This window comes from Eptatretus burgeri, chromosome 4 (genome assembly GCF_056783735.1).
Source record: "Eptatretus burgeri isolate ZD-2024b chromosome 4, Ebu_testis_v1, whole genome shotgun sequence".
NCBI classification, from domain to species: Eukaryota; Metazoa; Chordata; class Myxini; order Myxiniformes; family Myxinidae; genus Eptatretus; species Eptatretus burgeri.
In genome coordinates this window covers 83002855-83074943 of record NC_140964.1, presented here as the reverse complement: position 1 = coordinate 83074943, position 72089 = coordinate 83002855, and the positions used below count along the sequence as shown (strand labels likewise).

General features: G+C 43.7%; 2 protein-coding genes across 2 annotated transcripts; both read right to left on the bottom strand.

Annotated features, from left to right (window-relative positions):
- Nucleotides 1-756: 756 nt before the first annotated feature.
- On the bottom strand, nucleotides 757-13981 carry LOC147028545 (uncharacterized). Its single transcript, XM_085876557.1, has 5 exons — nucleotides 13855-13981; nucleotides 13183-13568; nucleotides 11969-12144; nucleotides 11002-11193; nucleotides 757-5187 (listed from the first exon to the last, which is right to left on the bottom strand). Exons 1-5 carry the CDS (start codon nucleotides 13979-13981, stop codon nucleotides 5106-5108), a joined length of 963 nt encoding a protein of 320 aa, XP_085732683.1. The 3' UTR covers nucleotides 757-5105.
- Nucleotides 13982-31057: 17076 nt separating this feature from the next.
- LOC147028544 (glutathione S-transferase theta-3-like) lies at nucleotides 31058-58402 on the bottom strand. Its single transcript, XM_085879057.1, has 5 exons — nucleotides 58195-58402; nucleotides 51845-51932; nucleotides 49189-49339; nucleotides 48398-48574; nucleotides 31058-32787 (listed from the first exon to the last, which is right to left on the bottom strand). The coding sequence occupies exons 1-5, from the start codon at nucleotides 58304-58306 to the stop codon at nucleotides 32578-32580; spliced, it is 738 nt and encodes a 245-aa protein (XP_085735183.1). The 5' UTR covers nucleotides 58307-58402; the 3' UTR covers nucleotides 31058-32577.
- Between the last annotated feature and the right edge of the window lie 13687 nt (nucleotides 58403-72089).

Here is a 72089-nt window from a genome sequence, read left to right as displayed (position 1 = left end):
CCACAAATTTGCATATATCGATCGTTCTGGAGGCGGGGCCAAATCGCCCCTCGCTCACCGATTGGACGGCAAAAAGTGGGCGTGTGTCGTTTTTGATCCGTTTTTGAAGCACAAAATCCGTGATTTTGTACACGCTGTTCGACGCGCGCTCTGCACGAATCCAACACCGGTACCCACAGCGGGGCAAGAACGGTGGCGATGCTACGGTTGCGAGGTGTGACGGGAAGGTCGTGGCGGTTGTGGTGAAGCGGCGTTGTGGTTGGTGGTTGATGTTGTGGTTGTGGTGGTAATCATGGCGGTTGGTCCAAAATAAAGATAGTAAAAGAAAAACGGCTATCCTGAAGAGTCGCAGCACGTATAAATGACATGTATTCCCACTAGACAACGGGTTTGGGCCTAACTACACATATACTTGCCGAGATACCTCACCTAAGGGACCTGAATGGTGGTTTGCGAATTTGGTAACCACAACAATATATATATATATATACATATATATATATATATATATATATATATATATATATATATATATATATATATATATATATATATACATATATATATATATATACATATATATATACATATATACATACATATATATATATATATATATATATATATATACACATATATACATATATACATATATACATATATATATATATATATATATGTATATATGTATATATGTATATATGTGTATATATATATATATATATATATATATATATACATATACATACACACCCCACACATATGCACACATATACATACAAACACACATCTATAAACACACAAACACATATATGATGTACTAGTAAGTACTTACAAAAGCTATTTTATTTGAAGTAATAACCTTAACTAATAAACAATTTCCTGATTTCCCAACTGCCGGGATCATCAGCTGGGGACCGTTTTTCATTGAGGTTTCAATCCTTTCAGCCCAGAACCTCTCCAAACGGCGGATCCACAACCCCGGTCACAGGTCCACATCAGTAGATTACTCAACCTCAATGGACCCACATCCTCAAAGTTGTGTCCAGTCAGTCAACACAGCAATGCAATATCCTCAAACAAACTTATTTAATTATTACTTTAATTTAAAGTTTTACTACATATGAATAATTTTAATCATACATCACTTTATATGATAATAAATTAAGTGATAAACACTTTACCTTGCAGACATGTCCATTACACAGCACCTCCATCTAACCATGGACTCAAACTGTCATTCAAATATTCAAACTGTCATAAACAACCGATATTAACATGTGGAACTGCGTGTCCCAGCAACCACCAAGAAATTATTTCAATGATTTAATTATTTATAATATATTTAATCAATTTTATTTATTTATTTTCTTTTTATCAAAATACCTCCATTATTTAATACCATCTACAAATATATATGTTTAATAAATATTAATTAAAGAATTTACCTCACTAAAATAATTAATTCATTATTATTATATTTAATGCAATGTAATAGGAACTTGTTAACACGAAAACCAACCAAACTCAAATAAAAGGTGATGATGGAGTCTAAAGATTCTCACAAGACCAGATCAAACAATCAACCAAATATCCTCTGTTTATCATGATGGAAATAAACCTCAGCACATTCCACAAAATCATCCTTAACTGAACAAATTCTTGCAAATCTAAGATGAGATGAAGACATTGTAACCCATTTTAATTGGTACATTGCTACCTGGAAAGGTGTACACGACTGCAGGGAAACTGAAATCATCGACTTTATGATATACACTTGTACTAAACGATTCTGTCCAACTCAAACCAACACATCCAGATAAGGAGCAACTGTACAATCATTACCACTCCTTTGCAGTCAGGCTATCTGGATAAATCTTGTGAAGCTGCCTATTAAAAAAAATTATAGTTAACCACACAAATATTATCGATATCACGACATGTATGAGATAATATTTTTTAGCTAACCTAATTTTTTTTCTCCTTCATCAGTTTCTGCATGAAATAAAATTCACAGAAAATAAAAAAATGTCTGCTAGTAGGGGGCTGCAATTCCCAGCCATGGGAATACCCTTAACCTGTTGAAACATTATCCCACAAAAAGCCACAAAAGTAATGAATTAAATAAAATTAACAGCATCCTGAAACTTCTGCTTATCAAAACAATGAAAACTTGAATACTTCTTTTTAGCAAAGAATGCTCTATCAAACCTGACACATAAAAACTTATTAAAAGAGTTAAAAACCTTGTCATTCACTTTGAAGAATGAATCCCTCACGAGAACTAGATCCAAATTTGTTTATAAAGTTGAAATATCAAAAACTTCAACTGACTTGATATTGAGGCATCTTATTCTATTCAAGAACTCTAAAGAAAAATTAATGCTCCAGAAAGTATTAATTCCAGAATTCTTAATTGCTCAACAATATTTGCTGAACTTTTCCCTAACAACTTGAAAGCCTGAGTTAAGTATAACCAATAACTGTTTGGTGAAACACTACCTGGCACCTGCTATAAACCTACTCTTGTACAGGGTCTTATGAAGCTGAGGGATTCAGAAAAGTTGAGGAATACAAAGATTTAACTCTTTACATTTAATACTGAAATTATTAACTAATACTTACTGATGCTCAGAGATAATATCTTGGAGTTACTTGTGACAAGGAGCATGTGTGCTATTTCCTATACTAGTGAAAGTAACCATATCAATGCCTAACTCTCTTAATAAAACCTCTACATCAAACTTTTTACAAACCACAACAAAATCATTAGCAGCCTTATCCACTGGAGCTATTATGTAGCTGTCATGGGGATCCTGAATGTCTTTACAAACACTCGGCTTGTTCAACACTGGTTTAGACTGACCCAGTGAAAGCAAGCCCCGACTACTAAAAAAACTTAATCCTAGAATCCAGGATTTCCACAACTCTGTTAAATCATGCATTGAAACTGTTTACAGATAACTTAAATTTGGCACATATTTTGTTAACAAAATTAGAGACAGAATCCACAATTGAAGACCTCATGGAGCTCCAAAGTTGAGTTCCTGGTTTCCTATATTTAGCTCCCATTTTCACCAGATCCCTAATTTCACTATTACTAATTATATTCAAATCCCCAGAAACTACATGTCCACAAGAACCATATAAAAAAGGGGAAGATGAACATGCACAGTCAGTTTCCAAAATTAGTCCAGTCAAATTAGGAAATAACCCATCACAAATTGCAATAGTAATGATTCCAACACTATTCAACTCAGAAATATGTCTGAAATAACATATCCAAAATGTAATTGAATTAACAGATGTGAACAGTGTCTAATTTGCATAAATTCAAAATGGTCGCCAGAAACCGGTTTAATCGAAGTTTCAGCCATTATTTAAGCTGTTATCGTGGTGATAACTGACTATTGTTGTTGGTGGTATCACAAATAGAAGGCCAGTGTATAGCTGGGGCACTGTATACATGGAATTTTGGAAATCTGCAAAAAAGTAATTAATTTTATCAATAAAAATGGCAAAATTACAAGTGAAAAGTTGTAAAATAGAATATGATTGATGAATAATGAAACATTCATTTGTCATTAAATTACACTGGTCATAACATGATGATGCATATCCCTACACAGGATATCTGTTACTCTATTCAGATAAATACATCATACAAAATCATAAATATAGGTAAATCACTTTTAAGCATGATATTGTTAATGGTGTACGTATAGAAATGGATATTGGGTTATGACGAATATGAAACTTTTATGCGACGATCCTATGCATGTGGCCCCGCATGTCAGTTGCTCCAGCAATGTTAACAGGGCTAACATGGCTAATGGATTTATATATGTATGTGATCCATCAGTGCTATGTACTAGATAAGGCACGTATTCATTGTATTATTGTGAACCCTCTCTATTTCCAGGGTGAGTCATGATGTATGAAGAGCTGAGTTGTGTTGTATGCCAGAAATCCATATCGTCAGACCAACCAAGCTCCCAACTCACTGCAAAGGGTTGTGATGGCATCAATAAATCAAGTACAGCCAGACACAGTAACATTAATGCTCTACCTGGACAACATGTCCACCAGAACTGTCGCCAAGTTTATACAAACCTTCATTACATAGAGCAATCCAACCTTAAGAGACTTGGTGATGTTCTTTCATCCAATGACAAACCATCTTTGCGATCATCGGTGGGTTTATTTGATTATGCCAGTCACTGCCTCTTTTGTGGCCAGGGTGATCCCCGAGAAGGCAGGAATCCCGATTTGAAACGCATACCCATCAGAACATTAGATTTCCAGGAGAGTGTTCTACAAGTATGTGACAAAAGAAATGATGAATGGGCGAAAACAGTCCAGGGGAGAATCAAAGCTGTCCATGATTTACTGTACATGCTGCGGATGCCGTATATCACAAGACGTGCAGCAATAATTTCAGAACCAACAAAGATATTCCTGTAAAATTTCAACAACATGATGATAATACATCTGTGAAACATATGAAACGGGGAAGACCTCATCATGTCATGCAAGCTGAAGCATTTAAAGATGTAATGCATAACTTTGAACACAATGATGATGAACAGATCACCATAAAAGATCTTATCGACAATATGGCAGAGTTCCTTTCAGACTCCAACGTTCCACCATATGGTCACACTTACATGAAAGACCAAATACAGAAGAAGTTCGGAGATAAAGTCATCATCACAGAGATTAATGGGAAACCAAACGTGGTCACAATGTGGAGCAATGCGACAAGTATTCTTCAGGATTTCCATTCTCAACCAAAGGCAGCAAACCCTCAACAAGAAAAGGACAACATAATTAAGACTGCTGCCAAACTCTTGAAGAATGACATAAAGATGATTCAACAACAGTCTGACATGTATCCCACATGCGCAGAAATGGATTCGGTAGAAATGGCTTGTACATTCTTACCAAAGTCCCTTCAATTATTTATTGGTGGCATATTCACTGGTGTTGACAGGGACAGGAAGATGGCCTCAATTGGAGAATCCATGGTGCAGGCCACTCGGCGCCGTGTCTTACTAGCTCCTCTGCAGCTTGGGCTTGGAGTTCAACTACATCACCACTTTGACTCAAAGTTCCTCATAGATACTCTTCACAAACATGGATTCACGTGCAGCTATAGTGAGGTCTCCAAATTTGAACGTAGTGCAGCTGTGAAGGAAGGCACAGGTATTCCTAACATATCACGTGACAACTTTATAGAATACATTGCAGATAACATTGATCATAACCTCCGCACCATCGATGGACATAATACTTTCCATTGGATGGGCATCATGGCTACTGTAACACCACTGCCGAGGCGTGTGTACAAATATGTCACAGATCGAAGATGATGATGTTGATGAATGAATGAGCAACATATAAGACTATTGATTCAAGTAGAACCATGTCTTTGCTGTATTATTGCAGTATTATATTATATAAGTTATATGTGACAAGAAGTCATATGCTTACGTTTACATCTAGCCGCATGTTTCATTTTCATGATTGATCTACTTTCTACTCATGAAGTGTTAATTTGTCTATCTAACTTCTATACACTGTACATGTATGCCACATAACGAAGTATATGTGATATAGATTCTCATTTTTACGATTATGTATTTGAACATTAGCTTCCTTATTCATATCTTAAGGCGCTGTCACACCTTGACGATTTAGCCAGCGTATGCCGACTTATAAAAGATTTGTCTAAAACGCTGGCACACGTCGAATACATTATGGTAAGTTTTGATAGCATTAAGAGCATGCTGAAAAACACTGCCATACGTCGTAGTACGCTGGCTTTCATCATTGTACTTTGCGGTTGTCCTCAAATTTTTTCATGCTTGAAATTTTTCGACGTATGCTTGCGTATGACTCACACGTTCCGCTACGCTGGCCATAAGTTGTAGGCACGTTATGCGATCGTTGACACACGTTACTTGTAAGTTACTAATAAGTCGAAACACGTCGAGGTAATGATTAGCATACCCGAAACTTATTTATAACCTATGAGTAACGTGTTGTAGGCACGTTACACGATCGTTGACACACGTCGAGGCACGTTATGCGATCGTTGACACACGTCGAGGCACGTTACTTGTAAGTTACTCGTAAGTCGAAACACGTTGAGGTAATGCTTTGCGTACCCAAAACTTATTTCTAACCGATGAGTAACGTGCTTTGAACCTATGTGTAACGTTCCTCCAACGCATATTGACGTATTTGATCGACGTCTTCCGGAGGACCACAGAACTTACTGAACGTGTTTCTAATTTACAGCTACAGTATAATGGTGTATTGGCAGCATCAAAAACAAAACAAAACAAAACAACAATAACCCGATATTTCGTCACGTGCCGTTACATCACGTCCGATTGCCTCTTCAGTTTGCTCATGTCTTATTCTTAGTTCCTCCTCTGTGAATATTTTCTGTTTGAGGATATTGTCACGTCAACGTCGAAACTTAAAAGCAAATGTCCGAATATATTTTAAAATTAGTGATAGACTAAAAAATAAATAAATAAATACAACAACAACAACAACAACAACAACAACAACTTCAGATATTTCGGCACGTGTCTTCACGGAGCAAAGGAGAAAAAAAGAAAATGTGCCTTGATGGAGAAAATAAGTTTCGGGTATGTTAAACATTACCTCGACATGTTTCGACTTATGAGTAACTTACAAGGAACTTGTGTCGACGTGTGTCAACGATCGCATATCGTGCCTACAACTTATTCCCAGCATAGCGGAACGTGTGAGCCATACGGCGAGTACGTCGTAAAATTTTCAGCATGCTTGAAATTTCACGACGTACTAGACGTACCACGAAATATGACAGCGTACTTCATCGTTTTTCAACATGCTCTTAACGTATACCAAACTTACCCATACCGTATTCGACGTGTGCCAGCGTTTTAGACACATTTCTCATAGGTCGGCATACGCTGGCTAAATCGTCAAGGTGTGACTGCGATGTTGACACTTCCAATTCTCAGGCGGTTATGATTTAAATCGGCGTGCGGCAGGTTTTTAACAGGCTACGCCATGAGTTCGTCGGCGATACGTGCAGCGCGCTATGCCTAAGTTAAACTATCGTTGGGCATACGTTGTGAACGCCGACAACAGGCTAAGCATTCATTGGTATAAGTTATCTATAAGACAACAAAACGTTCTGTGCCCGTTACTAATATGTTATGCATACAACCAACACGTTGTGAATACGACCAAAACAATAAAAAAACATCAAAATTTCAGCGTACGCCAACGTTTTACATACATTTTTATACGTTGCCATTGCTGGCTAAATCGTCAAGGTGTGACAGCGCCTTTAGGTCAGATGTGTGGATGAATCATTTAAATATATTCTATATATGATACAGGTATATTCCAAATTAAATTTTTGGCAATAATTCATTGTGAACCAAACAAATTATTAAATATGTCAAAGGTCAGTTATAATTTCAATATAAGGCGACAATGATTGAAATTGGTAGCTTATTCAAACTTTCGAGTTAATTCTGTGTCAAATGATTGAACTTACCTTGTTTGACATGCACATGCAAAATAGTGTTTCTCCATTAAACTTTATAATATGATGTCTTTTTTGTGTTTCTCATTCTCTCATAAAACTTCCATACACTCTCAATCTCAATCCATATGTAATGTCATCTCGAGCTGGACATCATGACCTATTGTCCCCATTATGACAAGTAATCTTTCCTAACAATAACAACACTGGATTTTATTAATGACCATTAAGTTGATTCTAAACGTTTCCTTGATTGTAAAACAAAATGTGACACCAAAATGAAGCTTCTACAACATTTGGTTGTTGATAAATGTATAGATATTTATATGTAGTTTCTCACTATTACTGATTACAGCATCTTCCCATGTCGCACGTTTTTGTGTTTCTGAATGGCCGTAAATCCCCCACAATATTCTATTTAACATAACATTACTGGTAAAAATAATCAGAGATATGGACTGGGGTGTTTTACCTTGTGAATGACTCCATAGAAATGTTCAGGACCTCATTTATGTCATATTTACATCAAAATAACTACAAAAAGCCCTTTTAATGGCGGCCATCTTGGATTTGTTTCATAGTTACAAATAAGTGAAATCCTTCAATATAGCGTGTATGGTGAAGCAAATGAGTACACTAATGTTAAAATATGCAATTTATGCTTTTTCAGTTGAAAAACAATTAAAAAGCGTACTTAGTATTTGAAATGTAAAAATCTTGTTATTATTGTGATAAGCACCTTTATATATAACAGAAGGAATGAAATCGTTCGATACAGCAGGGGACCGCAAAAGAATGATAGCATAAGAAGAACTTAGCTTTCAGCATTCGGCGATCGGCGCGAAATGCGATGGTGGGCGGAAGTGACATCTTTCGTTCGTTCGTACATGAGGGGGGAGCGTTTCTTCGTTTTTTTTTCCGGCAAGCAATAAATTAAATGGTTTTCACATATATAACACATTAGTTTCACAAATTTCCATTGAAATACTCGGGTATTTCCGTCAATTGTCGCCATTTCCGTCGAGGTTGCGCAGTGCATCTACCGGACGGCCGTCATTGGCTGTCTTGAGGCACGTGGGGGGGGGGGCGAATGGACACCGGACCCACCGGAGACGTGGTAGACGATGCTAGGGACATTTCAAACTCGGTGCAATTGTATACAGCGCACGCGCTGTATACAATATTTCAATTTGGATTCATATACAATACAAATGAATATTTAATTACCTCATATAACAGTCTTGTCATTATTGCAACACCTACAGACTGATGAGGAAACAATTGTATGAAGTTATATGGTTTCAAGATTTTTGTGGCGGCCATCTTGGATTTATGCAAATTTGACAGTCTTCCCATACTTTGATTCACCTAAACTTTTGATATGTTATTCAAGTCACTTTTGTGTGTCAAATAATATAGGACTCGTTACTATTGCAATTTGTGGTGGGTTAACGCCTTATTTGGCATAATTTGACTTGACTAAATGTCTTTTACTATATCTACACGAAGAGTTTTAAGAAATTTACCATAATTGAATAAGGATTGTCCTGTGGTCTTAGTGAAAGTGAAATAAACCTTCAATGAAGTTTTCTCCCTTACTTTATTTGGTAATAAACTCTCTACACAAGTATCCCTAAAAATAGAATGAAGCCGGAGCCTATCTACCTGCTTACAGGAAAATTCACAAACTAAAAGGCCCAGTCACACCTTGACGTTTGAGCCAGCTTATGCCCATTTTTGAAAAATTTGTCTAAAACGCTGGCGCACGTCCAATACGTTATGGGTAAGTTTTGGAAACATTGAGAGCATGCTGAAAAACACTGCCATACGTCGTAGTACACTGGCTTTCATCGTTGTACTTTGCGGTTGTCCTCAAATTTTAGCATGCTTGAAATTTTACGATTTATGCCAGCGTATGACTCACAAGTTCCGCTATGCTGGCCATAAGTTTTAGGTACGTTATGCGATCGTTGACACACGTTACTTGTAAGTTACTCATAAGTCGAAACACGTCGAGGTAATGATTAGCGCCAGTGTTCCAGACTCCCTGGTTTTTATTTTTATTTTTATTATTATTTTTTTCTTCGGTATACGGTGACGTTGACACTTCGATTTCTAGTGCGGTTATAATATAATATAACTAATAGGCTTCCGCTCAACGATTTAAATCATAACCGCACTAGAAATTGAAGTGTCAACATCACCGTCATGCTGAAGAAAAAAAAAAACCATGGAGCCTGGAACACTGACGGGTTCCTCCTGTGTGAACCCCATTTTTATATACCAATTCCCCTAAACGCTGCCAATACGCCATTATATGGTAGTTGTAAGTTAGAAACACGTTCATTTAGTTATTTGGTCGTCCTGAAGACGTCAATCAAATACGTCTACATACATCAATGTGCGTTGGAAATACGTAAGGAATTGGTTCAAACCACGTTATTCATAAGTTAGAAATAACTTTCGGGTACGCTAGACATTAGCTTGACGTCTTTCAACTTATGAGTAGCTTAGAAGTAACTTTTATGTACGTGTGCCAACGTTCGCATATCGTGCGTAAAACTTATTCCCATCGCATGCGGAACGTGTGAGGCATACGGCAAGTACGTCGTAAAATTTTTAACACGTTTAAAATTACAAGATGTACTCCACTTACTACGATGTATGATAGCGTACTTTAGCGTTCTATTCACGTATACCAAACTTACCCATACCGCATTCGATGTGCGCCAGCGTTTTAAAGGCATTTTTCAGAGGTCGGCAAACGCTGGCAAGATCGCCAAGGTGTGACTGCGATGTTGACACTTCCATTTCTCCGGCGGTTATGATTTGAATCGTTGTGCGGCAGCCTTTTAATAGGCTATGCCACGAGATCGTCGGCGATACATGCATCGCGCTATGCATAAGTTAGACTATCGTTGGGCATAGGTTGTGAACGCCGACAACAGGCTAAGCATTCGTTGGTATAAGTTATCTATAAGACAACGAAACGTTCTGTGTCTGTTACTAATATGTTATGCATACGACCAACTCGTTATGAATACGTCCGAATCTTTAAAAAAAAACATCAAAAGTTCAACGTAAGCCAGCGTTTTACATACATGTTGATACATTGCCATTGCTGGCTAAAACGTCAAGGTGTGACTGGGCCTTAAGAACTTGTGGATTCCATCAACATTGGGAGTAGACTTCTTCACCAGAAACCTGTTACAAAAGGCTTCCATCAAAAACAAAGACACGTCATATGAACCTGCTAAACTCTGGAGAATATTACCTTCGACTTGTTTGGAACATGACCTCATAAGAACATGAAAATCATGAAAAACCTTTGCTTCATTTAAAAAAAAAAACCTTTAAGTTTATCAATTATCTCTGAAATTTATCAGTGGTGCGCTTGTGATCTCAGGATCCTGAGTTCAAATCCCCCTCGGTTGTTGAATTAATACCAGGTGGGGTTGACTCTTCCTGTCATCCTTTCGAGGTCAGCAAAATGAGTGCCAGCTTGCTGGTATCCTGTGTCGGAGTGGTGACCCATCCAGGATTGTATCCAATAGCCCAGGAGACTACTTAGGCAGCACCAACGCTCTGCACAGAGTATAGTCCCAATGGATGGATGGATGGATGGATGGATCAGCAGTCTGAAATGGGACATGTTGGCCAACATGTGGATTTAAATGGATTATTGTTGGAATGTGACACGTGCCACTACAGGTGCACATGTTGAGGTGTACTGAAGAACACAAGATACTTTATGAATTCTGCGACAAAATGCAAACAAAAAACCGCATCATTGTATCTTTTCGTTTGGTTGTAATACAATTTTAAAACTGGAATAAGACTTTGCGGACACCGTGTACTTCGTTCCGAAGCCTAAAATTATCTTCATATAAATCCATGGTAAGTTCACCCAATCAAACTTTTTGAATAAATCCATAAGCTGTAAAAACTCATGTTGCTCTTCATTTCTTGAATTGCTGGATGTATACAACAACGCGAGACATTCCTTATTGAACCTCCCATTATTTAGCTCTTTCAAGCAGTTCAAGAATAAAAAGCTTCCTCTTTTTTTCTTTTCTTTTTTCTATTGTGGTATTTTTGCTAGGGGCTCCTGCCAGTTTTAATTGTAAAAAAAAGCTTTTCCCACCTTTTGCTTCCCACACTTTTTACCACCAGGTTCTGCTTTCCTGGGTGATCCTTATTGAATATTAATTGTAAAATTGAACGCAGTACTCTGAACACCATTTCAGTCCTTCGCGGGGTTTTTATACCCCCCCCCCCACAACGGCACAGACGGTCTGTGTTGACGGAACCGTCTGACGCAACAATATTGTGATAAATAAATAAATAAAGCATATGGGAATCGAACGTATTCTTTCCCACCCACTTGGCGTGAACTCTCCACAGTCTGCGTACCTGTCAGTGGGAACCCCCAGGTGCTCGCTGAGGAAGCCAGTGAGAAGAGTTATGTGCTCTCGATTCTGCTCAGCCGAACCGACCACGCCAACGGAAGCAATGGACAGGAGGATGCAGGGCGAGGACAAACCACCTTTGAGCATGTGTTGCCCACCTCTCACCAACACGTTCACACTCTGCCAAAACAAATGGCATGAATTTGATATGATGGTGATGCTCAAATTGGGCAAGTAATGATGTCATCAACCACCTGAGGTAGTTTTCCATACAATCATTTAAGGCTCATAGAGGAACTTGTACATATTGTGATGTACACGAAAAAGGGTACGGTCCCCCCGGTGGTGTATAAATGTAATAGAAATTGCTCCTGTTCACCCTCATTTTGTTGGCCCTGCCACGGTGGAGTGAAGCTTCTTCTTTAATGCAGGTTAGGCTGACTTTCAGCCAATTTTAAAGCTGTAAGACCATCCCCTGAGCCTCGGTCAACACTTGCCCCCCCTTGTTATGGTTATACCACTCCCCCTCCCACAAACCCCACTTCCCAACCCCGCCAAAGCATTTGGGCCTGGTTCACCCATCACACTGTCAGCGGGACTGTCCAACATAGATTCACACAGGGATATGTCATGACGGGCGAGGTTAAAGAGTCAACATATGAACCTCCCTCCCACCACCATCCATCCCTCCCTCCATCCTCTCTCTCTCTCTCTCTCTCTTTCTCTCTCTCTCTCTCTCTCTCTCTCTCTCTCTCTCTCTCTCTCTCTCTCTCTGCGATAAGTTCCCACAGGTGGTCATGCTGTGCTGTGCCGTTTGTGTTGTGTTGTGTTTTGAGCTCGTGTAACTGAGTTACATGTGGGCTTTCAACTGAAAGAGAACCACACAACGATGAATTACATTAACTGTGTTTATTACACTTACGGCTGCTTGTTCACCACACTCCGTGCTATTCTACTTAGTCACAATCCAATGCAACAGCTTAACCAGCACAACCTAGGGTATAACCAAAAGTGTAACTAGCCAATACAGTGTCAAAACAGCTTAATCATCTACAGAGGACAGTGGTATCACCCACATGACATGAAACCATCCTTAGCATGGAGGAATGATGGCTGTACCATGGCAATCAACATAACCGGAACAAACTGTTGCACATTGCACATCAGCAACATAACCTGGTGTGTACAGTTATCACCACTCATGATAGTGATCATCACCTGACACATAGAGCCTGGTGTTTCCTCAGTGGTTAGGGTGGTGGCTTGGGATCCTAGGGTCCTGAGTTCAAGCCCCGTCGGCCGCTGAATTAATACACCAAGGGGTTGACTCAGCCTGTCATCCTTCCGAGGTCGGCCAAATGAGTACCAGTTCCAGTGTGTGTACTGGTAGAGGGGCACTGCATCAGCGACACAGTCGTGCTTCAAGAAATGATAGCTTCCCCGGCAGCGAAGCTGCCATACGACCACCACCACCTGACACATCCCAACCAGCGTCTGGAGGTCGATGGTGTTACCAGGACCGGCAATCCCCTTAAAGTCAGAGAACAAAAAGCATTCACTACGAATGGTCTTACACCACAAGGAAACCTGAGAGAACTCTCCATCTGTGTGATCGCGTCAGCCAGCAGAGTCGATCCACCAGAGACCACACGTACATCCCTAACTCCATGCAAGTCATGACGAGCACTCGCACAAGATGGCTCCCTTCTCCAAAAATGTGCACCAGAAGTCCAGACACATGGTCAACCACGCTCTCTGTTCCATGAACAATTACAACACCCAGCCCAAGAGGAAAACAAGCCTTCCACACAACAACAACAACAACAACAACAACAACAACAACAACAACACGAGTCACGTGCCCCCAAAATGAACAGGACTATTCTTCACCTGGCCACACTGGGAGTGCCGGGCAGATGGGCTTCCCCTTGGTGGTCGGGGCTGCTGCCGGGTTCGACCATGCACCAGCAGCCCGAATACTGGGACTTCGCTCGGGCCAACAGGCTCGAAGGCTCATCGCACCTTGGCTGTAAAATGTGTGCCAAAACCAAACAAAGGCCCTCTTCCTGTCCCTCTTTCTTCCTGCCCATCCCCTCTTTCCTGGAGTTCCTCAGGGCAGTGTTCTGGGCCCTGTGCTTTTTCTGATTTTCATCAATGACCTCTCCGACTCTCCGGAAAATCCACTTCATCTCTTTGCTGATGACTCCACCCTTTGCCATACCACCTGTCGTAACTCAGATCGGCCAGCAGCCTCTTCACTCTCTGCAGATCTGGATAAAATCACAAACTGGTCCAATACTTGGAACATGTCAATTAACCCTGACAAATCTCACACTCTCACTATGTCTCTCTGAAAAGACCAAATGGCACCCCTCCCCACCCCCATCTAATCTACTTTCTCAACAATCCTCTTGATCAAATCCTTTCATTCAAGCTATTGAGCCTCATTTTCTCAAGATCTTTTCTGGGAAAGCCACATTTCCAAGCTGGCGTCCAAAGCCAGTCGCCGACTGGGAATCCTCCATCATGCAAAGTCCTTCCTTGGTACACCTGAGCTCCTGACCACGTACAAAGCTTTCATCCGCAGCCTGATTGAGTCTCCCCTTCGGGCTGTTGCTCCCGCTTCTCACCTTTCTCGGCTTCACACTTGTGAAACCAAGGCATTTAGGATCATTGGCATCTCCCGCGATGAAGCTGCATCTTTGGGCCTCTCACTCTCTCACCACAGGCAGGTCGGTGATCTTTCTGTCTTCTACCATCTCCTCTCTGGTCTCACCACCCCTGCTTACATGACAGTGACTTTCAGGAAGGAAAGCAGGGAATTTGAAGGAGGTGGCTTTGGAGTGGATTAACAGGGGTACAAAAGATCATGGTTTTGGATGGGGGAAGATACGAGGTGGTGGTGAACAACTGTTTTGAAGACCTAGAGGGAAGAGTGTGGGAGTTTGTTTCAAAGGCAGGAAAAAAGTGGAATGAAAGAGTGAAGGTGAGCAGTGATTCTTGATTTTGGTAGTTTTACCAGAAGGGGGTTGCTGGTGGACCTTAAGCACCCTGCAGAAATATGGGGGGGACATATCGCAGAGTAGGGATGGCGAGACCAGAGAGGAGATGGTAGAAGACAGAAAGACCACCAACCTGCCTTTGGTGAGAGGGAGTGAGAGACCCAAAGATGCAGCTTCATCGCGGGAGATGCCAATGATCCTAAATGCCTTGGTTTACACAGCGTGAAGCCGAGAAAGGTGAGAAGCGGGAGCACAAGCCCAGAGGGGAGAGCAGTACTCCACCAGGCTGCAGATAAAAGCTTTGTATGTGGTCACTGGTCAGGAGCTCAGGTGTGCCAAGGAAGGAATTTGCATGACTGAGGATGCCCAGTCAGTGACTGGCTTTGGAGGCGAGCTTGGAAATGTGGCTTTCCCAGAAAAGATCATGAGAAAATGAGGCTCAATAGCTTGAATGAAAGGACTTGATCAAGAGGATTGTTGAGAAAGTAGATGGGGAGTCGGAGGGGGAGGGGGTTCCAGATGGTCCTTTCAGAGAGACATAGTGAGAGTGTGAGATTTATCAGGATTGAAAGACATGTATCATGTGTTGAACCAGTTTGTGATTTTATCCAGATCTGCAGTGAGCGAAGAAGCTGCTGTTTGCCAGTCTGTGGGATGACAGATGGTACGGCAGAGGGTGGAGTCATCAGCAAAGAGATATAGAGGATTTTCCAGAGTCGGAGAGATCATTGATGAAAACCAGAAAAAGAACAGGGCTCAGAACAGTGCCTTGAGGAACTCCAGCCTGGACAGGAAGAGGAGATGAGAGAATTTCATAAAGGGCCAAATGTTGGCTGCAACAGGTGAGGATGTCTGCGAGCCATGAGTGGTTTTGGACTAAATTCAATGGGTGTTAATCACAAAAACAATGACAACATTGCAACAAAGCATATTGTCGTGTCCAGGGGGTTTGCCCCGACCTGGACGGATGGCCGAACAGTTCTCTTGGAGGCTTATAGCCCAGATTCTCGGAGATTATGGCGCGCGCGGGATGGAAAGGGCAGCAAAGGACAGAGGTGCACGGGTTGTACTCAAACCCACAACAGATACACGGACACTAGCAAATTGAATAAATAATGATTTAATAAACAGAAAATCAACAGTTATAATGGAAATAAATCAAGACGTGAGGTATCCTAAACCTAATTTTGAAGCACCTCCACACAGACTTAAGTAAAAACAAGGGGGCAGAATAAAACAAAGAAAAAAAAGATCCCTCCTTTATTTCGACACTTAGCTTCAGGTCCTGAAGTGAGTCTTGGTCTCTTGAAAGTCACCAAACCGCTTCGTCACTGCGCTGGAAAATGTGCCCAAAATGGCGTCAAGCCGCTCTTGTTGCAGGAAGCGTACGGGAGGTAATTTGTGCGAATGGTCCCTTCAGCAAGAGAGTCCACAGGCTGTGTGAAAGTTCCTCCTCACGATTGGGGCAGTCGACGCCACTCCTCTACAGAATGCCGGGCTCGCTCGCCCAGAATGGCACAACACGAGGCTTCGAGGCACATCTCACACTCTGCAGCCCAACAGTCAGGGACTAGCTTCTTGCCCCGTCATGCGGGCAAATTCACAACACGACACGAGAATTGTGTTGCTGTATTTCGTCGTGTCCAGACGTAGCCAGCCAGTGAGACCCCCTTAGTCGATCGCGTCCTCCAACCACTGTCCTCCTTGTTCTCCTCCAGAACACCGATCCTGTCTCAATCCTCCCGTCGTGTCCGCCGAACCTTCTGCCTCTTCTCTCCAGTCGTATTCCGACCACTGATTCTATCCCAAACTAGGTGCGATTGCCACAAAACAGCATGACCTTTTTTCTCTCCTCATGCAACGGGAGGCCTCTCTGTTCTCCTCCAGAGACGCGCTCTTTTTCCTCCAACTAAACGTCACAGTCATTAATCATCCACTCCAGAGGTGTGGTTCACCAGCCGTCGTCCCTGGAGGAGGGGCTTTCTGCCTTCTTGGTCATGCAGCTTGGCTGTTGTTTTCAGGACGTGAAATGCAAAAACAAAGGAAAAGCTCACAGGGGGCAATTGCACACTGGGAGAAATTATCCTAAATCCCTACCAAATTAACACAGCACCACCACCACCGACCCCGTGTGGTGACATGGAACACTTAAGCTCACAGTTTCCCCACTTAATTTATCCCGAGATGTCTCCTACATGTCCACAGACCAAGCAATCCTTACTTTCCTATGAATTCCTCCATCTTCCACACAAACTTAACAATATATAATATAATACTACAGTAATAATATTTGCAACAATAATAATAATAACTAGCCAGGAGGCGACGATGGTTCGCGGGCATGATTGAACAATGCCACGATAGGTACAATTGAGTTAGTGGAAGCTTGTGAGGAAGCCCTCCTGTAAAAACCTATCTCTTCCGTCAAAATTGACCAAATCAAATCGGATTTTTATCTTGCCAAAACGAAGTTTTTGCAAGACATGTTAGTCAGCTTGTATGTTTATTTTTATTTATTTTTTTGTTTAGTCTGTAACCACGTATAAAAAAATTCTGCAGAGCACAGTTATCATTGGAAATTTTTGTAACTTCGCATATCAGAGGCCTATAGAGGTCCCTTTCAGCACATAAAATTTTGAAGGTCAAGGTCAAAGGTCAAGGTCACTTTGTCGCAAATCAGGGGAGTCGACGAAACCCTTATTTTTTGAGTAATTTTGATCGGATAGTCTTCAAACTTCATGGGAATATAGTTCATGGTCTGGCGCTCAGCTGATTAATTTTTGGTGGCGATTGGCCTTGACCTTCATGGTTAGCGCCGAAGGTCAAACATATTTGACCCCAAGGTCAAATTTTCAAGTTTTAGTAACCATATCGTGTAGTACCTCAAATTGAACACCTCGATGAGTGCTTTCTAGATATGTCAAGCTTGAGACATTATGATGTCATTTGGTGACGTTATGAGGCAAAAGCATATTTTTCATGGTTACTCTGTAGAACGATTCTCATCGGAATCTCTCGTAGGCAGATATTCCTCAAGGAGTCGCTCCTGGTGGATAGCAGCTCTGTTCACCTCAGTGTGACCTTAAAGAAGTCACACGTGGTCACCTTTTGGCAAGATACGGGTCACCCTGCGGGTGACATAGGTTTATTTCATATGTTGTACTTATGGACATTACGCACAGCTTCTAGGAAATGAAATTGAGAAAAAAAACATAAAAATAAATAAAAAGTTCAAGTGGGCGTGGGACGCCCCTCATACAAAAAGACACAACTAAACCATGATATCTAGCTTGTGTCCAAGTTTCATCAATATCGCATCAAACGTCACGGAGCTATGCTCTGGAGAGAGAGAGAGTCACAAACAGACAGACAGACACACAGACACAACGAAAATAGTGGTCACTGCTGGCGCCCACGAACCAATAGTGATATCATATGGCAATAATAAAACGAGCATATAATCAATTCCCTCCACCTCCGCCCCTCCGCCCCAAGCACATCTGAACTTGGTGAAAGGTAGCCTCATGCTCAAGTAGTACGGCAGGAGCGGGTATGCCACAAGGCCGTGAAGACCAATGAAAATTTGGTCCAATGGACAAACAGGCCCACAAGTGTATCATCAACCTTTTCGTTGAATCAGCACCGAGGCATGATCACGCTCATGATGTGGGTCTCCCTCACATATTGTGGAAGAAAATTGTTTCGGGTACCCGCACAGAACGTCCTGTCATTTTCAAATTGCACGGTATTATTCGGGTATATTTAACGGCCACCAGCGCAAGCTAGCAGTTTGGACAGCCGGCTTCACGTCCCCTCTGAGCATAGCTGGCTCGGGATTCAAACACAGGCGAAAAAGCTGAGAGGCGAGCGTGCATACCACCAGGCCACCCTGCTAGCCTCCTCCCTGCCAGCCTTCTCCCTGCCAGCCTCCACCCTGCCAGCCTCCACCCTGCCAGCCTCCTCCCTGCCAGCCTCCACCCTGCCAGCCTCCACCCTGCCAGCCTCCACCCTGCCAGCCTCCTCCCTGCCAGCCTCCACCCTGCCAGCCTCCACCCTGCCAGCCTCCACCCTGCCAGCCTCCTCCCTGCCAGCCTCCTCCCTGCCAGCCTCCACCCTGCCAGCCTCCACCCTGCCAGCCTCCACCCTGCCAGCCTCCACCCTGCCAGCCTCCACCCTGCCAGCCTCCTCCCTGCCAGCCTCCTCCCTGCCAGCCTCCTCCCTGCCAGCCTCCTCCCTGCCAGCCTCCACCCTGCCAGCCTCCACCCTGCCAGCCTCCACCCTGCCATCCTCCTCCCTGCCAGCCTCCTCCCTGCTAGCCTCCACCCTGCCAGCCTCCTCCCTGCCAGCCTCCACCCTGCCAGCCTCCACCCTGCCAGCCTCCACCCTGCCAGCCTCCTCCCTGCCAGCCTCCACCCTGCCAGCCTCCACCCTGCCAGCCTCCACCCTGCCAGCCTCCTCCCTGCCAGCCTCCACCCTGGACACACTTTCACAGTTGCCAAGTGACCCACATTCTGTGGGTTTTGCAGAGTTTTGTTTCTGAAAACCCGTCGACCCGTCCTAGTTTAGTCAAAACCCGCGTTGAATGAATAACATGGTCAATTTTTAAAACTCATTTTCGCTTCCATTCCACACGCAAGGATTTCCACACAGAATGATCGATCCGTGATGACCTGCGGCTCATAAAACAATCGAGCCAATTGTCTGTGTGACGTCATGTGATTTCCTTCACCGAAGGCCACGTCATCGTCCTCCAGGACCGGGGTTCTGCCCGGTGTCATTTCACTTCCAATCACGTGGAATGAACAAATAAAATAAAAACCCGTTCTCCATTCTTACCAACAAGCCGGATTTCCTCACAGCTTTTTCTACTTTACTAAAACTAAAAAAGATACACCCTTTCGAACCGAGAACAACTGTGACAACCAGGTGCACATTGTGTGTCCTCACCCCGGGAGGTTTTCCCAGCGTCGAGGCAACCTCGCAGTGCAAGTTCATCGCTCAGGTCTTCGTCAGGGATGTTCGTGAAGAGCTCGACCAGGGGCATGTCCTCTCGAATTGGGTATCAAAGGTTCGAACAAACGGAACGGAGGTCAAGCTGGAGGAGTCCGTTTCAAACAATGACAAGAACTCAGCTCGATTAATCAATGTACCTTGTTGTGTAAACAAACATGTGATGCCAGGCAGCAGCATCACCACCCCCGAGGGATCTGCGCATGCGCGGCTGCTTCCAGCACGTTCCACGGCACCAACACCCCCGAGGGCTCTGCGCATGCGCGGCTGCTTCCAGCACGTTCCACGGCACCGTGTGGGGCTCATGGTCACTTCGAGGATCAGCTCAGAGTTTGGGAGGTCGGTGGTTCGAACCCCGGCAGAGTCCGACAAAACACTTAAAATGGTCCGTGTAAAATGGGTATACAAGAGTGGTGTTTGTTGATATACATCGGTATACAAGAGTGGTGTTTGTTGATATATATATATATATATATATATATATATATATATATATATATATATATATATATATATATATATATATATATATATATATATTGTTGTAGAATTCCCGTCCGTCGGCGTGCGAACAACCGTGTCTAACCAATAGCGGTCGCTTCACCCACCGAACGGACAATCCAGTCGTGACTTTCCGGATCAACGCCAGAAACCAGTCACGGGTGTGTTTTTAACCACACCACAACCTTGTCCACACTCTACCCGCGCTGCAGGGTCCGATCGCCAAATCTTCGATTTACCTAATTATTCGCGCAGGTTGGTTATCGAGAGATTATACCTCAACGGGACCGCTTGGAAACGAGCCGCTTAAGCAGCTCGCTTCCTTTTGGGATAACCGAGCGGGGTATTATCGCGCCATCCCGTTGGACCCGATCACTTTACCGGCTATTTAAAAACCCACTATATTCCGAGTGCAAGATGGGGCAGTTCGATGAGGGAATGGACGCAACGAACAGGTTTACATTCACAAAAGGACATTTATTATAATAAAGCAAGTATGCAATTAAACAAGGCAAAACAAGTATGCAATTATACAAGCAACAAAAGAACTACAACCGTCTACTTATTATGTACAGTCACTTGCACTTAACAGCAGTTCCTACTTATTATACGGGCCCACAGACACACGTACGCACACACACACCCAATAAATGGTGGCAGAGGCCTTTAATAACGAGCTCCAGCTCGGAGGACAGGTGAGCTGAAACCCAGAACCTATCTCGAACCTTTCCACCTCGTGTGGTCTTCAAGTTGTTCGGACCCGGGCTCCAGCGAGAGCGAGCTGGATCCAATCGCCGTGAGCTGCAATCCTTCCCGAGCTCCCGCGAATCCTCCCACACTTTTCAACACGTGCTGGTGAGACGAGGCGCCGATCCTTCCCGTCGATGCGTCGCTTCCCCGAGGAACCACCTCCAAGAAGAGGTCGATGAGTCGCACCAAGCCGGGAACCAAATTGGAGAACAAAGAGCTCCACGAACCAAGAAGAAGAAGCCACCACTCGTAGCTCGAGCCGAACGACCGGCTTAACTTCCCTCCAAACAGGGCAGCTTGAAGCAAAAAGCTCTCCCGAGCCAAGCAGAAGCAGAAGCCAAGGCTCATGGAACCGTCAAAGCAAAGAGCCTCCAAAAAGCCTCCTCCCGAGCCAGGCCTCAGCCGAAATGAGTGGTGTTTCTTGATATATATATATATATATATATATATATATATATATATATATATATATATATATATATATATATATATATATATATATATATACACACATACATACATATCGGTATACATGAGTGGTGTTTGTTGATATTGCTGCAGGCCGGGGTCGGTGGCCAGAATGACCACTAGGTGGGGAAAGCTTGCGTCGTCTCCCACCAAACTCCCCGGAATTGTCGAACATCGCTCCGATAATTCCGCGAGCCGGCGGGTCGTTTAACCGACCATGGAACTCCAATATCTCAACCGCGTGGCATCGGGTTATTTTGTCTAGATCCAATGCACCTAAGTAACCACGCGGTCTCGGCTACCGGGGATCCACGCCCTCGGAACGCCTGGCCAAACCGGATTCACTCTACCTGCAGTGGTAAAATTACACCTACCGACTACCACTCTGCCACCCACCTTTCCGGCTCGGATGCAGTCGCACGGGCCTGCCAAGGACGTCCCGGCTACAATTGTCCGATTACCGGGGATAAAACCCCTCCTAAACTCAGATCCGAACCATGTTCGACCAATTCAAGAAAGGACGGAAACGAACTGGGGACATTTCTACAATTGTTTATTTACAATAAAAAAGACACAGGGAAGACAACGCGGATATGCAAGTAATATTTACAATCATCAAAAACAAATACTTAAACAGTTTCTAGTTATAAGACGGGCCCACACACAGACACACACACAAATTAAAATAAACCCAGAGTTCTTTATTGGACCCTCGCAGCTGAGGAGAGAGACGAGCTGGGGGTCAGAGTCCAGCTGAGTACCTGACCGTCGGAGGAATGGGTGCTCCGTGGTGCAGCACCTGACAATGGTCGTTGGTTTGGTCCCCAGCTCGTGTGGTGAATAGCGGGGTCCACAGAGGGGGTCAGGGTCGCTCTTTCCTTTCCTTGTGGAGGGCCAGCAGGGACATGTTCGCCGTCTTCACGACCTTCTGCTCAACCCTCCGCTTCAAAAGAACCGCACACTCAACAACAACCCTCAGAGCCACATCCAAAACCCTGTCAGAAACCCGTGGAGAACTTCCTCCAAGACCCTTCTCCTCACTCGACTCTCAACCACCACAACCTTGTCAAAAACCTCAGAACAACCTTCGTAACAACCCCCTGCCTCAGAGAGTGCTCAGGAATTTATGGACCTCCATCAACGGGGCGGGGCTCGCTCGAACAGACGTCATTGGTTGGTAAATAAATGGCCATAACTTGGGAACCACTTGTCCGATTAATATCAAACCTTGAAAAGGCACATCCACAGGGCCCCAGCAATATACCTGGCAAGTTTCAATTAGATCGGACCAGTGGTTGTCGACAAACTGCGGTCACAGAGACACAGACACAGACACAGACACACACACACACAGCTGGGAATTATAGATAGATATGCCACAACAGTCTCTTGAAAGTTGGGGTTTGTTGTAACTGTTCACTTTCGCTGGGGTCAAGCTCGGCTGTCAGAAAGACTTCAATGCCAAGGCTACGGTGTAGAATATATTTGGGTCCATTATTGATTCATTATATTTCTGACTCTTGAGTGACTCGAGGGTTGGTGGTGGTCGTATGGCAGCTTAGCTGCCGGGGTAGCTATCATTTCTTGAAACGCGACTGTGTCGCTGATGCAGTGCCCCTCTACCAGTACACACACTGGAACTGGTACTCATTTCGCCGACCTCGGAAGGATGACAGGCTGAGTCAACCCCCTGGTGTATTAATTCAGCGGCGGACGGGGCTTGAACTCAGGACCCAAGGATCCCCAAGCCGCCACCCTAACCACTGAGCAAACACCAGGCTCCTAGAGGGTTAAAAACAAATTATTATATCAAGTCACAGGCGAATCAAACTTTACATTATTTTATGCATCGAACAAGAAAATGAAAATCTACAAACCAATCTGTCTGGTGGAGTCTGTCAGTGTGAACTGCCGGACAGTCAGTTCTGCCACTTGTACACAAAATAGGCCGTTTTCTGGCACTCACAAGTGGCTCAAATTTATATAATATGGCTCAGGGCCAGAAACTCCATAGTATAAATTCCCATCATCCTCCGACTCGTCCTCGGCAATATCGGAATGAAAACACTCAATTTCATCGCCGCTGAAATCGCTCTCTGATTCGCGTCTCGCCATTGTTCACACGCTGTTTCCGAATGTTCACGAAGTTTTCGGAGAACGTGACGTCATTGCATCTTCGGTAAATTCCGGTCTGTTTTTCGATCACCGACAAAAAATTTGACTCAAAAGTTAATTTTAGCATATTTTGAATTTCAAATGTAAGAAAATAATTGCCCAACGATTATTAATGTGATTACAACTTTCGAATCATGCGAAGTCATCAGCGACCCAAAACCTGCTCTTTAATGTAAAATGATATCTGGCATTATGTGATGTTGCACTCGATTTGAGGTTGCAATTTTGAGATAATTCATTGATATTTCCCCCTTTATTGAAGTCAGATTATATTGTTGGTTGAACTGTATTTCCATACCATTTTCATGTGTGCCTGCCTGTATTTATGGCATATATTGTATACGAGCAAATACCACTCATCATTTCGCTGACGGGAATACTAAGGTGGGGGAGAAAAAGAGGGTGAAAGAGAGGGGAGGGTGGGGGAGCGAGAAGGGAGGGAGAGTGAGGAGGGGTGGGGGAAGGGAAGACAGCGTGAGGAGAGAGGAAGAGAAGGCAGACGTGCGGTGGAGTGTTAAGATTCATACTGTCTCATCAAAATGATTCTGCATAGAACAAGTAAAAAGAAGTAAAATGTCGTAGCCCCTGTTGTTTTAGTAATTTTGCTGCATGGAATTAGGGTGCAGCCCATATTTTTGTACAACTAAAATGGCCGTATCTACCAATCGGCCATCTTTGATCAGATCACAACATAAAGTGAGGGTCACATGTATGCCATCATGTACTGTGCTTGTGCTAAGTTTGAACAAAATCAGACCATGCATGTCTGAGAAATGGTTGGGGACACATTCAAGTAACAAAATGGCCATGAGTCAGCCATCTTGGATCTGATCTGGAAGAAAAATGATGTGCTTATGTAAGCCATCATTCATTGTCTGAGTGCCAAGTTTGAACAACATCGGTAAATGCATGTCTGAGAAATGGTTGAGGACGTGTTCAACATCGGGGTTTTTTTACACTAAAATGGCTGCCAGTGTACCAGTTGGCCATCTTTGATCAGATCGCAAAATAAAGTGAGTTACAAGTGTATGCCATTGTGGACTGTGCTTTTGCCAAGATTGAACAAAATCTGACCATGCATGTCGGAGAAATGGTTGGGTCACGTTTAAGTAACAAAATGGCCACCAGTTGGCCATCTTGTATCTGATCTAGAAAACAAATGATGTGCATATGTAAGCGATCATTCATGATCTCTGTGCCAAGTTTGAACAAAATTAGTAAATGCATGTATGAGAAATGGTTGAGGACATGTTCAACATCGGATTGTTTATGTTTTACAACTACAATGGCCACCAGTCGGCCATCTTGGATCTGATGTCAAGAAAAAAATGACGAGTATATGTATTTCTCAAATTCGCTCACTTATGCTCACTCATATTTCTCCTTTTCAAACTGGAACACATTACTTCGTTAAACACCTCCCCTTTCGACACGACTCCCCTGTGGGGCTGGGGCTTCGTCTTCCTTTCATATCGTTACGGTTGTGGAAATTCACAGAACACCATTCAGGTTTCCCAGAGATCAGTTATGTCGATAAGTGTGTGTTCAGATTAGATTTCCCCACCAATGTCTAAAAGGGTATTATTCGTGTAACCGGGCTGTGATCTTTGAGGAAGTATTATTCTTTTGCTATCTTTATTTTGGACCAACAGCATCTCAACAACCACAACCACTACTTCAACAACCACAACCGCATCTCAACAACCACGCCATCCCCACCACAGCACCAACCACGATATCTCACCATCCCCTCAACAAAATCTCCACAAATGAACATCGCCTCACCTTCATCGCCATTGCGCCGCCATCTTTTCGCCAGCCATGGCGAATCCCAATGAGCGCACTTCCGCCAAACACGACGGCTGCGTCGTTGGGGCGACAGCCGGTGATTTCTGCCACGTCCGGTGATCTCTGCCACGTCCACTCTCTCCGCGTTTGGCGACGAGATCGAATCAAAACAACAAAAGGGGCGGAACCAGCGGGGGTGAGAGGTCGAAGGTGGCAGATCAAACTCACCTCCCCGGACCCCATAAAAAGGCGCGCTGGAACGCCGAGCGAGTCAGTTGATATTTTGCCAGCAGTCGGTCTGGAGTCGGGGTGGAGAGGGCCAAGGTTCGAGTCCAGTGGAGGGCAGTCGGGGTCATCGGAACACAGCCAAGCCTGCAGTACCATGCTGAATTGTGGGTCGGTGGTGACGGCCGGAGAGGGGTCACCAGCCAGCGAAACGCGGACGACGGAGCAAACGCTGAGGAACGGGCGGGCTCGTAAAAGAGCATCAACTCTTGAAAGAGCAAAGGCCCGTTCGTTCCTCTGAGGCCTCGTCGGATAGGCCCGATCGACCAGGCCACACGGCAAGGCCCGGACCAACCGAGTTGCCATTACACCAACCACCATGTTGATGGAACATCGAGGGTCGCTCAGCGAGTCACCACGAGGGTGGCAGGTAATCAGCCCGGCATCACAGAGCTCCTTCGGTCTCTAAAGCTCCGCGAACATTAAAGGCCTACGGGTCCTGTTCTGCCCTTTCCTTTCCTGGGGTTTTCTTTGTATGAAAGTTGTGGCGCCGTGTCCGCTAAGTAGAATTGTGGTTAAGTGATTGTGTACATAATAAATAGATACGGCTGTAGGTCTTTGTTTGCTCGTGTCTTGTCCCTACCCCCATTCATTGCATACGTGCTTGTATATCTGCATTGCTTCATTGACTGCATACGTGTGACAAATAAATGTCCTTGTTTGAATGTTCACCTGCTCGTTGCGTCCTCTTCCTCCATTGAGCTGCTGTAATTACGTACGGAATATTAGCTGGCTTTTAATAGCCGATAAGATAATCGGGTCCAACGGGGCCTCATGATAATACACCGCTTGGCAAATCGCAAACAGAACGAGCTGCTTAAGAACGGCTAATTTTCGTGCAGGCTCCGTTGAGGTGTAAATCCCCGGCATTTCTGTCTGCGCGCATACTTAGGTAAATCGACAATTCGGCGATCGGACCCTGTCGCGTGTGGACAGAAGAGTTGGCTGATTTACGGTGTGGTTAAAAACACACCCATAGCTGGATTTTGGCATTGATCCGAAAGCTGCGACTCGGATTGCCCATCCGGTGGGCGCGCGACCGCGATTAGCTAAAAGCGGTCGCTCGCACGCTGGAGTGGTGAGAATCCACAACAATATTCTCATTTGTTTAATCAAATTGAGTCGTCAAATAGAGATCCTATAAATATTTGTTTGTGTTTTTATTTTCAGGAATAACTTAATGTATTAATCAGTTTAAAAAAGGCGGCGGTAGCCCGTTAAAACCCCCAACCCCATTTTAATTAATACTTGTACTTTAAACCTATTAGGTAATGTATTTATTCCATCACTCATGATATATCCTTTGTCATCAAATGTTGTGAGAGCTTTCTTACAAACAGTCTCTGAGAATATTTCGTGTTTATAATTTCTAATAAGATTCATCTCTCTATAAACATCCTTTCTCTTCCATATACATTCAAGGTAATGTTGAAAGTTCATGGTCTCTTAATACACTCTTCTTTAGACCTTCAAGTTTCTTTTCACATTTGAATTCATTTAACCCTCTCGTTAAGTATTTATAAGCATATGCTTTTGATCCAACACCTACAAATTCACTTAGTATCTTCTCACCTAATTCATCTTTAAATTTACCAATAACCTCTTTATTCTTATTCGAAAAGAGTGGGTTATTAGGATCATAATTACTTCCATCATAAATATCTTCATCTTCTTTCATATCCTTATAAACATCATCTGTAGTTATCTCTAATATGAAGCTATTCATATCCATATATAGCAAAACAATATTCTCACCATATCTTTTCTTTAGATTATTATAAAAGTAATCATACATTAAATACTTTGAAAGATCTAAAACAGATGTTCCCACATAAATCGGTTTATCCATCTTTATACTCTCTTTATTCAAATGAACAGTACAAAAATTATCTGTAAATATTTCTACTCTTTTAAAGCTTGGTTTATTTATCAACTTCTCCACCTGCTCCCAAGTTGTAGCAAGTCTTACATTTTGTCTATTCCTTATATTTTCCATTGTTTTACCAAATACAGAATTATTCATCAACTTGTAAAAGTCCTTCTCAAAATCATTATTAGCCTTTGTTCTCATCCTCGTATTATAATCAATATATTTACCTAACCAATGACTTTGACTAAACTTTAGTGCCCCATGTACCTTTTTAAGTTGTGGTCCTGCTTCTATAAATTATTGGATACATTGCCAATGAAGCAAAGCATTTCATGCATTTGTCACGAATAGAGTTCAAAAGATACGGGATCACACATCCGGTGCAATGGAAATACGTACCAACCAATCTAAATCCTGCAAAGGGTCTACCCGCACAGACCTGCAAAAATCTTTTAAAATATTCTTTCTCTTGAACGGCTTCATCAATCGATGTGCAACTTCACAATTATGATCCAGTAGCAATGGAGAACGTATGTTTTAAATTTCAACCTGATTGGCAGCCAGAATATATGTACTGTATATATATATTTTTGATTTGGAGTTTTTTTTAAAGAATAAGACTTACTTGGCTGTACCTAGATGGGTTTGAGGGTAGAGGAGTCGCAGCTGAAATGTGAATCATATCCAGGTTCCTCCTGATGACTCAATCTTTGCTTTTTCGTGTTCCTTCTGATTACTTCAATGCAGGACTGCACCTATTTGGTCTTCCATTTGATTTCAATTTAATTAATTTTAATCTCATTCTAAATTCAATTGAATAATAATAAATGTCATGGGTCAAGGTCAGATGTCCGATGAAAGAGGGTTTGCAAAGTAGAACGTCTTGGTACCCATTCATCACTGCCAGCAGTTGTAAAGTGGCAGTTCTAGTTGTGTCTGTTATTAATTACGTAACGTACCATTTCACAAAACTACAGAAACATCACAAAACAAGTTCTGGCTGCACACCTCAAATGGTCGAAGCAAACATGGCTAAACTCTGTATGTGTTTCTAAATCTTGTTTGTTTGGGGTCTGCAATCTCTGCTCTTTTTCTTGTTATAGATTGCAGTGGTGTATTGGACCCAATTTTAATTTGTCTTCACACCCTTGTAACATACCTGCTTGAGCATTAGCTTGCCTTTCACCAAGCCCAGATGTGTTTGGGCCAGGTAGTGGGGATTGGGACAGATTATAGTTCGCCATTATTATTGCCAAATTATACTACTGTACTATTATTATTGTTGTTAATACAATTAGAATTCGTCGATTGTTTGGATTAAACAATGTTGATGTTAGTCAATCTACGACGACAGTTAACTTTCAAATTGTCAATGGTCATTGTTCAGTATTAAAATACGACTAACTCGTTATTGTTTGACGTCATGTACTCTGCTATACAACTCACTTATGAAAGGAAATTCCACTGTTTCTCCTCCTTCGGTTGGTACGTCTGTAGCAAGTGCAGCTTTCCGGAATCTTTCAACGACTTCAGATGCAATTTTTCCCGGAAAAATGATGGTGGACAAGCTTTCTAATCTGGCCATGATTTAATCTAACTATGCCCTCCAGTGGTTGAAATGTATCTCAATGCTTCACACCCTCTACCACCCCTCACCCTCTACCTCCCCCCTCTCCCCTATTCACGATCCTCTCCCCCTTCTCGTGAGTGGAGCATGGAGGGGCAGTCCAAATGTCATACATGTCTCTACCCGTGGGTTTCCCACTCATGTTTTCAGGTTGTCCATCTGTCCGTGCATCCGTGATAGGTTTTTGTTACCGTGATAACTGAAGAATGGCTGAACAGATCTAACCCGAACTAGGTACAAGTATGTAAAACGATGCAAAGATGAGCTGATTAGATTTTGGGGTCAAAGGGCAGACAGTCGGTCATGGTGGGTAAAATGATGTTACCGCACTAACTTGTGAACCATTGAGGGGATTTTGACCAAACTTGGTCGAAGTATACAGTATGATGCAATACTGCCACTCACACGTAGATTATGTGGTCAAGAGGTCAAGGGTCATGTCACGTAAAAATGTGATATTTCAGAACAGCTGAAGGGATTTAAATCAAACTTGATACAAATATGTATACAATGATGTAATAATGTGTGCGGAAGAATATCTGTTGTCATCGCAATGTCAAAGAGTGTGTTCTCGTTTGCTTTTGTTGGCGTGAACTGGTCTTGCAGGATGGCCGAGAACTAGAGGTATGCAAACTCACCTTTCAACTGTCTGTCCTAGGTTCGAATCCCGATCGAGCTATAAACTGTCATACCGGTGTTTCACGGGTTGGGTAATTCATCAATGTGTATGTCGTCCCTCGGATGGATGCTCAACTGGAGTCCCATGTGCTGGAATTAGTTGGCGAACGTTAAACATCCCACGGTGTCCTTTGCCAAGAGTAGGCGAGCTATCGCCGGCACGCTGAACAAATTCCCAGTTCTGTGTTGGAGTGGCGACCCATCCAGAATTATAACTCTTGCCAAGGAACTGCTCCTGGAGAACTGATGCTCTGTGTCGAGGATGTTCCATGAATCGTGAATCCAAGCCTGAAACATAACTGTTATTACACTGCAGGAAAGAGTTCCATTTTGTTTGACCCATCCTTGTTTGAGCACATGTAGTTAACCTCTATTTTAAGTTTCATTCAATAAGGCCATTACAGCCGGATTCTTGTGAAGCTGAACTATGTTATTAAACTTATTGCATCAGGACCATGGATTGCGAGTGGTTTCAGATGTACGAAACATTTTGCATCTTACCATTACACCGCTTATTCAGCAGTAATGACATCCATTTTTAAAGATGAGGATTACTACACAGTACATTGATAGTTATTGAATCCCTCACTTTACACCCTTTACACCCACATTGCAAATGCAATTTTCACAGTAATTTCGCAGGACGCCGTCTTGTCTTTACATTCTTTATTCAACATATTGAGGTTATCACATAGTTGAGTGAAAGAGGCAATCAGATAAATTATTGATTTCCTTTACCTCAAAGTATAGCTCCAAGAAGTGTTATTAAAATGAGGAATAACTTACAGGTTATAACGATACATTCACATTATTCCAAACATCTTATACATCTATCTCTGAAAACCTCCAGGTGATTTTGGTGGTTGTATAAACTCGATATTCTGTCTGATCAAATGAAATCCAGAGTTGTATGACCGGTATGTTTTACCTGTGAGTAGGACCTGTGATTAGCCTTGCCCCTTCCCAAAAGGACAAGAGAGGCCATTGTAATCGGTCTGTGTCAATGAGTATCTGATTTATTTATTCATATGCAGCCTGTGGTGACTTGGCTGCATCATTTTCTGTGGGTGCGGATGTCCCATTGCTGCAATGCCCCGTTACCAGTAAACTTGTACTCATTTTACAGACTGCAGAAGGATGGCAGGCTGAATCAACTCACCTGGTATTAATTCAACATCACAACAGCATCTTGAACTCAACACCCTAAGATCTTAAGCCAACACCAGGTCCACATAAAGTTTTACGTTAATATAGACCATTCATTCTCAAGCCTACTGTGATCTACAGCCTGGTCCAAAATGATGTGCAACTTTTCAAACAGCTGTCATAATTTACAAATGTGATCCTCTTCTTTCTTTTGAGGTTGCCTAACAAACATGGTTTCAAGTTGTTTTTTTTTCATAGAAGTTTCAACAATGTCGAACAATTTCTCGATGCCCCAGCGGAAGCTCATTTTAGATACGTTTTTGCATCAGTCATGTTGCTACACAAAGGCAGTTTCGGAGGGTCTATCCAAATGCAATAATTCCACAAAACAAAACCATCAAACTTATTGTTGAAAAGTTTAGAGACACTGGAAGTTTGAAAGGCTAAATTAAAGGAGACTTTGGTCAAAAACGTTCAGTGAGAACACCCAACAAGATAGAAGCTGTAAGAGAAGCTTTGCAGGCTTATCCAAAAACAGTTGATATGCCGAATTGCAGAGCTGGTGGGAACTTCTTGCACGACCATTGGCAGAATCATATAGGACAATCAGAAACTGTATCCATACAAGATACAGTTACTGCAGTATCTGACCAAAATCGAGACTAATAGATGTGTGTGTGTGTGTGTGTGTGTGTGTGTATGTGTGTGTGTGTGTGTGTGTGTGTGTGTGTGTGTGTGTGTGTGTGTGTGTGTGTGTGTGTGTGTGTGTGTGTGTGTGTGTGTATGTGTGTGTGTGTGTGTGTGTGTGTGTGTGTGTGTGTGTGTCCGCTGTTTCTCGACAACCACTGGTCCGATCTAATTGAAACTTGCCAGGTATATTGCTGGGCCCCTGAGGATGTGCCTTTTCAAGGTTTGATATTAATCGGACAAGTGCTTCCCAAGTTATGGCCATTTATTTACCAACCAATGACAAGACACATTGATGCGTAGGCGTGGCCAATGGGGAAGAGATTCTGAGCCGCGTTCCCCATTGCGGGTTACAACGTACAGACTTCCGGATAGTGACGACTTAGTGGAAACGAGATAGTGGAAACATTCCAATCACAAATCAATTTACCGCAATTTCACAATAAAATAGAGTCCCTAAGATTAATTACTTTGCTTTTGCTTTAATTCCACCACAAGATAAATGAAATGATACATATTTTAAATGTTTGCAAATAAATAGTTACGATATGAGGTTTTGTATGTACATTACTCGATCCAGGACATGAACTCCACTCCACCCACCATCCAAAAACCAATTCAGATCTTTACCCAGCCAGAAGACTCAGTTTGGCCTGAAGGCGGTTGGCCAGAGCCTTCTTCTCGGACTCTTCGAGCATTTGCAGAGCTTCTGTGCCTCGAAGAATCTTGCCATTGGCCTCCTGGACCACGCTGGCACCTAAAGCAGACTCGAGGCGGTCACGCCATGCCTGTAGTTCCTTGTGATTTCTCAGGATGTCACGACCTACTGTAAGAGGCTGGGAGTACATGGTCCGGAGAGTGTCAAGTGGGACACAAATAACGTTGTGCGGAGTGAGGTGAAGTGCATTGAAACATTCAGCCATTTTGTGTGTCCATATATATATATATATATATATATATATATATATATATATATATATATATATATATATATATATATATATAATAGTGAGTCTATAATGTAAACATTCAACCATCTTTGCTTTTTGTTTTAACAGTAAATAATGTGTGATGAGCATTTACATGGTGTTATGTCCAATGCAGTACTATACTATGGTATGATGAACCAAATAATTTGGTAAGTCCCTCAAAGTGTTTGGCATGTATGAGAAGTAGATGTTAATATAGCAATACAAATTAGCAGCTTCATTAATATAATAACCAGTCTGTCATTTCTTATCTAATTCTAAAGCATTAAACTTAAATAATTAATTTACTATCAGCAGGACATTGATTGCTGTTGTGGAGTGTATTAGAGGAGGATCATCTCAGAGTCTGTGATCAATTTCCCCAGATCCCGGTTTGAAGGTTGAAGGACAGGCAGTATAAACAAATGACGTTGATTCAGGAGAAAGTGACTCAACTCATGATGATGATGATGATCGACATATCCCCTTCGTGATTATCACTATTAAATTTATAATACATTTGGGGTAATAATCTACCAATATTTATTTCTAAATTACAGGTTCATAATGCTCAGTATTGGTTTTCTTGTCCCTGAAAACTCATGTTTAGATACACAGAACACACTTGTACCATGAACTGAGACAAATATATAGTTATTTTCATTTTTGCTGCCACCGTTTTGGACCATGGCAGTCTATAACTGTAGTCTAAGTTCATTGGTTCATGGAAAAAAATAAGTGACCACTATATTCGTTATTGTTGTGTGTCTGTCTGTCTATCAGTCTGTATGTCTGTTGGGTAGTCGATCAAGTCGGAAAAAAATTAATTTTTTCCAAAAATCTTTTTTTTGACATTTGTTCTACCCTTATTATTGGTTCACGAAAAATATTTTCACGAAAAAAAAGTGACCACTATATTCGTTATTGTGCGTCTGTCTGTCTGTCTGTCTCTGTCTGTCTGTCTGTCCCAAGCATAGCTCCGTGGGTTTTGATCCGATCCTGACAAAATTTTGGTGTGAGGTTTATATCACGATCTAGTTGTGTTTTCCTGAAAATGGGCGTGGTGCGCCCATTATGGGCGGAGCCACGGCCAAAAAACGTGTTTTTAGGGGGTAGCCGATTTCAATTTGCATCTTCTCCTAGGGGGTTTGTCGAATCTGGCAGGGGTTTTGGTATTTGGTTAGCCCAATGGCACCTGCATAGCCCCACGGATCTCGATTTTTCATTTTAGTCCCAAGGTCAAGGTAACAAGTTCACGAACTTAGAAAATTGCGATTTTGACATAAAAATCCATCTTCTCCGAGTGGTTTGTCGAATCTGGCAGTGGTTTCGGTATTTGGTTAGCCCAATGGCACCTGCATAGTCCCACGGAGCTCGATTTTTCATTTTTGTCCCAAGGTCAAGGTCACAAGGTCAAGGTCACAAGGTCACGAACTTAGAAAATTTCGCATTTTGGCATAAAAATCATACGACCACCCAAACTTTGAGAGCAAGGATGACAATATTTTTATGCATAAACTTGGTCATTCTCCACCTAAAGTCTTGAAACCATTTTGCTCTATCTCGAACACCTTGCCCATGGCGCCCCCTTTAAGTTTGTTTTTACGCTGATTTCATCAAAGTATGGATAATCCGACGAGTACGAAATGCCATATAGCCTACATGACGTTATATTGTTCTTGGAATGTTCCACAGGAAGTTTTGCACCAAAGGTCATAATCCTTGACCTTTGACCTTTAAAGGTCACAAAGGTCAAATTTTCAAAGTTGTGGGAATCAAACTGGGTTTTTGACCTTCTTCGATGAACTAACTCCAATAGGCTATAGCACGCATCCTGTTTCCTTATTTTAATGTCCACAACATTGTTTTGTGACCTTTAAAGGTGATGGCAAAGGTCAAATTTTCAAAGTTGTTGAACGAAACCGGGTTTTCGACATTTTGCAGCTTATAACCTGTCACTCGTACCACATCATGTTGATCATTTTTATAACTTGGTCAAACATTATCACATTGTCTCATCCTTGACTTCTGAAACAATCTACATCGTCAAATACCGCTCATGAACCATCGTCGTCTTCAGACTTGTCAGTATTTAAAATGGCGATTTCAGTTAATACAATGGTGATTACGATGAAACTTGGTTGGTAGGTTCATAGCATGACCTAGTTGTGTGCAAATGAGAACCGTTGCTATGGACACCACCGTTGCCTAGCAATGGGACTTTGAAATTTTTGAAAAATCATTAAAAAAAATTTTTTCGAAAATCAAAAAATCGGGGCCACGAGCGACTGTGGGCAGTTCATTCAGCCATATTGTCAAAAATTTCCAGCCAGATCCTATGAAAACTGTCGGAGAAGATAGACTTTGAATGAATCCTGGTCGAAAACAAAAAAAACGAAGTTCGTTATATCTCAGAGACTATGAGTCAGATATACATGAAACTGGTATGGTTGGTTCATGGTATGTCCTAGTTATGTGTGAGAAAGAACCGTTGCTATGGGCCCCTCCGTTGCCTAGCAACGGCCAAAAAACCTCTAAATGTGGGGGTATTTTAACGAAAAAACAATCTGCAGCATTAACCCTTGAAGCTTGAATCATGAATTTTCTTGTGCTTAATCCTCAGGTCATTCCCCATCAAACGGGCCCATCGCGTCAGATTCTATTGGGTAGTCGACTACCCATGTCCGCCTACCGGCTTGTCTGTCTGTCTGTCCCGAGCATAGCTCCGTGGGTTTTGATCCGATCCTGATAAAATTTTGGTGGGAGGTTTATATCATGATATAGTTGTGCTTTCCTGTGAATGGGCATGGTGCACCCATTATGGGCGGAGCCACGCCCAAAAAACGTGTTTTTAGGGGGTAGCCGATTTCAATTTGCATCTTCTCCGAGGGGGTTTGTCGAATCTGGCTAGCCCAATGCAACCTGCATAGCCCCACGGAGCTCGATTTTTCATTTTCGTCCCAAGGTCAAGGTCACAAGGTCACAAACTTAGAAAATTGCGAATTTTGACATAAAAATCATATGACCGCCCAAACCTTGAGAGCTGGGATGAAAATATTTTTTATGCATAATCTTGAGGTCATTCCCCACCTAAAGTCTTCAAACCATTTTGCTCTATCTCGAACACCTTGCCCGTGGCGCCCCCTTCAACTTTGTTTTTACGCTGATTTCATCAAAGTATGGATAATCCGAGGAGTGCGAATGCCATATAGCCTATATGACGTTATATTGTTCCTGGAATGTTCCAGAGGAAGTTTTGCACCAAAGGTCATAATCTTTGACCTTTAAAGTTGACAAAGGTCAAATTTTCAAAGTTGTGTGAATCGAACCGGGTTTTCGACCTTCTTCGACGAACTAACTCCATTAAGCTATTGCACGTATCCTGTTTCCTTATTTTAATGTTCACAACATTGTTTTGTGACCTTTAAAGGTTATGCAAAGGTCAAATTTTTAAAGTTGTTGAATGAAACCGGGTTTTCGACATTTTGCAGAGACTTAATTCCTTTGGTTCCAGATCTCTTCAGAGAATCCTTGGCTATCGCTGGTCAGACTTTGTGTCCAATAACCTGTCACTCGTACCACATCATGTTGATCATTTTTAGAACTTGGTCAAACATCATCACATTGTCTCTTCCTTGACTTCTGAAACAATCTACATCGTCAAATACCGCTAGTGAACCATCGTCGTCTTCAGACTTGTATTATCTTATTTTTGTTGTCAAATTGAATTCCTTGACCCCAAAAACTTATATTTAGACACCAAGATCACTTTTTAGCCTGACTATGAGCAAAGACATGCCAGAAACGATTTTTGTGGTGGCCATCTTGGATTTTGCCTCGTTGCAGAGTTAGCCCACACTTTTGCGGGGGGGGGGGGGCAGCTCATTTTGTTCAGGATCCCTAATTCATATAAAATCAACCTCCAAACCTTAATCCAGGGAAATTGATCACAGACTCTCTGGGAGAGTCCTCTACTACTCAGGTGGGGATCAGACGGCAGAACGAGACACCTTCCAGGTCCCAAAATATTGGTGTTTCTTTTTTAGGTTTGTATGTCGAGGACCAAGTTGTGACATTTTATTCAGACGTTTTCAGGCATGTCACATCATAGCTTCGTTACTCCAAGGATTGCATTATGGATCGTCATGGGACCGCCTCCCATTGTGCAGCTCGGTGGTTATGATATTTCCTGGTATCCCCCCCCCCCCCATGGCCTACTTGGGTGGTGCAGAGGTATGTCATTGACCTTTGGGCCGATTCAGTCCGAGTTTTAATTATATCTGGTCACACTGCCTCATTGTCATTGCTCATACCTGATGGTCTGGCCAGGTCATATGTGAGTACTATGTCATCACTATCGGTTGTTATGTATGCTTCCAAGACATTTCAGGGAATGGGATAAGACATTTCAGGGAATGGGATATTGACGTTTTTTGCAGATATGCTCATGCATTACTCTGCACACGTTGCTAAGCCTTTATGGATATAGTTGAGTTGTTTGTACATCTGTGATTTGCATCATGAAATAAGGTGACAGTGCTTTCTGTTATAACTTTGAATAATGTGCACTTGTCCTTTTCACTCACTCCTGTCATTTCCTTGAAGGGAAACCCAAACGCAAATTTTTTTTTTCTGGAAACCATTGAAAATCATTAGTCATGGTCTCATTTGAAGGGGGGAAAAAAAAATTAAATTTTTTTTTTCCAATCACAAAGTGCCGAAAAAAGCCCGAAGGTATCTACCAAAATCAAGAAGCACTGCTTTCCTTTATTCTTTCATTCCTCTTTTTTTCACGCCTTTGGAACAAACTCCTACACTCTCTCCACCATCTCTTATCTTCCCCCATCCAAAACCATATTTTCTACCCCCATTAATCCACCTCCTTCATATTCCCTGCTTTCCTTCTTGAAAGTCCCTGTGGTGTCCATCTTGTTTACCCTGTGTACCCCCATCCCTCACCCTTCCACATATCTCCTCATGTGTATTCCCCACTGTTTTGTGCTGCCCTCTCCCATCTCTCTTGTCTCCTGCTCCCCTTGTTATACGTTCTGTGTGTTAGCTCTTATACGAGCCTTGACATTGTACATTCAAAACAAAAACAAAAACTGCATTCAGTTTTGCTTCTTTCATTACTGAGAGTCTTTGTAATCACGTACAACTCTTTCATCCTCCCATTACACGCTGCTTTTTCAGCCATCATCGCAAGGTCATCTGCCCATTTTCTCTCGTCTCTTCTAATGCTTTTCTTAACTTCTTTATCCTTATTCCTGTATTCTGTTTTCAGGATCTGTTTGATTCTATTTGATTTTGCCTGTTCTATATTGCTCTTCCATCTTCTTCTCTCCTCAACTAGCTGCCAAGACTCCTTACTGATCCATGGTTCACACTTCCTTTGCAGTTTCCTTGTATGCTTTCTGAAAATTCTGCCACTTTCTCTCAACTATGTCCTCCAATTCCTCATTCTCTTGTAAAACATCAACCTTGTTTCATATCTTTAATGAGTACTGTGTTTTGAGAGCTCGTTATTGCAGTTTGATTGTATCAAATTTCTTTTTGTTCTCATTGGCCTTTGCTTTCTCTTTAATTTCAATTTTTTAATTTTACTTTGCACTAGTTGGTGGTTGCTTACAATACCTGCACCCTTCATGACTCGAGTGTCCATTATCAATGTCCGATGTTGTTTGCTTACCATCACATGGTCCATCTGGTTCTTTGTCTTTCCTCCTGGAGATATGTGTCAGGTCAGGTCAGGTCAGATTAGATCGGTGACTTGCTACAGGTACCATGTAAATCTGTACCAACCTGTTCCATGGTTGGGTTGTCGGCGACTAAACCATCTCCCCCACCAGGTTTCATGGTGAGGAGGGTGTATGATGTTAACACCCAGCAGGATGAAGAACAAAACCTGTCCAAGGGCGGAGGAGCTCCTTCTGAGCCAACGGCCATCCATATCCAGTGCCCAACTGTGTCTGCGCATGTCCTCCTGCAGTTGGGTTACTTTTGATTAGGAGGTTGGTGGCAGGTTTTGCACTCCGGCCACTGTAAAACCCTTCATTCTGCAAAACATACGAAAAGCAATAAAAAATAAAAATATCTGACCCACTCCAGGGGAGGATCTCCTGTGCAGCTTCCCTTTGCAGGTCAACTCTCCGGATGACGGGATTGGGACGAAGCCTTCGGGAGCCCCAATCATGGATGAGAGGAGGGAAACCATGGGGTAACCTTCCCGGGTCAGATTATGGTAGTGTGTGTCGGGATGGTGCTGAGGTGTCATCCACCAGATGGCAGTCTCCTTGGGTTAACCTGAGGCGGTCCCTTCTGGTGGGTGCCTGGAATATCCTATCCCAAAGAGAGGATGGTCATCTGTCTTTGTTATCATCTGAGCTCAAGTGTTTGGACATCGGTATTGCAGCACTCTCTGAGGTTCGGAGACCAGATTGCGACGAGATCATGGCGGATGGTTACACGTACCATTGGTGTAGTTGCTCTGATGGTTCCCATTCCCAACGAGTTGCTGTAGCTGTGTCCAATAAGCTGACTTCAATGATAATCGAGGTCACACCGGTCAACGAGCGTATGATGAAACGAAAGATTCGTCACTCCTTGGGTGTCATTTCTTTGGTCTCTGTATAAGCTCCGACTGAGGCAAGTGATCTCACCATGAAGGACGCATTCTATGCCACGCTCGAGCCTGTGGTTGATCAGTGCCCCAGGCGAGATACTCTTCCAGTCTTGAGGGCATTGACTGGAACTGATAGGGATGGTTATGAGACATGTGTTGGTCCCCATGGGTCTGGAACTGTGAACCAGAACAGCACCAAGTTCCTTGACTTTGCAAGAAGTCATAGAATGAGGGTGGCTGGTTCATGGTTTCAGCACCCACAGGCTCATCACTGAACTTGGTATTCCAACGCTGGTGGTGTGGCAAATGAGATTGACCATGTGCTCATTGATGGAGGATGATCCAGTACTGCAGGGTCTACCAGAGTGCTCAGTTCCTCAATACCAACCACCGGCTTGTTGTTGCAACTCTGAAGTTGCAGCTTAAATCCAAGAGAATGGTACCATCCCAGCCTAGGCTGGATGTTGGCAAGCTCAAGGATGAGAGGGTAGCTGAGGAGTTTGCAAACAGGCCGAGTAGGGATTTTGAGGGTCTGGGTGCTTTGGGGATTCCTGAAGAGTTGTGGATTGCCTTCAAGACCACCGTTCTTGATGGTGCCAGTGGATGTATTGGAACTCACCAGAGGGTGAAGAAGAATTTTGTCTCTTAAGGGACACTGGATCCCATTGACCAGAGTCGCAGGGCCAGGCTTACTGGCAGAGCTGAGCTGTTCAGGGAGCTGAGATGTAAAACTGTAGGTGCACTAAGGGTGGACAAGGAAGCCGATGTGCGAGGAATCTGTGAGGGGTTAGAGCATCACCTGTGATCAAGTGATTCTCGTCCTGCTTACAGGGGAATTCGCGCATTGCGTTCATCCAAGTCCATCCCTCAGTGTACTGCAGTTAGAGCAGAGAATAGTGAGCACTTGACAGAGGAGTCCGAAGTGAAGGCCCGCTGGGCCAGTTACTTTGAGCGGCTGTACCAGGCTGATCCACCAGCTGTCGAGTTGGATGACAGGGGTGTTACAATCCCTATTGCTGACCATCAAATCAATTGTGCACCACCTTCGCATGTGAAAACACAGGCCGTGGTAAGCCAGTTGAAATGGGGTAAAGCTCCTGGGATCTGTGGCATCCATGCTGACCTTCTAAAGGCTGGAGGAAATGCTGCACTCGTGTCATTGCATGCAGTTCTGTGCTCTGCCTAGAACACAGGCATCATCCCAACTGACTGGAAGAGGGGCCTTGTTGTGTCTCTCTGGAAAGGGAAGGGTGATCGCCAAGACTGCAACAACTACCGAGGGGTGACGCTGCTCTCAGTGCCGGGCAAGGTCTTTGCTCGGATAATTCTTGATAGGGTTCGCCACCATCTGCTTGAGCACCAGCGTCCAGAGCAGTCAGGCTTTACACCAAAGAGGTCAACGATTGACCGTATCCTTGCTCTTCGGGTCCTCAGCGAACGCAGACGAGGCAGGGCTGCTTTCAGCCTATGTTGATCTCTGTAAAGCGTTTGAGTCATTGAATTGGTTGCCCTCTGGAGGATTCTTGGTCTTCATGGGGCGCCACCAAAACTGATCAATCTGATGTGTGAACTATACTCTGGTACTGAGAGTGCTGTGTGATGTGGTGATACCATCTCTGACTTATTTCCAGTTGTTTCTGGAGTTCGTCAGTGGTGTGTACTGGCCCCCACACTTTTCAGCACTTGTATGGATTGAATTCTGGTGAGGATGTCGGAGAGATCAAGCTGTGGTGCATAATTTGGGAATGTCAAGATCTCTGACCTCGATTTCGCAGATGATGCAGTCATCTTTGCGGAGACTCTAGATATCCTTCTTGGGGGCCCTCGAGGTGCTGAATGAGGAGTCGGAGCCGCTGGGATTACAGGTTGCCTGGATCAAAACTAAGATCCAGGCTTTCAATGACATATTGGATGCTGCTATCCTGTTTGTACCTGTTTGTGGCGAGGACGTTGAGGTCACGGAGAGATTCTCTTACATTGGCAGTGATATTCATGTCTCTGCTGGCTGTGAGCCAGAGATCATCAGACGTCTGAGTCGGGCCTGGGGAGTCATGGATTCATTGGAACATGGGGTGTGGTGTTGCCGGTACCTGTGCAGGAGGACAAAAGTCCAAGTCTTCAGGTCCTTGGTGCTTCCAGTCTTCCTCTATAGGTGTGAGACTTGGACTCTGACCAGCGATCTGAGACAGAGACTTAATTCCTTTGGTTCCAGATCTCTTCAGAGAATCCTTGGCTATCGCTGGTCAGACTTTGTGTCCAACGAGCGGTTGCTGAGGGAGACTCGGATGAGATTTGTTACCTGCATAGTCCGTGACGTCCGCTGTGGCTGTCTGGACATGTGGCTCGTTTTCCTGACGCTGATCCTGCTCACCAGATTCTCTCAGGGAAAGAGCCTCGTGAGTGGAGGAGGCCAATGGGCCGACCACGTGCCTCGTGGTTGCAGCAGGTTTATCAGCATCTCAAGGAGATGGGGATGGGCCAGGCACCTGCTTGGGGGATGGCCAGACGGAGGCCCCTGGAGTACTGGCAGAAAGTGGACGCAGCAACGCGCTGCTCTGGCGCATGCTCCCATAACTGACCTGACGTGGAGAGGTCCATGTTTGCTTATGTACCTTAAATGTGGGAAATTGGTGGCAGCTTTTTTTTTAATTAATTTTGTATACCTTCTCGAGGCTCGTATGAGAGCTAGCACACAACGCACAGCAAGGGGGGCATGAGACAAGAGGGGCAGGAGTGGGAAGGACAAAACAGTGGTCATCATAACATTATCAAGTCCACAAAATCTGGTAAGCTATTCTCCATTTTCATATCTACCACCCAGTCCAAGACTTCCGATGATCCTCTCTTATCCCTCGTTGATGTCTCCCACTTTGGCATTGAGATCACCCATTATTATCAATAAGTTGTGTTTGTGTACCCCATCAACCACCGATTGTAAATGCTCATCGAAGCTTTTTGTCTTCCTCACTCGCATCGTTGGGAGGTGCATAAACTTCAATCACAAAAAGCTTCACATATTTAGAGAAGCATCTGGCATATGTTATCTTTTCATTAATCGGTTTCAATTCAAGTAGTGATTGCTCAGCCTTCTTGGACGTCATAATTGCAACTCCATGGTGGTGTAAATTATCTTCTCTCCCTGAAAATGACACTCTCCAGAATTGAACTTCACTTTTCCATTCCCTGTCCACCTGCATTCACTAATCCTCAAGATATCAATATCGTATCGATCCATTTCCTAAGCAAATTGAGCGGATTTACCAAATGTGTATCGTGTTCTTACATTCCAGCATCCTACATTAGTTATTTATTTTGGAATTGTTTTCGACGTTTTCGGCCGCTGGACGTCCCATCGGCTTTGGTCCAGAAGCACCATACTTTCCACAAACCTGATCTCATCATCCTCTGAGATTTGGACCATCATGTCACCATAACCATGACCAGCATGGGCTGGTATTTGAGTTTCACTTGCGGTTGACGATTTATAAGGGATTTTGTATTAATTGATAAATTGGTTATACTACTCCAGCAGAAACACGGCATGAACATTGCACGACACGGTATGGACATGGCATGACACGGACACGAAATGGCATTGAGACGGCATGGCACAGCACAGACACGACAGAGCACGGACACGCCACGAACAACACCCAGGCACACTTGGGCACAGCGGACAAAATGAGCAACGAATGCTTTGTCTCACCGGCGCAGGCTGACCAGGTGTCCTGTATGTTATGGGATCGTCCCGTTTCATGCTTTCCCAGTTGCCATTTGTGTCTGTGGTCATGCCGTGTCGTGTCAGTGACATGTTGATGTCCTGCCCCAGTGGAGAGGGGAGTGGTGCAGGGGGGAGGGAGGGTGTGGGTGGTGGGGGGCCTCCCATTATCGGATAGAGGTGTTGTAGGGTTTGTTTCTACAATTGGTATCCCCAATTGTTCATAGTACCCCAGAGTTTCTTGGACCTCCAGGAGTAGTAAACCACCATTTAAGGGGGGGGGGGGGGGGTTTCTTCCTTCTTTTTTTTTTGCCAATATGTGAACTGTATCTTGGAGCCCCTGGTACATTCGGAATTAAATGTTGCGTCATTAATGCGAATAAAAAGTATGCGGGGTTGACATAACTTGTGACCTTGGTCTAATTTTAAGGTCATGACCTAGTTATAGACATATTAATATTTTACACCATAACTCAACTAAGGTTTGTCTGATCAGAATGAAATTACCCTCCCTAGATAGCCTACAGCAAGGCGCATTTATGCTCAATTTATATCATATCCCTCCGGGTTAAAGATCAAGGTGAAATGGCGGTTTGAGAAAAAGAAGAAAGAATCTTTTTTGTTAATAGCTCAATTTTGCCAATGTGGAATCTTGAAGACCACTTGGCCTTCCAAGATGTCCTTGTATCCTAATTGTGTACCTGCACTGAAGTTGGACATCTGATTTTTTTTTAGTGTCCTTGATCTACTTTTAACCTCCACCACCGAAGGTGAAGGAGGTTATGTTTTCATCCCTTTGTCTGTTTGTCTGTGTACAGGGCATCTCAAAAAGTTGTGAACGGATCCAGATGAAATTTTGTGGACACGTTGGGTGTGTGACAAGGAAGAATTGATTCGATTTTGGTGAAGATCCGGATCCGGATCTGGATACGAGAATTATTTAATTTTTAAAGTGATTCTTTACCATTGAGAGATAACGATATAGTCCTGTATAGCATGATATTTCAAAAATGTATTGGACTCTATATGTTCTCGTGGATCAGGCATTACATGGTGGAGGTATGTGATCGACCGAGTGCCCTTGTAGTTTAAGATTGTAACCAAATTAACTAAAAACACCTTTTTCATCACAACTTGAATAATTAATTTTCCTCTGATTTTCATGATGAGTTTCATGAATATATGAAGTTGAGGACACATTTTCTTTATTTACACTCTATCCCTAAATGTTGAAGGTCAATGTCATATGATGATCTGAAAAGAATATGGCCATCATTGGATCACAGGCACCCTTGGCGATCGCCTTGTGATCGCAGATATCTAGTTATTCTTGCTCGTTCCTCATCCCAAATGAGCTTCCCCCTTCGTGCAGCAGGTATCAAAGCTGGATTTATTAATCCACTTCGTTGCCTATATTTACATCACTTAGCCAGATAGAGCAGAAATTGTCATGTCAGATCACGTGAGATTTATTTCACAAAAAATTATCTCGGAAGCAAATGAAACCGGGGTGGGGGGGGGGGTGGTTGATTTAAAATCTAATAAATTTCATTACAAAATGAGATTTAAGGGGGATGTTCCTCGATAATGTTTTTAAACATACAAAGAACACATTTGCTAAGCATGATAATAGATTGCAAATTGAGAAATGTACTACTACTACTTCTACTACGGCCCCAATTATTCTCACCACCTTATGGGATTGGCCACATAATGTTTTGGCAAAACTTTCAAGAACTGGCTCACCAGACCTGATGGACTCGACGGAAGGTAATTTGGGAAGGAATTTGTAAAAAAAAATTCAGGATACAGGTGATAACACACCTACTCTTCCGGAAAGACACCATGGGATCTTTCACATCCACCAACAACCAGTGCCAGCAGACTGGTTCACGTTAAAGTCCTTTGGATGGACGACACTCACAATGATGCCTCACTCTGCATATGCAAACCTCTAAGCTATATCATTGGGCAAGATAACATTGGCGAATAAACAAACACTGAAAGATTCTGAAATAACATTGTAGTTGGGTTTTTCCCCCAGAGGGAAACGGCTAATTGCCCCCTCTGGATTGACTCCAATTTAGTCCGAAGATAGCTCGCTGATGTCGTTGAAAAATGACACAATGGCCTTTTGTGGATAAAATAATCATACTCATGGTGGATCGCTTCTGAATGCGTAGTTATCCTTGCAAACCACTCCTGTTTTCAAACACTTCATTACTCTCCTTCTGCTCCCAAAATGTAGCAAATGTTTTAACTTTCCTCCTCACCAGGCGAGCATAGGTACCCAGAAAGGTAAGGAAACCGTGCCGGTGAAGACACATTAAAACTCTGGATCTATCCTCGTCTGGATTTTGACGATGATGTCAGCACAAGGACAGTAAATTGTGAAGGTAAATTACAGTTTGATAATTACAAGCATTTTGTACTGTTAAAACGAGCTTGTTACACTGACACCATGGTCGATTGTTGACAGTGTGAAAACACAGCTGAAGTGCCTAAGCATTTTTCCTTTCTGTTTCTACCTACGCCAACAACAAAACTGTAATTTTTCCGTTTGTTATGCTCCCCCAGTCTCTTGGTCTTTCTGCTCATCTCCGTAGTCTTGGTTATATTCTCAATAACCTGAACATCGACCCCAGAGGGCTCTCTGGCTGAAAGTATAGAGGGCAATTAAAAATGAAAAATGATCAGGATACTCAACAAAGAGACCAGAAAGATGTATACAGGGAAGTGAGAGGGATTGGGGTTGGGGGTGAGGGTAACTTGCTCCATCTTACTTTGTTCCCATTTGGCTTGCAACGTAGGTTGTATAATTGCACTTGAAATGAGAACAGCACTCGGTAAAGCGCGTACCTCCACCAGGTTGAATAGTTTACCATTTGTATCCCACTGATTGGCTGGATCTGGATCCGGGCCTTAACCAAAATCTAATTGGCTTGTTATTGTCACCTACACAACTCATCCACAACATTTTGAGGTATCATGCTGCATATCGTTTTTCGCCCAATCTCGCAATGATGAAGAATCACTTAAAAAATCTCGGATCCGGATTTGGATCTTCATCAAAATCTAATCGATTCGTTTTTGTCACACTCCCAACCTGTCCACCAAATCTCGTCTGAATCCGTCCACAACTTTTTGAGATATCCTGTTCGCAGACAAAACAAAACAAACAAAAAAAACAAGACAAATGGGAGAAAACATAACCTGTTAACCTTTGGTGGCAGAAATAATTAGCCAATGGATGATCAGTCCACACACGCACAAACAGCAAGGATTTCCTGATACATACAACTGCATAGAATAATGCTGAAGAACTGCTCTATTATTGTGCATAATATTTCAAGCTATATGAATCATCCTGACATACCTGTTTTTATCAGTCTCAAGTTTTGTGCAGGTTCTGGTTTTTTTTGTATTCATAAAATCGAGGCTCAGGTAAGAGTTAAATGACTGATGGAGGAAAGCAGGTTCACAGACTGACAGAAGATCAAAGGGAAACAAGGAGACAAAGACATCGCACAGGAGTGACACAAAGGAACGAAGTGGGGAGTGGGATGAGGGGTGTCAGCAAGAGTATAAGAGAGCAGGGGTTCCATGGATAAGGGCTAAAGCTTGAGGTGATCATAGGCAGTACTCTTGAAGGACTGGAGGGAGGAAACAGACACAGGAAGTCGGTTCCAAAGATGAGAGAAAAAGGGGGTGAAGGAATGGAGGTGAATGTTCAGCTTAGAATTGCTGAGGTTAACCAAGATGTGGGATACTGGAGGAATGTGTGTGAGCACGGATGACTGTGGGACACATCCTTTATAGGCTAGCGATGGAAATGTGTCGGAAAAGTAAAGGTGGCACACATTCAGTCGTCTTGACTTGACTTGGGCTACCCTACCATCAAACTGTGGCAACTTTATAGAAATATTCAAAGAAAATCTTTGGGTTCTTCCTAAGGTCACTTATACTTTCAATAAGCAAACTATTAAAAAAAGAATAATTTTTTTTTTTTTTCAATCTTACACTCCTCACAATGTTTATACATCTTTAAGTTTAAATCGGTGAGAGTACGTGCACCCATTGACCCCTCATTTAAGACGCACAGTCAATCTGGTGTTCAGAATAGCCCCAGTTGATGATATGTATAAATCTTAATGTTGACTGCATCAAAATTGCAAATGTAAAATGTTGATATATTGCACATGGCATTTGAGGACCATAAAAACATGATGCTGTGTGCTACGCAAGACCCAACTCCTTAAAATGTCGGTTTCAAAAGTCAACATGATCAAGTCCGCCTCATTGGTGTTGTTCCTAAAGCTTTCGCAGGCAGGGCTTTTTGTGGAATCATGGTTGGGACTGACAACGTAAACAGGTGAGCACATCACGAGCAGTTGAATGTTGTGCTCAAAGTGCATAATTGCTTCCTTGGAGATGTCAGCAATCTCTTACAATTTTGATTACGGATCACTTGAACACATTATAGGTTTGTGTAATGATGTCATTATTACAGCAAGGCACAAAGTTGTGCATTTGCAGCGGCATGATGTGGTAAACATGATACCAAAGTATAATTTTCAGATGGAAGCAGGTGTGGGATACTTCGCAGGGTGTTGCATGTGCGCTAATTAGTCGGTCATTTGGTCTGAATGAATAGCTCGTAGGTAACGCATAAGCTGTCTTGTGTGGGTTTGATTCCTGACGTGACTATAAACTCTACTTCTGGTCCAGTCAAGGTGTGGCAGCAATATGTTAGCCATCCTTCGGCGTGGCAGGTTAGGGTTAGTTCCCTGGCCAAATTATAAACTCCTTCCATGATCTCATGTCGGGGAAACTGCATCAGTGGAACTGCAGCACCCGCAGAAATGACGCAACCAGCAGCCAGGTGTCGCATGGTCGTGAATGGTGAACAACAAATTAATTTGCCTCACCTATGCAAAAGATGACATCTGATCTTTCATGTGGTTCAGCACATGCAACCAGATAGAACAGTGTTTAACATGACACACCCTAACCTTGCTGGTTGGTTATTGAACTTAAACAGCTCATACATCACATCCATGAAAATGCTTTCATCTAACAGAATCAATTTCCTCTTTTTTTTTTTTTTTTTCTTTTCAGAAAAGCCAAACTTGACCTACCTGTTGTATGTCAGAATAGGCAAAAATGTCTGCCAGACTTGGTTGTTGTCCACACAGGAATGGCTTTCCCGCCAGGAAATAGTTCTTGAAAAGGCACAGTGAGCCCTCCAGGTGGGAAACCATGGCCTCAATTCGCTTCGTAGGCACGGGGCAGCCCGTAATGGCGGGTAGAATGCCCTATTAAATCATGCAGCATACGAGAGCATCACAAAAGGTTCTTTTAACCAAAACATCCATTATTTCTCAAGCTACAAATCTCAAAAAATGGAAGTGCACTGTGAGATCGCAGAGCGAGAGGATTATGTCTGAGGATGGCTTGTGACTATTCGTTTCTGCTCGTCATTGCAGTTGGTGCTTTTAGGATTCTGTGAACGATGCTGGGATGACGTGCAGTTCGCCACGACCAATAGCTGAGCCTGCACGTTTCATTCATAGATACCAACAATCTTCCTTTCCACACACCACACAAATAGTGGATTGGAAACACGAAGATTTAAGTTTAATTCAACTGATTTTTTGAATGCAAAATGCCAAATTGAAGCTCAGGGAGGAGCGGGGTAACGGAGGGTAAAAGGCAACGAATTGACGTTGGGGGCAGTCGGTGGCATGTGAATGCAACAAGCAAGGAAATGAGGTGAGAGAGGAGGTTAAGAAACTTGATTGTAAGAGGGTTGGGTTAGGTATGGTTTATTGGGGTGACATGGTGCACCGCCAGCTTGAAGACCTTGAAGCCCAGTTGAAGCGTAATTGGTGAGAAAATGATTACGAGTTGGAGGATGTGTCCATCTTACCTCTAGGACTGTAATTAGGCCACACATTGGCCGAAAACCCATGTGCTGCCAGGACAGAAACTCATCCACCCTTGCCTGCGTCCTTGTATCCTGTGGATACCAATGCTCGGGCACATTAGGCCAGCGAACCACGTACTTGGCGATGGCAACACTGTATAGAAAGTGATAGCAAGTTGTTTCCAATTAACATTGCACTTGTAGGATAATGGGAATAGACAAAAATGCAAATAATTGGGCATGAAGACAGAGGGGAAATTAAAATCAACAGAATTACTTGCAGAATTTGTAACCAACTGCAGAATAATGGGGTAAGATCTTAGAATATGGCACAGCTCCACAATTCTATTCGCTATATGTTAGATATACTGGATCATCCTCAGAGTCTATTTTTTTTTTTTAATTTTTAAATCTCAACTGCTTTGAAATTTTTAATTACATCTTTTCATTTGGAGAAAGACAACCATGAAATTATGATACAAGCTATCTATGTTACCATTAGTAATTGGCATACAAGGGGGAGCTTAAAGCAGTATATAACCGAAAGAAAAACTGTTAACTCCTTTTAATCTGAAATTTACAAACAAAGTGACAGCAATAAAGAACATATACTGGCATTTGTCTTTTGGAAGAGACAGACTGACTTGATAAAGCTGTTCGGCACTCCCATCAAAGTCCTAACATGTATACACTTGCAAACCCCCTGAAGGGCGTGCCGAATGTCAAGGGTGACACTGTAAAGTAGATTGGACAAAAGAGTCCAGAGATCTCCACAAGGCATATACCATTTACCACTTTACCCCAAAACCATTTGGACCACCATCTGCTATAGACCTGCACCATGCCCCCAAAGTGGGTATGACTCAGACAATCATCTGTCACGGAGCACCTTGTGCCAAAGCCATTACCATGGACAACTATTTCACAGTAGCCCGTTGTAATGCTTTTTTGGGGGGGGATGGTGGTTTTATTATCATGGACCACCATTTACCTCCCATGGGCCACCATGCCCCCAACAGGCATTACCATGGAACATTAGGTAGGTAGTGGTCCCACCATGGTTATGCATTTGGGCTGTGCTAGTTTTATTACTGTGGAAGACCATGGGCATCAACATAGACCGTCATGTATATCGACCACCAAACCCGAAAAAGGGCAGCTTGAAGTGGTCAACCAGACTTCCCAACTTTACATCAATGGCGGGACAATGCTGTTTCTGCCTCTGAGGCTTCATCAGCAGGAGAAAATGGTCAAGCCATCAAATCAAACCGATTGTAATGTCCTGGGACGCGATTGATCCTCGTATTTCTATCTCGTATTAACGATGCTGTGCAAGTTAGCAAAGAATGGTCAAAGGGTTCATCTTACATTTATAGTTTACTTTCGACACCTTGCATTATAATACGTCGTGTGAACAGCTTCTCTCATTACCGATCATGAGTAAATCGTCATCATGAAGAGACGAGTTGGTTCAAACCAAAAGCAATATTATATTTAATAATTAATCTATAAAAATGTATGTGCAGTAATTCATTTTCAAACATGTCCAGGGGATGAGCAAAGTTGTTGTTTGGGGGTGGGGGGGGAGATGGGTAGCAGTTAATTGATCCATTTATCATTTTGTGTTAAAATTTTCAGTTCTGTTCTTCAAATCACTTTACCACAACAGATTTGCAGTTAAAGAATTATGAAACATGAAACCCCACACAAAGGATACCGATCTCATTGTTATGACACATTGGGCAGCCAATTGCCGAGGGCAAAGTCAACTTTTCCATTGTTCTTACACCTGTATAGGATTTCTTTCAAATTCTTTGAATAGAATAAGCTTTCAAATAATCTTTCACCTTTGTATGTGAGATTACGTTTTGCAAATACCACTTCTTTCTCACGATAATACCCGACCCTTGGTTAACGAGAAATGCTCCCTTTAAAAATATAAATAAAATGAGGCATTAAGGTAATGGTGACCCAAATATAAAATAGTGTAAGGAGTAAGCTTTGGGGATGGGGCTGCCATAGGTTGTCATAAACTTGTAAGGGATTCTTGTAAAAGATTGAGAACTTATCAAGTTTTTCATTGTGAAACACCTTGGTCTCCTTTCGGGCAACGGTGGCACCAAAGACATCAGGTACGTCTATTCCAAAAATCCATCCATTGGGACCATACTCTGTACAGAGTGTTGGTGCTGCCAAAACAGTCTCCTGAGCTATTGGGTACAATCCTGGACAGGTTACCACTCCAACATAGGATACTCAAATGGCACAATCATGCCAGCAAGCTGGTACTCATTTTGCCAACTTCAGAAGGATGATAGGCTGAGATCTCCCCACCTGGTATTAATTCAACAGCCAAGAAGGATTTAGCACTCAGGACACTCATATCCCAAGCTCACCACTCTAACAATTAAGCCAACACCAGGCATATTGCTATTCTAATATTAATTATATTTGATCAATAAATATCAAATATATTACACAACCACAAGATATTATTAATTATTTCAAGATACCATAAGTTCCTTTTGTACAAATATTCATACAAACCACACACCACCCACATCAAGTGACATGAATGGTGAGAGCAGAGGTTTTCCCCGAGGCATCTCCTCCAAAGTCATTCAAACTTCAAATAATTGGGAAACAAAAGACAACTTACCTTTCCGTCAGAATAAAGCCATTGTCCTCCAGCACGGGAACTTGTTGGAACGGAGTGAGTTTCAAAAAGTCTGAGCGCAGGTTTTCCCCTGGGAAATGCAAAAAGTCCACAATGATCGATCTGATTACATCGTCACCATGGCAGCACATGGTACGTTCAGTAACACACACACAAATGATAGGAATGGACTTGGATAGCTTTTTGACCTGTAAATGAATACCACCACAGACTGCCGACCAAGAAAGGGTCAGCATCATGCATTGGTTAAAGTAGATTAGAAAAAAAGGTTCCAATCAACTGGAGCGCTATAGGTATTGTAAAAGGTCTTTGACGGCCAATTTGGACTTGGTGTCGTCATCAGCAAAACAACATCGATTGCTGCAAAGTGAATGCAAATCAGGATCATTTAGCACTATGCATAGCTGAAGCGTCGTCACAGCATGAGCAGAAACGCAAAGACCTTCACTTGCAAAGGAGCAAAAGGAAGGAAGGAAGAAGAAGTAAGTAGTGGGGTACCTCAGGGATCAGTACTGGGACCATTATTAATCATAACTAGCAAAAGCTCCTGTCTCTAGTGATGGGAAAAGCTAGCCATGGTGGTGGTGAGAATAATGACAGAAGATCACAGTCAGGCAATTGTCTAGGAAATTAAATCAATCCTGTAGCGCTCAACTTCATCAAAGGCCGCACTATTCAAACCAACTGCAACAGCAGGGAAGTGTAACCCCCATCAAATTTTCTGGGGGTTTCCCGGTGGCCGAAGGAGCTGGTACAACCTTTTACCTTTGTGACAAATTAGGTCCAAATCCATGCAGAGGTGAAAGAGTGTATACGTAACACACAGACAGATCGACATTTATCATTGTCGATTTATATCAATGATTTGGAATGTGGGGTTAAGTGTCAGCTTTCTAAACTTACAGATGACACGAAGCATAGAGGTAAGGCAGATATGTGGTGATCAGATTCAGGAAAGTATTGATGCTTTCATAGATTGGTGAAAAGATTGGCAGATGCAATTTAACCTGAGCAAGTGTAAGGTGTTGGGGATGGGGAAGAATAATGAAAGTAGAGATTACAGGATGTAAGGGGTAATTTTGGAGCGTGTCGCACAGGCGAAAGATCTGGGGGGTGGTATTAGATATGGGAGGTAAGCAGGCAGCTATATAGGTAAAGAAAATAGGGTTTTAGGTTGTATTCATCAGGGGATCATTTATAAATATAAATCAAAGGAGGTGGTGTTAACAATGCACAGGAATTTAGTGAGGCCACATCTAGAATATTGTGTATAGTTTTGGTCACCGCACATGAGGAAGGATGTAGCTGCCAGAGAGAGTGTACAGTGTCGATCTACGAGATTGATTCCAGGGTTAGTTAGATTAAGCTATAAGGAACGTTTGAAGAACACAGGACTTTATACATTGGAAAGGAGGTGATTACGAGGGCATCTGTTAGAGATGTTTAAGATAATGAAGGGTGTGGACAAGATAAGTGTAGTGCAGTTTTTCAGCAGAGTGGACAGTATTGGGACCAGGGGCCATAACTTGAGGACAATTAAGGTGAGAATTGGGACAGTTTTCAGGCAAGGGGCTTTCAGTCGGAGAGTGGTTAATGCATGGAATGGTCTCCTTGGAAAAGGAGTGGCAGCAGATGGGGTGGATACATTTAAATGAGATTTAGATAGGTACTTGGATGCAGCATTGGGGATAGAGGGTATCGGGATATTGGCTTGTGTGGATGGTGCGTAGCTTGTGTATGGATCGGTGATGATACCGGGGTTGGTACAATGCAGGCATGATGGGCCGAATGGCCACCTCCTGCACATTGTGTGAATCCTTGCTTGTATTTAGTCATCCTTATAACACTTTGACTGAGTGAATCAATTTTCCAAGAAATGGAGAACGAGGTAAAATGGACACCTTCAGGATTTTGCCATTGCAACCAGCCCTGGGCTGAAGGGCAATGTCTTCTTCCTCAACCACAAATTCCATGGCATCAATGTTTGCACTCCCTCCTCTATCACAAGCTACCAAAGTAATTTTTCCCACCACATCAGATTGATTTATAATTTAGAAGTATATGGGGAAACAAAGGTGAGCAATGGATTCAAAATGCTCCACAGCCCAAACTTACGTGGGTGATCATCCAGAGGTGGATCCAAGGAAAGAGGTGCCTGAGAGCTTTGTTCCTCCCCTTTTCAGGGAAATATATATATATATTACTATGCCTTAATCATCGACAACTTGTATGGCAGGATAGCTTACGGGTATGCATACTTGTCTTGAGCTGTCCATAACCCAGATTCTAATCTCACCTTGGAGTTTCACATGCAAGATGCTGTATCATTGTGCGTACTCTCATTCAGGAGGATATTAAAGGCAGGGGACCCATTTGACAGCAATGGTCATTGGTGGACGTTAAAGATCCCTTGGCCTGCTTGGCACTCTTAACAACTTACAAATTCCAGCCCAAACTGCAGGTGGCAAGTAGTCTGTTCTTTTGAAATCCCCCTTGACACCAAATTACACTTCTTGCTGTCTTGTAGCGTAGTCGTCGTCTGGGTGGGAGCTCCGACACTGCAAACAAGTTCAAGCTTTGAGGTTGTTTGCATGTCACATTTCAATGGCCGTCTTTGGCGACAAAGGGTAACCATGATGATAAATCCTACAATTAAACGTTCATTTTAAAATTAATCAATCAGGTTTTTCACCAAGTATTACAGCATGGGACATGACAGCATTGGACTGCCGGCCATTAATGTTTGGATAGTTTTTAGACCACCTGCAGCAAGGACCAGCACTCCCTATCCTTCACCAAGAACAAAACCTGGATCTTATCAGTCAAGATGAAAGTCTTCCCTTGATTGCACAAGATGTAGGGAGTCGTGAACAAATCATCGAATCAGGCTATGGTTTGAAAGGTTTTGGCGCCAATGAAAATAATTAAGCTTCTTGGAAATGCATTCATTCAAAAACGAATTCATCAAGTCACCTGTACTAATGTGTGTGTGTCCTCCATAACTCCAAAACCATGAAACCCAGTAGCCACAAACTTTGCATGCATACCAAGAAAACTCCAAGGAAGTACATGACTGAAAAATGGGTGTCTGGGTTAATTAAAACACTCTTTTTGAAGATAATTAAGACTAATTTATTTATATCCTTTATCATGCACCATCCTCGGCCACCTCGCTCTCTGGGGTCTTAAGGCGTATCCTGGGTGACCTCGCTGGGGTCTGAAGCCACCATGTGTTTTTTCACCTGCTTAACCACGCCGCGACTTGGAACAGGCCGCAATGATTTATTCACGATAAAGTTTGTTTTTTCCACTTTCCTCACTCATCTTATCAAATGCCTCCATCATAGCTATGAATCGCTGCATACATCACTTTTTTTAAGTTTTATAACTTTCAAATTAGGAGCTTGGAGTGATTTCATGCATTCTATAAGATTTCTCACGATCTACTCACACGGACAAATTAAAGTACGTATATCATCAAAATATTATTTCGGTTTTTAGGATCGGATATCGTCCGGACTAAATGAGTGTCGAAATCTGGAGTGAAATCTGATAATGTAAGAAAAATAACGAGTCTTATAATTAAACCGATATACCTATTTACTTTAAGCAAGCAAGGCTATGTTCCCTCCTTCTCCATATATACAGAAGAAAATGTGAAATTTCCAAATCATTAAACTTATCTTTTTCTACTGTTTGGATAATTATATTGAGTAAACAAAAAATTTAGGAACGTGCCAAAATTAACTAGCTTCATTGAGTGCAATGGAAATAACTTGATTCAGTGCAGTGAAAATAATTAACCAGCGGTATCGACGTGAAGCTGCTTCTCCTCACCCAACAATGGATGGAGGCCTCCAATGTCAGACATGAGATCAGGGCCATCTCTCTGGACACAACTCATGCTTTTGATGCAGTTTGGCATCTCACCTTACTTTCTCTCCAAACTCTGCCTGTGGCATCTAAGGCCAACTCCACACATGTCTAACTGACTTCCTCTACTCTTGTATCCAATGTGTGGTACTCGACAGAATCCTTTCATCTCTTCTTCCTATCAAGGCTGGAGTTCCCCAAGGCAGTATTCCAGGCCCAGCCATGTTCTTGATCTTCATCGATGACTATCTGGAAAATCCTCTCTATTTTCTGATTATTCCAACCACTGCCGTGACATCCATCATCCTTCAGCCAGGTCTTCAGACCTTGAAAAAAATCACAAGCTGGTCCAACACTTGGAATATGTCTGTCAAACAACAACAACAACAACAACAACAACAACAACAACAACATTTCAACGTTGGCCTCCAAAGCTAGCCACCGATTGGGCATCCTTCGTCATACACAGTCCTTCCTTGGCACACTTGAGCTCCAATCCATTTACAAGCCCTTCATGATGGAGTACTGCTCTCCCCTTTGGCCTGGCTCCCCTGCCTCATCTTTTGATGCCGTGGAAACCAAGGCCTTCAACATCATTGGAATCTCTCATGCTGAAGCTGATTCTCTGGGCCTATCACTTTCCCATCGCAGACAGGTCAGTGGTCTGTCTGTGTTGTACCGCCTCCTTTCTGGTTTCGCACCCTCTGCTATTTTCATGCTTTGTCCCCCAGGTTTCTGCAGGGCACACACAGTCCACCATCGACCATTTTCTGGTAAAACTCTCCAAATCCAGGATCACTGCTCACCTCCATTCTTTTGTTCCTCTTTTTTTCACACTTGTGGAATCAACTTCTACATCTTGTTAAATATCATTATTTCGTCCAGGTCTTCAAGACCGATGTTCACCACCATCTCATATTATACCCAATCCAAAACCATGATCTTTTCGACCCTCGTTAACACCACCCAAATCCCTCCTAATGTTCCAGTTTTTCCTCGGAGTTTCCTTCTTCATGCCTGTATGTTTTGCGTCCTGTTTTTTAGATCCTCGTGGAGGATCTCTAAGTCTTACTCACATTGTTGTTCTTCATCTTCTTCTTGTGGACTTTTTTGTTTCACAGCCTACAGTTTTCATCGAAACTTCCTGAAACTTGGCGTATATATGTAAAGATACCCTGCACAGACAGTAACCATCTCTGATTTTGAAAATTCCTCCGAGAAAAAAAAGTTATGACGTCAAAATATCTCCACTAATGGAAATCGCCTAAAAAATTATCTCCGAAACTCGGCAAGCTTTTTGAATTCTGTTTGCGGGAATCGAACAGGGCATTAGCAAAGATGAATTACCGCACATATGATATATCACTATGACGTCATATCAATTTTTATGACGTCATTCCTATTTTTTGATTCACAACCCAGAGTTTTCATCAGATCTTCGTGAAACTTGCCATGTATATGCAGAAAGCCCACGCGCAGGCAGCACCCATCTCCGATTTTGGAAATTCTTCCGCGAAAAAAAGTTGACATCATAATATCGCCGCTAATGGAAATCGCCGACACCATTATCTCCGAAACTAGGCAAGCTGTTTGAATTTTGTTTGCGGGAATCAAGCCGGGCATTAGCACAGATAATTTATCGCAAACCTGATACATCACAATGACGTCATATTCGTTTTTATGACGTCATCATTAAGAGGACGAGGATCTTAGCTCATTTGAGCTTGTTTTCCATTCACTGAACTCGCTCTTCCACGAACCTCGGCTATGTATACAAAAAAAGGGCACTGTGGGTTAACGTCCACCGACTGACATCAGCAGATGGAACACTCAGTTTAACGTCCATCTGATGCACAGCACTGACGCACGCATTGATGCATCGCCCTGCTTGCGAAACACCAGATGGACAGTTTATAGCTGGGTCGGGATTCGAACCCAGACTAGATAGCTACAGGTTATCCTGCCACCTGAGCTATCTTATAACGAGAGCATATATAGGTAGTTTCATTTTTTAAACAAAGTTTCAGAAATCTCATTTCCAGCTTTTCAAGAAACGAACGAACTCAATTTTCGAAAAACTACAATTGTGAGCATCAAATCTAAATCGACATCACTTGGTATCGAAAGACACCTTAGCTGATCACATGGTGACCGAAAAAAAGGTTGCCCACTCACTTTGAAAGAATTGGTATAAAATGGAGCAAAATTAAATTTGTGTTGAAATGATAAAGCACCAAAAAGGATGTAAAACTGGCTTTGTTAGGCTGTGGACATACCACCGATGACCCCTATACGGTCGTACATACAAGGTACATCACAGGTGTTAAAGCAGGTGCGATCATTAGATAGGTGTTGAGAATCAGTGTGAACGAGCTACAGGCATGCAGTACCGATGTAGCTGAACAGTGAACTCCGTGCGACCTGAGAATGCGAAATGCGTGACCGCTCGGTGTTCGCACCTTTTGCGAGCTGAACCTCCTCCGTAGAGAAGGTGACGTTGCTGCTTTTGAGCAAGAGGAAAACTGCTCGACAGGGAGCCGAGGCGAGGTCGCAGTACAAGCGCACAGTCATGATGCTCCGATTCAGAAAGAGTGCTGGAACGCGCGTTTTCTCAGCGTGGTTCCTTCACGATAAACATGGAGAGCGGGATGGGGGTGGAGCTCATCGAGCGGCGGTGTCGATAGAGTGGGCGGAGCGTGTAGAATGGGGCGGAGCGTGTAGAATGGGGCGGAGCGTGCAGAATGGGGCGGAGCGTGTAGAATGGGGCGGAGCGTGCAGAATGGGGCGGAGCGTGTAGAATGGGGCGGAGCGAATGGAAGATTCGGAGCAAGCCCAATTTGCCTTTGAGCTGTGTGTAGTCTGGGTTCGATTCCAGACCAGGTGCTTCGCGGGCAGCCGGTTGCATAAATGAGTGCGCCATACGTCGGATGGCCGATTAAGCCGGGTGTCCAGTCTGTCAGCATTTGCTACTGGTGGATGTGAATGATCCTGTCGGGTCTTTCGACGGACAGTAGACCGGTTACTGCCAGCATGACCATTGTCAAAATTACAAATCCCTTTCGCGAATACATCTACATGGCTGTACTCCGGTCCAGAAACATGCAGCGGCTTCCATGACGTCTTTAGTGAACCCAACACATAACTGGCGACCAAACGTGGCAGCAATATGGCACCGAGCTAATGGGCCTCCATGCAGATACAGGTGCCAGCCCGGTGAAGGCGTCAAACAGGACAGAAAGAGAACGACAGATGGAGTGCATATAGCATGCAGAGAAAGTGGAGTGTGCTTCAGAATATTGAGCACGCAGGTGGAGCTTGCAAGATGTGTGTTCCAGTTAAACACAAACCATATTTTATTTATATATATATATATATATATATATATATATATATATATATATATATATATATATATATATATAAAGACGCACCTCCTGACTGATGATGAAGAGCCGCAGATTATGTCTCACATGGTGAAAACAGAATAATCCACAAACAACTTATGGAATAAATAAATGAAAAATTAAATGCAGGTGAGCAACCCAAAACAATGGGGAAGCATGGTTCGTATGCTTACAATGTGAAAGCATTCCCCACAAGTGTATTGTATTGTATTGTATATTATCAGACACACCTCCTGACTGTTATGGTGAGCATCATCGCAGACTGTCTCACACAGTTAACCCCCATAATCCACAAAGAACAACCATCCGTCTGCCACCCAGACGATTGTTCCCACTTATGCAAACCATTCAACCAGAAGGCACGTGATGTGATCGACAGGTAAATCTAAACATGTGGAGTGTGACGAGCACTCCCCCAAAATGCATTGGACATAGTCCTTCACCAAAGCATTACATCCAACCCGGAGGCCTCGGCACAGCGACTCTGTCAAACAGACAAAGATTACATGGTCAAGGTCAGTTAAACATCAAATATATATATATATAGTTACGAATTTGGAAGCATTTTGCACACAGACAGTCAGCAGTCCCATAGTTCTGTTATCTTGTTTAGTATATGTGGATAGTTAGAATCCCTCCCCCGTGTCTAATGGGTTAATTTCATGCGTGCGCTACGGTTTCTTTTATAGTCAGGTTTTTTACATCTTTAAATCTACCAACACCAACAAAACCCTCACTTCACTCCTCCTCCCACTCTGCGGGCGAACAAGCGCTTCACCCACCCAACTTTCACTTCACACCACGGCGCCAGAACGCATGGGTTTCTGACTACGGACGTGGGCGGAGCCCCCCTCGCCTCGGGGCTCTGACTCAACCCCATCAAAGAAGAATGTCTCCCCTGTCGACACTGGGGAAGACAACAGGACCTCTCTCGGGGGAGGAGCACTGACACGCCCCTCCTCCAATCGCGGCTGGCCACCACGACACCCAAAAACGCCCCGTCCAATCCAGAGGTGAGTTACCCGAGAGCGGATCCCTCCACCCCGCACAGGGGAGGGATAAGAAAGACCACGAGCTGTATCCGGGGGGGGGGGTTCCTTGGAGGTCGTTTCTTGCTTCTGGTCTGCTGGGCTCTCCTGGTCATCGGTCATCATTCGTGGCTGGCCGGGTCGTTCATGGGATCCTGGCTGCGCTCGGTGGATTCTGGTTCATGGGTTCGTGTCCCACCATGGTGGGTTGTGTTGGAGCGCTCGAGCTGGGGATCCACGTTCCCTTCCATGGACTCCGAGCTCCACAAGTGCGGGTCGGTAAAACCGCACAAGGCGGCCAGGTACCCGACCAAACTCTAACCCCCAGCTTGCCTATCCTCCGCGGCTGGAGGGTCCGAATAAAGGCGAGTTGGCACCATTTCTTTTTGGGTGTGTGTGTCTGTCTGTGGCCAGTCTTAGAAGTCGAACTGCATAAGCGCCTTGCTTATTGTACATTGCATTTTAGTTGGTTTAACCCTGCTCTGTGTCTCCCTCCCTGATGGTTATTTGTAAAATAAACCCTCTTGTTAAATGTACCAGCTCGTTTTCTGTGCTTTCTCTCATTGGCCTAGCATGGTTCGGGTTTGAACCGTAAATTGTTATTTGGTCCGGTGCAGCTTTGGTAATTCCCGATCGGTTACGCCGGATCCGAGTCGGTAACAGCGGCTCAGTTCGGACAAAGCCGGCCGAGGGTGTGGCTTCCCTGGTAGTTTAAATCACGTAGTGACTTAGGTATTTTGGCTAAAGTCGAATAACCTTACGCTAAGCAGTTGAAATATTGGCGTCCACGGTCCATTAAGCGACCCGTCAACTTCAGAGTTATCTAGGGTGACGACCTTCAATTCCGGGTGTTTGGTGGGAGACAGCCCAACTGCTCCATCTAGTGGTCGTACCTCGCCCCCGAACCTGGCAAATACAACAATATACATACATATATATACATATATACATATATATTGTTGCGGATCCGGGGTGGCGGGAATCTGACCCGGTCCCTGGTGCCACCCTCGCCACCACCATCTCCGGGAGTCTAACGCTGGCCGGTTTGGCACAGGCCTCGGGTCACGTGTCTTTAATCGCGATACCAACGTAATCCTGTACCTTACCAGTTGGGGAGATAGAACCCCTAGTTACAGACTGGCTTTGTCAGTGACCGAGCGGAGTCTACCAGTCTGTAACCATTTTGGTCTTGTATGCCAATCGAATGGATCGTTCCTCGACGCGACACACATTAATCCATAGCGGCAACTTCATCAGAATTAACCAGATTTATTGGGGACATCAGGTCAGACATCAGGGATCACAACACAAGCAATAACACGACAGTGGTTTTATTAACAATCAACCCGTTCTTAACTTGGGAACCAGTGCTCCCATAGCACCTCTGACAGCCTTCACCTGCCAGGAACCCCCAAAGCCCTGCTTCCCAACTCACCAACTTCCCATACCATGTCACACTACCAACCAGTATCCCCATACCTTGGCCTGCACCTACCCCTCGCAGTCCACCTGCACAATGGAACAGCAGCCAGAATCCATGACGAATCCTCTAAGTCCCCCTAACCTACACCAACCTGGTTAAGAGACTCCAACCGACAGGGTGCGTTGTTCGCACTCACTCTCCTCATCTGCACAATCACGCCATTCACCCAAACTCTTTAGTCATTCATTCCACAGTGCCGCACACCCAGTCCACAACACCATCCAACACCATTCACGTTTATGTGAAAGCAAAAACACACCAGTCCCTCGGATACCACTTGGTCATCAAATTTAACTAGTACACTTTTTCATCAAACCCCAATTAATTTGTCACTATGTCCATCGTCCGCTGGCCTCCTCCATACTGCCCCAATTGTTTATTTCCAAAAGTTTAAACCAAACATCAAAATCTCTTCACAAGTCCCATGGAACCTCTGCATAGTTCTAACCAGGCATTTCAATCCTTCCTCAAACAAGCCTCTTTGTCATCCACTTGTTTCAGGTGCGTTTAACGCTCTGCCTGTAACGTCTCCACCACTTTTTAAATAATCACCCAAATCCACTTGTGCCACTCATGCCTTCTGTCATCTCTCAATTTGCAATCACTTCCGGTAATACCTCCAATCAAGATTTTCACATCCCCATAAGCCTACTTCTTTGGCTCATTGGAAGGGGGTGAAGGAACGAATCCCTCATTACCCATTACATGACCCCGCCGCCTTTCCGCCACGGCTCAACAGGGTCACGCCTCAATGGGGGCCGTGATCTACCCCCTCCTTTTCTCCAGGGTTCGCGGAAGTCAGGCAAACCCCAATCGGTGGAATGACCTCCCCCTCTTCTCCAGGGTTCACGGAAATCAGGTAAACCCCAACCGGTGGAATGACCTCCCCCTCTTCTCCATAACTCCCTGAAGACAGATAAACCCCACTCAGCTAGCCAAACCACTCGTGTGCTCAGAAAGGTCTGAAGACCAAGTGACACACGCCAATGCTGCCTGCCACTCATCTGCACTCCACTCCAAAGTTCCTGTGAGGCTGATAGAGAAATTAAAATACAATTTCTAAAATCCAATCTAACACTGCTCCTGAATACAGCATCTCCAACTCTGTAAGAACCCATGTGGAGCTGTCCATTATGGTTTCCGTCCCCTGGCTCAAGTTCTGTCTTGGTGGCGTTTCTATTTCCCCTTGCACCTCAAACCTATTTCCCATGGCTCCACTCATTCCATGCTCAGGACTCCCACACACAGCAGGCTGCACACATCCCAAGGTTATGTGTTGACCCTCCACACCTTCAACCTTGCCTGTGTACTGACCAACTGCCTCGCACTCCAGGGCTACATTCTCAACCGACAGGTGAATACCCACACACACTTCGGCCTCGGCAACACATACCGGTGCTGTAGTCTGGACTGTGGGCTCACAGCATTCATTCACAGGCACTCTACACACACATTCAGGGGGCACGCATACGTGCACCCCATCGGACAGTCTCTTCGTTAACATAAAATTGAATTTCTACCTTAAGCTCATCGTCCGCACCATGTATGCATGTACCCACGTACCTGCTTCGTTCCAGAGTTACCTCTGTCCGGTCGCTTCTCTCCAGCAGGTTACTCATCATTGGTTCGCCACTCTCCTCTGGGGCAATCAGCTCCACACGCTGGACCTGCTCAAAATGTATTTCATTCGTCAACAACCCCGAATGCTCCCTCAATGTCTCCTTCACCAGGGTTTGCTCTAATTGTGGTGTCATCCGACGAGTGATGTCAATCAAGGTCCGCACCACCAACATTACTCCCTGTGGTGATATCACACATCCCATATCATTGTGCTGTTCTACTTCCTGGCTCCATTTTCTTTTCCATTCGAGTCGTTCTTCCTCTCCGAGCCTTTTGAGTTGTTCATTATCTTTCCGGAGTTTTTCCATCTCCGTGGACTCCAACTTTGCTCTCTCCTTGAGTTGGTTAATTTCAAACTCGAATTGTTTTTGTTTTCTACCCCACCGTCTCTCATGTTCTTCATTCTCCAATCTCATCGTTTCTTTCAATTGGCATATTTCCTTTTCCTGTTTCATTCGTCGTTCTTTCACTATCTCCGCGTACTTCAACCTTGCTTTCTCCTTTAGTTGTTCTTGTCCCTCTTTTTGTTTCCTCCTCCACCGGCTCTCTTGTTCCTCATAGTTTCCTTCAATTGGCCGAGCTCCTTTTCCCGTTTCATTCGTCGTTCTTTCATTATCTGCACGTACTTCAACCTTGCTTTCTCCTTCAGTTGTTCTAGTCTTTCTTTTTGTTTCATTCCTTGTTCTTTTTGTTTCTTATCCCACTGTCTCATGTTCTTTCTTCTCCAATCTCATCGCTTCCTTCAATTGGTTGATCTCCCTTTCCTGCTTCATTCCTTGTTCTTTTTGTTTCTTTTCCCACTGTTTCTCATGTTCTTCCTTCTCCAATGTCATCATTTCCTTCATTTTGTTGATCTCGTTTTCCTGTTTCATTCCGTGTTCTTTTTGTTTCTCATCCCACTGTCTCTCATGTTCTTCCTTCTCCAATCTCATTGATTCCTTCATTTTGTTGATCTCGTTTTCCTGCTTCATTCCTTGTTCTTTCACTATCTCCTCGTACTCAATCCTTGCTTTTTCTTTCAATTGGTCAACCTCCAATTCATACTCTTTTTGTTTTTTATTCCACTGTCTCTCTTGTTCCTCATTCTGCAATCTCATTGTTTCCTTCAGTTGGCTGATTTCCTTCTCCTGCTTTATTCCTTGTTCTTTCAGTACTCTTTCTTGCATCTCATTCTTTAGTCTTGCTTTGGCTTCTAGCTGTTCGATCTGCACAGTGTGGTTTCTTAACGTTTCATTCTCTGCTGTCGTTCTTTCTTCCTCCAACATTCTCATCTCGTTTTGTAATTCCGTCTCTTTGTTTTGGTATTTCTGTAACTCAGAAGCTTTCTTTTCTAATTCCTTTCTCATCTCCGCACACTCCAACCTTGCTTTGGCTCCCAACTGTTTGATTTGCTCAGTGTGGTCCCTTAACGTTTCATTCTCCGTTCTCGCTCTTTCCTCTCTCAAGATCCTCAGCTCGTCTTGTAATCCCGTCTCTTTGTCTTGATGTTCCTGTAACTCAGAAGCTTTTTTCCAGAATTCCTCTCTCACTTTGCATGCTTCCTCACTCATTTCACCCATTCTCTTGCTCATCTCCACCTCCCTTTCCAATGGTTCCATCCTCAATTCGTCCCTTTTTTTACTGTATTCCTTTAGTTTTTTTCTGCCATTCCTTTCCCATTCTTATCTCCGCTTCCAGGGTTTCTCTTTTAAACTGGCCTGCCCTTACCTCTCACTTCAGTAGTTCCAATTCCCCATCTTGTTTGCGTTTTTCCTTTTCTAGCTTTGTTTTCCTTTCTCCTTCCTCCCTCATTTCTTCCTGTAGTTCTTCGAACTGTTTTGACTTTTCCAACCATTCTTCCTTCCCTTGCTCCAGATGTTCCTCTCTTTTTTATCTTCTGTTCTTGGCTTTCTATTTTCCGAATGCCTTCTTCTACCTCTCACTTCAGTAGTTTCAATTCCACATCGTGCTCCCGTTTTTCCGTTTCCAGCTTCGTTTTCCATTCTCCTTCTAAGTTCTCTCTATCCCGGGAATTACAAATTTGCTCTTCCTCTATTCTTTCATTCAGTTTGCTCTTCGCATATTCCAACTGACGGGTATAAAACACTACCAAATTCTTTTTCCACATAGTTTGTCGACTCTGTTGGCCAAGTTATGTTTTTGCCACCGAATTCGTTCCAGTAAATCGTCCAATCGCTGTGTCCCCCCGTACACGTAATTTTGCTAAAGCTCGTCTGCGTGCCGTTGTGACTCGTCCACTCCACTTTGCACCTCCTCGATATAGTCATCATAACGCTTCACCTTTTCCAAGACATCCCACAATTGTGCCTGAAGCTTGCCAATGTTCGTGTAGTCATCCTGCCACGCCTGCCATGGCACATGCCGTGACCACGTGCTCTGAATCGGTGGGCGGGAGCGTTTCCTTCATGTCTTGTGGCTCGTTGCGCTATAATTAGCCCACTCCCGCTCCGTGTCGCGCCGAGATGGAGTCGCGCCGCCATTTTGAGACTCCATTTTCTTTATAATTTGTAAATTTTTCCTCCGATCCGTTCAAGCATAAAATCACTACCGATTGTTAACACAATCGGTGTTCTGCAAATTTACGGAGGTGGAAGCGGAGAGTTCGTCATCCCACTCCTGATGACCAGTTGTTGCGGATCCAGGTTGGTAGGAATCTGACCCGGTCCCTGGTGCCACCCTCGCCACCACCGTCTCCGGGAGTCTATAACGCCGGCCGGTTTGGCACAGGCCTCGGGTCAAGCGTCTTCAATGGCGATACCAATGTACTCCTGTACCTTACCAGTTGGGGAGATAGAACCCCTAGTTACAGACTGGCTTTGTCAGTGACCGAGTGGAGTCTACCAGTCTGTAACCATTTTGGTCTTGTATGCCAATCGAACGGATCGTTCCTCGACGCGACACGCATTAATCCAGAGCGGCAACTTCATCAGAATTAACCAGATTTATTGGGGACATCAGGGATCACAACACAAGCAATAACACGACAGTGGTTTTATTAACAATAAACCCATTCTTCACTAGGGGACCACGGTCTAAAGATTTCGAGGGGATCACTACGAAATATGCCTTATACAACACGTGCAAACAAACATGCATGCAGGACAAGACGGAGTACTTGGTGATGGCTCATGGACGAGAGGACCGTGTCCCAAAAGCACGAAGGTCGCTCGTAAAAACCAGCGGGTTTCCACGGGTTCGAACTCCCGCTCGAACGTCCCGCGCAGCAAGAAATGGCGGCGCAGCACTCCAGCTCCCGCCCAAGTCACCGCATGCGCGGTTCTCCTCAGCGCGCTCCGGCGTATCCTCTCCGGCCTTCCCGCCTCGAAGCCCGACTCCCGCTTCGTCCCCTCAGTTCCTCTCTCGGTCGAATCACCGACGTGCAGGTCGGTTCAGCGTCTCTCCCGGCAGACCCAACACGGTGCCTCCTTCGTTCGCTCGCCTCGAGAACCCGGCCGTTCCTCACACACAGCACTCCTTTCGTCCCCTTTTCTTTTCTCCTTCGAGTCGTGAGGTGAATCGATGTGCAGGTTCCGCTTTCTCTGCCGGCCGATTCATCACTGCCTTTGTCTTTTCTCTCTCGCCTCGACACGCGAGCTCCTTCGACACACGACTGTCTCGGCGACTCCCTGACTAAAGGCTCTTCCCCTCACATCACTTCCTATCCAGGCCACACCCCTCGCTCGAGGCCACTCCTCTCAGCCCACTGGGAGGGGCCTATTCTGCAATGAGGGAGCAATAATAGCGATCTCTCGTTTCACCACCATAGCACGAACACAAAAACAGTCTGTTACACCTCCCGACACACACATCGTCCCTTATACAACATATAATAACTTATCTATACATGAATTTAATGGGGGAACTGAGCTAATTCTATATTTAGTATTCCCGTTAAGGACCATTTCCGGAACAATATGTATATATATATATATATATATATATATATATATATATATACATATTGTTCCGGAAATGGTGGACAACATGCGGACAACAAAACGAATTTCCATACCGGATCGGTCGAGGCCCGGGTTACCAACGACCGCCACCGGTACCGGTGGTCAGCAGGGTACCAGTGGAAATTGTGCTACTGCTGGGCGAAGGAGGAGAAGGAGACGGGGAAGGCGAGTCCGGAGGCAGTGGGAGAGGGGGAAGGGTAGAAGTGTGGAGGTGAGAGTTGGAACTCTGAATGTTGGGACGATGACTGGCAAAGGGCAAGAGTTGGCTGATATGATGGAGAGAAGAAAGGTGGACATACTGTGTGTACAAGAGACCAAGTGGATGGGGAGTAAGGCGAGGAGCATTGGAGGTGGTTTCAAACTGTTCTACCATGGTGTGGATGGGAGGAGAAATGGTGTCGGGATAATCCTGAAGGAAGATCATGTCAAGAGGGTATTGGAGGTGAGGAGGGTGTCTGACCGAGTGATGAGTGTGAAGTTGGAAATTGAAGGGGTGATGATGAATGTCATCAGTGCATATGCCCCACATATGGGGTGTGAGATGGAGTATAAAGAAGATTTCTGGAGTGAGTTAGATGAAGTGGTGGAGAGTGTATCCAAGGATGAAAGAGTGGTGATTGGAGCAGATTTCAATGGACATGTTGGGGAAGGGAATAAAGAGGATGAGGAGGTGATGGGGAGGTACGGTCTCAACAAGAGAAATGTGGAAGGGCAAATGGTGGTAGAGTTTGCAAAAAGAATGGAAATGGCAGTGGTAAACACGTATTTCAAGAAGAAGGAGGAACACAGGGTGACATACAAGAGTGGAGGAAAGTGCACACAGGTGGATTACATCTTAAGTAGGAGATGCAACCTGAAAGAGATTAGTGACTGTAAGGTTGTGGCAGGGGAGAGTGTAGCTCGACAGCATCGATTGGTGGTCTGTAGGATGACTTTAGAGGTGAGGTTGAGGAAGAGAGTGAGGGCTGAACCAAGGACCAGATGGTGGAAGCTGAAGGAGGAAGACTGTTGCGTGAAATTTAGGGAGGAGGTGAGACAGGCGTTGGATGGTGGTAAAGATGGGTGGGATGATTGGGCAACGACAGCAGAAGTTGTGAGGGAGATAGCTAGGAAGGTACTTGGTGTGACATCTGGACAGAGGAAGGAAGATAAGGAGACTTGGTGGTGGAATGAGGAAGTACAGGAAAGTATAAGGAAGAAGGGGTTGGCTAAAAAGAAGTGGGATAGTCAGAGAGATGAAGAAAGTCGGCAGGAGTACAAGGAGTGGCGTCGAAAAGCAAAAAGAGAGGTGGCAAAGGCCAAGGAAAAGGCATATGACGAGCTGTATGAGAAGTTGGATACAAAAGAAGGGGAAAAGGATTTATACCGATTGGCAAGACAGAGGGACCGAGCTGGGAAGGATGTGCTGCAGGTTCGGGTGATAAAGGACGCAAATGGGAATGTGCTGACGAGCGAGGAGAGTGTGTTGAGAAGGTGGATGGAGTACTTTGAGGAGCTGATGAATGAAGAAAATGAGAGAGAGAGAAGGTTGGAAGAGGTGGAGATAGTGAATCTGGAAGTGGGGTGGATCAGTAAGGATGAAGTGAGGACTGCTATGAAGAAGATGAAAAGTGGAAAGGCGGTTGGCCCAGATGGAATACCAGTGGAGGCATGGAAGTGCTTAGGAGAGATGGCAGTGGGGTTGTTAACCAGATTGTTTAATAAAGTCTTGGAAAGTGAGAGGATGCCGGAGGAGTGGAGATTAAGTGTACTGATTCCGATTTTCAAGAATAAGGGTGATGTGCAGAGCTGTGGAAATTACAGAGGGATAAAGTTGTTAAGCCACACCATGAAGTTGTGGGAAAGAGTAGTGGAAGCTCGGTTGAGAGGAGAGGTGACGATCTGTGAGCAGCAATATGGGTTTATGCCAGGAAAGAGCACCACTGATGCGATGTTTGCTTTGAGAATGTTGATGGAGAAGTATAGGGAAGGCCAGAACGAGTTACATTGTGTGTTTGTGGATTTAGAGAAAGCTTATGATAGGGTGCCAAGAGAGGAGTTGTGGTATTGTATGAGGAAGTCGGGAGTGGTGGAGAAGTATGTGAGGATCGTGCAGGATATGTATGAGGACAGTGTGTCAGCGGTGAGGTGTGCGGTAGGAATGACGGACCGGTTTAAGGTTAAAGTGGGATTGCACCAAGGATCGACTCTGAGCCCTTTCCTGTTTGCAATGGTGATGGACAGGTTGACGGACGAGATCAGACTGGAGTCTCCATGGACCATGATGTTCGCGGATGACATCATGATCTGTAGGGAGAGTAGGGAGCAGGCTGAATCGAGCCTTGAGAGGTGGAGGTACGCACTGGAGAGAAGGGGAATGATAGTCAGTAGGAGAAAGACGGAGTACATGTGCGTAAATGAGAGTGAGGGTGGTGGTATGGTGCGGTTGCAAGGAGTTGAGGTGGGGAAGGTGGATTGGTTTAAATACTTGGGATCAACTGTCCAAAGTAACGGAGAGTGTGGGAGAGAAGTGAAAAAGAGAGTGCAGGCAGGATGGAGTGGGTGGAGAAGAGTTGCAGGAGTGATTTGTGACAGAAGGGTAGCTGCAAGAGTGAAGGGGAAAGTATACAAGACGGTAGTGAGACCAGCTATGTTGTATGGTTTGGAGGCGGTGGCGCTAACAAAAAGACAGGAAGCAGAGCTGGAGGTGGCAGAGTTAAAGATGCTGCGATTCTCGTTGGGAGTGACGAGGATGGATAGGATAAGAAATGAGTGTATTAGAGGGACAGCGCAGGTAGGACGGTTTGGAGACAAAGTGAGAGAGGCGAGATTGCGATGGTTTGGACATGTGCACAGGAGGGAAGCGGAGTATATCGGGAGAAGGATGTTGAAGATGGAGCCGCCAGGCAGGAGGAGAAGAGGAAGGCCAAAGAAGAGGTTCATGGATGCGGTGAGGGCGGACATGCGGGTGGTTGGAGTGTCAATGGAAGATGTGGAGGATAGAGCGAAATGGAGACAGTTGGTCCGCTGTGGCGACCCCTAGCGGGAGCAAGCCGAAAGAGGAAGAAGAAGATATATATATATATATATATATATATATATATATATATATATATATATATATATATATATATATATATATATATACATATAAGTATATACAGAAACACATATATATATATATATATATATATATATATATATATATATATATATATATATATATATATATATACACATATAAGTATATACAGAAACACATATATATATATATATATATATATATATATATATATATATATATATATATATATATATATATATATATATATATATATATGTGCCACCGTACAACAAGGGCAATGTGAGTAAGAAACAAACCCAGAAACCATCACGAGAGTTTCCAATCTGAGATGTCAAACGAACTCGCTTTCTTTACCAGACGAGTACTTTGATTTAATTTATTTTATTTTCATCACGTCTTTCCTGTAGACCTGATGAAACATGTTCCTTATTAGTGTCACAAGTCGAAACGTCCACGAAGGGATCCACGTTGTGTGATGGCGGGACATTCCTGACTAATAGCCTTCGTCACCTCTCACCCAGGTGGAATTCCTCATTGCGGGAACAACGTCCATTGAAGAGAAAGCCATTTCAGACTTTAGGAAACTCGTCATAAAGCACCACACATGCTCTCCGACCATCGAAAATGGCAGGACAGTGTGTTCAGGGATGAGGGGGGGGAGTTAATAGAACAAGTTGGAAACAGGTGTGCAATTTCTCGCAAGGTCAACACGTATGTTGATAATTCGGTCTGGATTGCCTGGTGTTGGTTTAGTGGTTAGGGTGGCGTTTTGGGATCCCAGGGTCCTGAGTTCAAGCCCCATTGACCGCTGAATTAAAATACACCAGGAGGTTGACTCAGCCTGTCATCCTTCTGAGATCGGCAAATTGAGTACCAGTGTACTGGTAAGGGGGGCACTGCATCAGGGGCATAGCCGCGTCCCAACCAATGATGCAACCCGCAGCCACAGGCTGCACTCGATAAGAGAAAGAGAGGTCCGGATTGGCATGACCACAAAATTCGGCCTGACAAGGTAGCTCAAAGTCATTGTTTTCACCTTTGTTCTGAATTCAAAAAAATCCATGCCGAATCTTCAGAGAATGTTCGTGAGCAGCATGACCATGCCGCTAAAAAAAAATGATGCAACCAACAGGCAGGTTTCTGCAAACATATCAACGAACGAGAGCGGCACTTGTTAGAGCGCATACCTCCGCCAGGCTGAACATTTTACATTTTGCATCCCACTGATAGGCTGGATCTGAATCCAGACCTTAACCAAAATCGAATCGGCTTGTTCTTGTCAACTAACTAACTCCTCATCCAAGTTTTGTCATAACTGGTCCACAACATTTTGAGGTTTCATGCTCTAAGTGTATGGATTTTGGCCCTATCTCAATGGTGAAGAATCAATTAAAAAATTAAATAACTCTCGGATCCGGATTCGGATCTTCACCAAAATCGAATCAATTCCTCCTTGTCGCACACCCAAGCTGTCCACAAAATTTCGTCCGAATCCATCCATAACTTTTTGAGATATCATGCTCACAGACAAAGACAATGGTGAAAACACAACCGCCGCCCACCTTCGGTGGCTTTGGTAACCGTGCAGGTAGTGTCCCTGGCCACTCTTGGAAAATAAAATTAAAATTAAAAAGCAATTATTTTCATGACTGACTGAATGAGCTGATGGGGGTTACCACCATTCATTTTGCAAATTATGAGACTGGAAGATATATTGTTGCAAATCTGGAAGATATATTGTTGCGAAGCCTTGAGCACACAACATTCAGGTCCTATAGCTCAGTTATTTCGATAAG

Excerpts from the sequence above, each read along its gene's own strand:
- LOC147028544 (XM_085879057.1), bottom strand. The coding sequence starts at position 58,306 with ATGACTGTGCGCTTGTACTGCGACCTCGCCTCGGCTCCCTGTCGAGCA. Across the intron at positions 49,340-51,844 it reads GGCTTTATTCTGACGGAAAG|TGTTGCCATCGCCAAGTACG; the intron begins GTAAGTTGTCTT and ends CTTTCTATACAG. Across the intron at positions 48,575-49,188 it reads GCCTAATTACAGTCCTAGAG|GGCATTCTACCCGCCATTAC; the intron begins GTAAGATGGACA and ends ATGATTTAATAG.
- LOC147028545 (XM_085876557.1), bottom strand. The coding sequence starts at position 13,981 with ATGAGCCTTCGAGCCTGTTGGCCCGAGCGAAGTCCCAGTATTCGGGCT. Across the intron at positions 11,194-11,968 it reads CTGGGGGTTCCCACTGACAG|ACTGCTGATCCATCCATCCA; the intron begins GTACGCAGACTG and ends GTCCCATTTCAG. Across the intron at positions 5,188-11,001 it reads GGAAGAGTCAACCCCACCTG|CTGCACTACGTTCAAATTTG; the intron begins GTATTAATTCAA and ends CTTCCTTCACAG.